A 60,948-nucleotide genomic window follows, 5' to 3' on the forward strand; every position below is an offset into this window, starting at 1 on the left:
AAGCATAATATATAATGTAATATTTTTACTGCACAAATAAAAGTTGTTGTTTTCTTACCTTTCATACTTTCTTGCTTTTACTCAAGTAAAACTTTGAATTCTTTCTTCTTGAGTAAAAGTATACAGTGCTACATTTTTTATGTAATCAAGTATGAAATACTATTCAATATGAAACGTATTGCTGTAAAAATTACAATATTATGTTTTTGAATGTTGTGAAGTAAAAATTATTTTTTGTAAAAAAACTGCTACATTTACTGCAGCACTTAATTTTGCAACTGCGTTGTGATACCAAAATATTACCTGCATTTAAATTCTTCACTGCTTTTAGTTGCACTCAGTGTTGTGCCTTCAGCCATTTTACACATCTGATGTCTATATCAAAACAGACAAAAATAATGATTTAGTTTTTTTGGAGGGTTAGGGTTAGTCAAGTGTACAATGTTTGAGCTTACGTTTGCCATATAATAAAAATAAAATGCAAAAATTAACTAGTACTTTTGAGTTGAAATAAAAATGTAAGGAGTAAGAAGTACAGTTTTTTCTCTTCATAAATTTAATCAAGTAAAAGTACAAGTAGTTAGTTTAAATTGTCCTTGAGTAAGTACAGATCCCCCAAAATAATGCTGAAGTACACAGTAATCAAGAAAAATTACTCAAGTTTTTTACACCCCTGCCAACAAAGTTTATATTTTATTTGTATAACAGTTCCAAAACCTGCTGACAGTTAAGGGAATTTTTGTGTAAAAAAAAAAAGTATATATATATTGCTAATTCTAATTAAATATTATAAAATAAATTATTTTATTTCCTTTTGTCAGTTTTGTGTACTTTTCAATTGCCACAATTAAATTAAATTATAGTATATTAGCTGTCTCTCTGCTGTCTACATGTTAATTGCAAAGTTTTCTTGAGATTGAGCAGGTTGCAAAACAAAGCGAAATGAACCAATTTCTCCTTGTGTGACAACTAAAAGATTTTCAAGATAGGCTTACCACTGCTTTCACTGTTAGCGTGATGAACAATGACTCTGACAATGAGTCGACTTTGTCATAAGAAATGTTTTGAAATTCTTCTAATGTCTTGAAATGTTGAAATTCTTGATCTAATGTCCCTCCACACTGTAAAAAAAAAAAGAAAAAAGGCAAATTTTGGACTTTAGCAGTACAATCGACTTGGATGCTTAAGTTATTTCAACTTACAGTATGTTAAACTGACTTTAAAAAATGAGTTACAGCTTGTATAACAAATAAAAACAAGTTTAACGTTTCTTAACTTATTTTGATGATTAAAACAATGTAAAAACATATGTTGTCATAACTTATTGGACATATAATTTTTTACAGTGCAATGTCTTGTTTGCAAAACAGCCTATTGATTCAGTATAACAACTTCAGTGATGATGCAAATGCTGTAGCTTTTCATAAGAAAGAAAGAAAGAAAGAAAGAAAGAAAGAAAGAAAGAAAGAAAGAAAGAAAGAAAGAAAGAAAGAAAGAAAGAAAGAAAGAAAGAAAGAAAGAAAGAAAGAAAGAAAGAAACATTTCAAAAGAGATTTTGGCACCATAAAATAATCCCCCAAACTCTTGTCATAATCAAACAAAAATAATATATTTATCTTTAATATTGGACAGGGCGATGGGAAGAAAAATATGAGATGGGAGGAAAAATTCATTTAAACATATTAACATCTCTTTCAAAAAAAATTGTGTTTACCCCCCAAAAAACTTTCTGAATTTTGCGGGGGGGGGGGGGGGGGGGGGTTGTCTCACAAAACATTTGTGAGAGAATGTTAAAGTATTGCAATTTATAATTTTTCTCCAATTTTTATCTTTTTTTGTGTGTGCCTCAATAGGGTTGTTCAGGTCAGGAGAGTTGGCAGGCCAGTTGAGCACAGTAATACCATGGTCAGTAAACCATTTTCCAGTGGTTTTGGCACTGTGAGCAGGTGCCAGGTCGTGCTGAAAAACCAAATCTTCATCTCCATAAAGCTTCTCAGCAGATGGAAGCATGAAGTGCTCCAAAATCTCCTGATAGCGAGCTGCACTGACCCTGCCCTTGATAAAACACAGCGGACCAACACCAGCAGCTGACATGGCACCCCAGACCATCACTGACTGTGGGATTTTGGCATTTCCTTCTCCCCAGTCTTCCTCCAGACTCTGGCAACTTGATTTCCGAATGACAAAAGTACTTTGGACCACTGAGCAACAGTCCAGTGCTGCTTCTCTGTAGCCCAAAAGTGTCTTGACCTGGGGAATGCGGCACCTGTAGCCCATTTCCTGCTCACGCCTGTGCACGGTGGCTCTGGATGTTTCTCCTCCAGACTCAGTCCACTGCTTCCGCAGGTCCCCCAAGGTCTGGAATCGGTCCTTCTCCACAATAATCCTCAGGGTGCGCTCACCTCTTCTCGTTGTGCAGCGTTTTTTGCCACACTTTTTCCTTCCCACAGACTTCCCACTGAGGTGCCTTGATACAGCACTCTGGGAACAGCCTATTCGTTCAGAAATGTCTTTCTGTGTCTTCCCCTCTCGCTTGAGGGTGTCAATGATGGCCTTCTGGACAGCAGTCGGGTCGACAGTCTTACCCATGATTGCGGTTTTGAGTAATGAACCAGGCTGGGAGTTTTTGGACCTGGACCTGTATTAGTTGTAACTGTGTTGCTTACATCATGTCTGTCTGTTATGTTTTTACCCTTATATGGTTTTTAATTATAGCAAACCCACATGAGTGCTCAGGTGTTCATTTGCACTTTAATATTCAAAGTCTTACAGGACGGTTAAGACTGGGATATGTAAGATTTCATTTATTTATTTTTTTAAGAAGTCTCTTATGCTAAATATGCTCACAATTCTTTACCCCATGATTCTTTGATGAATAGAAAGTTAAAAAGAACAGCATTTGTCTAAAATAGAAAGCTTTCAAAGAATCATAAAAAAGATGTTTACACAACTGTTTTTTTAATATATATATATATATATATATATATATATATATATACATATATATATATATATATATATATATATATATATATATATATATATATATATATATATATATATACATATATATATTTATATATATATATATATATATATATATATATGTATATATATATATATTGTATATATTGTATATATATATATATACAATATATACTTGAGTATGTTTATATATATATATATATATATATATATATATATATATATATATATATATATATATATATATATAAACAGCTATTTTAAATTGCAATAATATTTCAAAATATAACTATTTTCACTAGTAATTTTTAGCGACTCTAGCATATAGCACTTGTAGAGGCATTTACCAGAAACTGGAACCTATGCTGTACTCCGTCCATAACATGGTGCATATCAAATAAGATATTTGTACTATAGAAAATCACATTCTCAAATCCATCCATTCATAAAAAGTTTACCGGGCAACTGACGAGTAGCGCCGTTTCAGGTCCGATTTTTTTCCTTGCACTTTGGACTTTGAACCCTGACGAACAAGCTTTAGTCCAGCCGATGGCATCGCGAGCTCGTGCAGCGCTGTCAGAATCAATCCGTGCATATATTTGCAGTTTATTTAGGAATTGTTTTAAGGCCATTTCGCGATTTCAAACATAAAGTAACATGCAGCGGCAGCAAGTCATTTGAAGTGCTCTTGGGGGCCCCCTGGTGGCCAACGGGGCCCTAAGCAGCCGCTTAGTTCACTTATGCCTTGGGCCGGCCCTGACCCAGAACAGCTGATTACATAAAGTTTAAGGTAAAAATAACTGGAATTAATTAGCAAACATTTATTTAGATAATGCAATTAGATAAACTGTTCATTCATTACATCACTTTACCTCTGTCTTTATCCCTTCCCTGAGGGCTTCTGTCTTTTTGACACTGTGAATTCGGCCATCCGTCATGAATAATCAGGCAACTTTCACTGTCTGACGCGAGCAAACAAGCACACTAAAAACGAAAACAATCCTGTCTACATTAGATGCGCGAGAGGCGACTCGACAACAAATTCCTAACGTTAAACTGATCTCACGTTCAATATGGGACACACTAAAGCACTCGCTGAGGAGGGGGAGATTGATGCGGCGGTCTGGGAAGAATCGGGGGACTTAGTTAAGGTTTTTTTTTTTTTTTTGGTAGTATTTCGAATTTTATTAATAAAAAAGTAGCAGTAATAAAACCGGAAAAACCACAAATTTTAGCGCCCCTATGGACGAGTGCCGCCCCTAGCATTTGCCTATTCCACCTATGCCATGGGCTGGCCCTAATTAAAGGCCAATCTCAAATCTACCGGTTCTGTCAAAAATACTAGAAAAGGCTGTGTCTTCACATTTATGTCCCTTTTAAGAAAGAAATGGTCTCTGTGAGGATTTCCTATCAGGATTTAGACCATATCATACTACTGAGACTGCTCTCATTAGAGTTACAAAACATGATTTACTCTTATTATCCGATCGTGTTTGTATCTCTCTATATTAGTGTTACTCGATCTTAGCGCTGCATTTGATACCATCGACCACAACATTCTTTTGAATAGACTTGAAAATTATGTTGGTGTTAGTGGAACTGCATTGGCATGGTTTAAAATCATACTTATCTGACCGTTATCAGTTTGTAGCAGTAAATGAAGAGATGTCACAGCGATCACAAGTTCAGCACCACCCGCCTTGATGTTGAGCTCATCCGGCTCCTCAGAACCGGAGAACCGGTTCTCCACCTCGAGGGAAGAGGCCGCAGCGCGGGCTTCCACATGGGGAGGGAGAACCTCTGGAACATGTGACAGAATTCAAGTAAACTTAAAGTCAAAACAAACAGATAGATATGTGACACCAACATCATGTTACAGTTTTTCTCAATTGCTAAAACACTAAAACCCATCGGCTGAACTAATTTCTCAGTTGCCTGAACTCATTTAGCTAATTGTGCAGTCTGTGTTCAATACCTTAAACCATTTCACATCATAAAACACAATTTGCAGATCTCACTTAGACTTTTCAGCAAATCTCTAAACACATTCTCATTGTCAAGACACATTCTGCTCTCTAATGCACATGCCTTCATACGGGTTAGCTCGAGTGGCAACAATCAAATACAAATGGAGAACACAATGTCATTGATTGAACACAACCACTCAAAACTGATTTAACCTGTTTCAAATGATGAGACACAACCAATATAAGTACAGTGCATTGTAGGCTGTATACTGTACAATGAACAAATCATATTGCCCTGAACATGATACTTTCCATCTGACTGCTCAATAGATTTTGACTGGTTGCAGGTTCATATCAACAAAGAACGAGTTTGTGAGATGCAGAGTACAGTACTGAAAAAATCAGCCTAATCTAATGAAAATGCATATCTATAGCAAAAATTGTATTTATCGTGCGATTTATATGCCAAAATGAGTTTTTATGAACATATGTTACGCATGCAGTTTTCGTGTGCATATGATATGTCCTTTATATTGTGTTATGTGCACGTACTCCAAACAACTCAACCTACCCAATGCGGTGACAATGCAAATCATATGCACATAGAAAATAATTGTGCCGTATAAATCGCACAATAAATACAATTTGTGATGTATATGCATTTCATGAGAATGAGTTGGTAAAAATAGGGCTACAAGCAAGAGGAAGAACAAAAAATTGCAAAGCAAAGCAGAGTAGGAATAATTTCTGACCAATTTTGAGCTACTCATGAGCTACATGATCACAAGACAATGACAGAAAAATATGAAATTTGTTTTCAGATTAAAAATGTACTTCTGCCTGAGAACTGTTTTGAACAATGTGTTTTCTATTTTTTGCTGTATTGTTTACTGATTGCTTGATAGTGTTTATCATTTTGATCACTTAGTTTATGATTTGAGAGCAGTGTTTGATTTTGAACACAGGTAAAACTGTTTTGAGGCGAAAGTTTCATTTTGCAAGAGGAGTCAGAGGTTTTGTGAATAGTGCTTGAAGAGGAGGTTTTGTGTTTACAGTTTTTTTCAGTCGCTAACAAGCACTTACCCATACTTCAGATAATTTTTCTAAACTCTTAACACAGACTTACACCTACAAAACACAATTGGCCAAATGGATAATTTTATTCTCAATAACACATTTTGTTAAATATACACTAACTCTTCATTTCAAAACAGAACACATCTTTCTCTGCACACACTAACTTTACCAAAACACTGGAAATCTGACTCAAAATGGAATTATTCTGTCAAAGAATAACACTTCTTTTCACTTCACAAGGTACATGCAGTCAATCAAAGTACACCAGGTTTCAAAATTCTGGCTATTGTTAACATTACAAAGACTGCATAGACTTTTATGTTTCAATTTTACAGGTATTTGCATGCAAAACATGCAATCCTCCGTTTTGCACTAAATATCTTGGTTGGGAACTGTATGTCCACATGTACAGTAATGTTCACATTCAAAAGCATTCTAGTAAAAAACAAATCAGTTTTTTTTTCTTTACTATTTACTACAGGAGATAAAGTAGATACAACGTATGATAGAACAGAAAAAAGTTTTACAGTATTGCTTACAGTGAACAAAATTAACACACAAGAACATTTTGAACAAAGAAAAAAATAAGCACAAAATTTCTGTATCTAATCTCTGCGATCTACAGGGATAGGCCATGTTTTCATCAACATCACATCTGATATTATCCAAGTCGATGCACCTGGGATAAGACCACTTGGTATGTCGGATCCACTCTTAGCAATTACAAACTGTGATGTCCCTGCAGCCAGCATCCATGGCTTCAAGGAGGGACATCTGGTCATGTGGCTGATGGTCATAAACCTTCCATCTCCATGCACAAAAGATCTCCTCTATGGGGTTGAGGAAAGGTAGGGCTCCTTGACTCTCTCACTGTTCCTCTCAAAGGGAAGAGTGTAGAGCTGCTTCATTCGCACTCAGTGTTTGGACAATGCCCGCGTAATGGTTGTGAGGCTAATGCTATCGATATTGTCAAAAATCTCATGGTCCTCCACAATTCTAGTTTGAATATCTTGCGGTTTTATTGCATTATTTTCAAGAACCATGTGGCATGCTCTTGATCATTATTGAGGAGCTTTCCTCTTCTCCCAGAGGGTGGAAGACGTTGTTTTCTTTAGAGGGACAAAATATTCTACATATGCATTACTGTATGACCTTATTGACATGTCAATTGAGAATGGAATTATTATCAGCTGAGATATATTATTTTTGAAATGATAGCATTGCAGAAGCAGGGGTTTTTATATGTATCTAAGGTTTGGAATATTGTTTTTAATATTGTGGGATGTGGTGTGTTAGCATTCGCAAATACAACAAAAACAATCCATAATTTTGTTGGGAGGTATAGCTTGTCTGTTAAGAAAATATAAGCATTGTGGAAATGTGTTCACTAACTGCATATTGTGTGAAAACGACATGAAATGTGTGAATGGTATGGCCACAAAAGACTGATGCTGTGCTAATTGTGTTTAGAGTTTTGAAAATGTGACAACTGATTGGACAAACGCTTGTTAGCGACTGAAAAAAACTGTAATGGTTTCAGAAAATGGAGCAAGGTTTCAGAAATAGTGTTTTAGCAATTGAGAAAAACTGTAAAGATTTTTTAATGTTTGCATGTCAAAAATGTATCAGGATTTAGTTGCAACAAACCCCTTAAAGCTAAAAAAAACAAATTATGACTAAGGGTTTTCTTAACCTTTTTCTTACAGTTTTTCTCAATTGCTAAAACACTAAAACCCATCGGCTGAACACATTTCTCAGCTGCCTGAACTCATTTAGCTAATTGTGCAGTCTGTTGTCAATACCTTAAACCATTTCACATCATAAAACACAATTTGCAGATCTCACTTAGACTTTTCAGCAAAACTCTAAACACATTCTCATTGTCAAGACACATTCTGCACACTAATGCACATGTCATCCATACGGGTTAACACAGGTGGCAACAATCAAATACAAATGGAGAACACAATGTCATTGATTGAACACAACCACTCAAAACTGATTTAACCTGTTTCAAATGATGAGACACAACCAATATAAGTACAGTGCATTGTAGGCTGTATACTGTACAATGAACAAATCAAATTGCCCTGAACATGTTGCTTTCCAGTTGTTTACAGTACTGACTGCTCAATAGATTTTGACTGGTTGCAGGTTCATCAACAAAGAACAAAGGACAAGTTTGTGAGATGCAGAGTACAGTACTGTAAAAATCAGCCTAATCTAATGAAAATGCATATCTATAGCACAAATTGTATTTATCGTGCGATTTATATGCCAAAATGAGTTTTTATGAACATATGTTACGCATGCAGTTTTCGTGTGCATATGATATGTCCTTTATATTGTGTTATGTGCTCGTACTCCAAACAACTCAACCTACCCAATGCGGTGACAATGCAAATCATATGCACATAGAAAATAATTGTGCCGTATAAATCGCACAATAAATACAATTTGTGATGTATATGCATTTCATGAGAATGAGTTGGTAAAAATAGGGCTACAAGCAAGAGGAAGAACAAAAAATTGCAAAGCAAAGCCGACTAGTAATAATTTCTGACCAATTTTGAGCTACTATGATCACAAGACAATGACAGAAAAATATGAAATTTGTTTTGAGATTACAGTAAAATGTACTTCTGCCTGAGAAGTACGTTTTGAACAATGTGTTTTCTATTTTTTGCTGTATTGTTTACTGATTGCTTGATAGTGTTTATCATTTTGATCATTTTGATCAGCAGTGTTTGATTTTGAACACAGGTAAAACTGTTTTGAAGCGAAAGTTTCATTTTGCAAGAGGAGTCAGAGGTTTTGTGAATAGTGCTTGAAGAGGAGGTTTTGTGTTTAATGGTTTCAGAAAATGGAGCAAGGTTTCAGAAATAGTGTTTAAGCAATTGAGAAAAACTGTAAGAGGTCTGTTGCAATCAGTTCCAGATACTTTATCATTACTTTTAGATTATAGTTTTTGCCACTTGAACACTATAGACCCATGCTTAAACTAAAGTAACACAAGCTTTTGTTACCATACCTCAAACACATGCACCCATTCCTTAAACAAAAGCACTGCTTTGCACTCTAGTTGCAATTCTGCAACACCTGGTCCTGCATACTACACTCTATTTCATACATAAGACACTTTGTTCAAAAATGAAAACTCAGGGTGCCATTTGGAAAACACATGCATCACATGTGTCAAAGAGGCTACACACAGAACAATATTTCAGATGATATCTAAGCCGGTTCACAGTTGCATCCATCATAAGGACATTCAGATTGGAGAACAGCAACTCTCCATTCCAGACTATAGCACTGTACCATTGAGATTGTACTGTAGTGTGAAGTATAGTACTGTGATGTACATTCATATGTCATTTGTAACATTTCAGTGCTTTCATTTTTGGTTGTATTGAAAACCTTTTTTGGAAAAAAATAAACTGTAAGTGTTGCATTGCTTCACAGAATGCTAACTGATGAACTGAATAAAAACAGTGACAATTAAAGACTACAGGGTTTTATATAAAGTAGACGAGTGTGTTCCCCCTGATCTGAGAGTGTGTTCATATGCTGCAAGTGTGTATCATTTTGTCATCGGAGTTACATTTTGACAAAGGAATGTTAGGTTTTGATAGCAGAGTTTAGGTTTTGATAGTTTCAGAGTTTCATTCTGACACAGATGTTAATGGTATATTTCCCAGTGTTGTCTCATGTTTACTTGTGTGTAGAGTTTTGGCACAACGAGTGAAGTTTTGCAAAATGTGCTCAAGCAACGGGCAAAAACTGTAAATTAATTCCTTTTTTGATTCCTCTGAGTATGATAAAGCAGGTTGCCAAAAACAGCTAAAATAAACAAAAATCTCCTTTTATGGCATCTAAGCCGTGAGTGCTGTAAAGACTTGAAGGTAAGCTGTGTGTGTGTGTGTGTGTGTGTGTGTGTGTGTGTGTGTGTGTGTGTGTGTGTGTGTGTGTGTGTGTGTGTGTGTGTGTGTGTGTGTGTGTGTGTGTGTGTGTGTGTGTGTGTGTGATGGGTACACTGTAAAAAAAATGTTGGTTGAACTTAAAAAGTAAGTAATCTGGTTGCCTTAAAATTTTGAGTTCATTGAAGTTAAAAAATTTGAGTTGATACAATGAAGGAAATTGGAAACTCAAAATATTATTGTATCTGAACCACATAAATAAATGTGATAAATCATGAAAATAGCACAATTTGGCATGATTCACTGCTTCATCACAAATAAAATAACCCAAATATGCTTACATATTTTAATAAAATTTGAATGAAGGTTGTCGATTCTCAAAAATGTTCATTGTATTAACTCAAAATTTTAATCACAATGAACTCAAAAATGTAAGGCAACCAGGTAACTTATTTTTTACAGTGAGGGGTGTGTGTGTGTGTGTGTGTGTGTGTGTGTGTGTGTGTGTGTGTGTGTGTGTGTGTGTGTGTGTGTGTGTGTGTGTGTGTGTGTGTGTGTGTGTGTGTGTGTGTGTGATGTCAGATGCAGAGGAGGATCCTGACAATCGGAGAGGTATATAAAGACATTTCTCACCTGAACTTTCTGAGAAGATTCTCAGCCCATACGGTGAGTTTTAATAATACATTTTGAAAATAATGCAGGTCTCAGCAAATATTTATAACGCTGTTTTATTTTTCAGGAAATGAGAGAACGCGTGTTTATGTTTAATCAAATGCAATTTTATCCTGAACTGTATTTCAGGTGAAAATCCCACCTAATCCTCTAAACTTGACCTCTGAAGCAACTCCGCAAACATGATTGTGAGTTTTGTGTGTGTAAGAATGTTAGTCATATTTAGTCAGACGTCAGCAGATCTTGAGTTGTGTGTGTCTCTCAGGTGTTGCTGTGTTTGTCTGCGCTTTTTCCCGTGTTGATGGGGACTGAAGTGGTCAAAGTTGAATGCTTTGCCACTGACTGCTCGGATATTTTTTCAAGTGGGAAAACCGACAGTGGCGTGTACGCCGTCTCCTCAGTAAATGGACCGGTGCAGGTCTACTGTGACATGGTCCCCAGCGGACAAAATGAAAAAGGCCATTGGACGGTACATATTTCAGTTTGAGCGAGTGTTTTATCATGAGACATTATTTTATTAGCAGATGCACCCCAACGTGAATAATATCATTTACATAATTTATAGTAACACATGCTCTTGTTACTCTTGTGCTCTTTTATGTGTGCTCTTATATTTTACTTATATAGTGTCTGAGTATGAAATATTTCCATAAAAAACTGTCATGCATTTGGGGGCTCAGAAATCACACAACAGAATTGACATTTGTTGCTAAAGAAAGCCTTTCAACTTTAATAAAAGCCTAATAAATAAAAACTTTGTTTTAATGTTTTACATCCTTAAAAGATGAATAATGTAAAAGCAACGCATGAATGTTTCAGGTGATTCTCAGGCGAATGGATGGCGAGGTGAATTTCTTCAGGCCATGGGACAGTTATAAACAGGGTTTTGGTAATAAAGACGGCGAATACTGGCTGGGTGAGTGTTTTTGTGACATTTTGAAAAATAAAAAAAGCAAACAAGGAGAAAAATAAGCAGTCAAACACATGGAAAAGAGCCGTTTATACAACACAGTTTGATGCATTTGGCCGTTTATTTTCACGACAATGGCTATTGAAAGCTTTTGAAATTTTTCAAAAGTGCAAGTTTTTGAAAAGGACTCCGTTATCATCTCTGTAAACTACAAAAACTTGCATTTTTATTTGTTTCTGCGTATCCGTGTTAATACAGAGGAGACACCTTTCCATTTGTAGAACATGGTTGACGTGTAAACTTGCCTTAATCTGGACCCCAGTTTAAAGGCAGATTTATTTGGCCATTTCTTTGAGTTCGTTTACTAAACCGGTTTAATTTCATGTTTTCAACAGGTTTAGAGTTTATTCACCTGCTGACGCTCAGGAATCAGTACCAACTGAAAGTAGATTTGGAGGATTTTGATGGGGCGAAGGCTTACGCTCTGTACGAGTCCTTCTCTGTGGGTTCTGAGGCTACTGGCTACAAACTGCATGTCAGTGGCTTTGTAGATGGAGGAGCAGGTAAAGCAATCTACAAATGTTGAATATTCAGTTGTGTGGCCATAATGATGGATCTACACAAATAATTGTAATGAAGGAGAAAGAGAATATTTTGAATAAATGAAAATGTCTCTATATTGAAAGTCTCTTCTTTCTGCAGGCGACTCTTTGAGTTACCAACATGGAATGAAGTTCACCACCTTTGACAAAGACCAAGACCTTTGGGAAGGTGGCTCCTGTGCTTCAAAATGGTCTATGGGCGGGTTTTGGTATAATAATTGTGATCACACAAACCCCACTGGTCTGTATTATTGGGGGAAAGATGATGGCACTTTGGTTACTACAGTCAACTGGTACTACTGGAAGAATGCTAGGAAATCTCTGAAGTCCATCACCATGAAGATCAGACGTGTGATGTAGACCAGAGGTTACAAAAGCTTCACCACTGCAGCTTGTGCTCACATCCACAACTATTCATGTGGATCTTTCTTTAAATATGGTGACCAGCATGTCCCAGCAGCTTTCAGAGAGGAAAAACTGCACACACACAAAACATTTTTTTAATAATAATTGGACATTGTTCCATTTTTATGTCAAAAATTGAAATTGAGTCCATGACTTCAAACTTTTCTACATGCTCTGTCTGCAATTTTGACGCAATAAAAGTTTACGCTCCAAGCAATATGTTGTTTTTGTGTTTTGTAAGGGTTAGGCAATACTCATGTAGGCTTCATTTATTAATTGGGAAAAATGATTGTTGTAAAAACAATGATAACATATGAGAGTAAATTGCAAATTAGTCTAAAATGTAAAACATATTGAAATGTTGAAATGTATATAGGTGTACTCAAAATAAAAATGTCCTTTTATCTAGACCTTAACCAGGTATGGACTCATACGGAAATGTAATATTTGTGCATATATGAAATATTAATATGTGACTGTTGATGTTGATGGTATAAATCGAGCAGAGAATCAGGTGGATGGTCACTCAAAGCTTCTTTATTGGCCTGAGAAGTTCTGGGAAAAACACACACATGCAGCCAAAAGGCCGGTTAGATCACAGCATCGACATTAAATGAGAAATCAGCAGCGAACGTGAAACTGATCAATATACATTCTCTCAGAGTGATCGTGAACATACAGTGGACAAAATTCGGAATAAGACGTACATTAAAGAAAATAGAATACAACATTTTTTTATTTTCTTCTCAATTCTCATTACATCACATTAATGTAAAGAACCTATAAACTCATGACCAATATTTTACATATTTTTGTATAAATTATATACAGAAAGGGAGGAACGCTCAGATCTAAAATGTCTGTGAGTAATGTAATCATACTCAACCCTGCAAGAGAGAGACGACCTTTATTTAAGTAACTCATCTTAACGCCATTATATCAGGTTTCTGGTTCAAATGTAACGGCTTCAGGTTATATTGACTTAAAACCGTTACTCTTTGACATAACTTGATGTTTCTATTTCCAAATAACATGTTTCAATCAAGTAACCAATCAAACAGGACTTTCACTTCCCATCATGCTTTGCAAAGGGGCTGAATTCAGAGAGTAAATGTTTAAATAAAGTGCTATTTTATGCATTTTTAACAAGATGCGAAAATGGAGAGACTTTTTTAATGTTTAAAGGGGGGGGGGGTGAAATGCTGTTTCATGCATACTGAGCTTCTTACACTGTTAAAGACTTGGATTCCCATCCTAAACCTAGACAAAGTTTCAAAAACTAATGTTGGACGTTTGATGGAGTATTTCTGTGTCAAAGATACTCCTTCCGGTTTCTCACAAGTTTCGGAGAGTTTTTTTCGAGTATGGGTCGGCTTGACGTTAATAGAGCGGAAGGTCCTTGTATGGGCCGTACGGCTCTTCTCCCGGTAGGGTGCGCGCGTGACTAGAGCGAGAGAGGAAATGCACGCCCATAAACACTCTCAGCTGCAGATCCAGTCGTCCGTGAACACTTATGTGGCGCCGCGCTCCACTTTATTCCTCTGGGTGACGTCGAGCGACTTCAACGCTTCAGCACAGCATTCTGGGAAGGCAGCGCTGCATTTGAACCGATTTGAACGCAGAAATGACGGGAAGCTTCACAACATCGATTCAGTCGCGTCTCAAAGTGGATCTCCACGCCACTGCTGTCAGGACTTCACCAAATCATACCAAAGAAGTGTGTTTTTGACGGAGCGGTCCCAGCGATAAAGGGTCGGTCCTGCTTTGGAAGCAGCCGGTGAGTAAAACTGCTTCAAATGTCTGTGCTGTCAGCTATCGTCGCGTGAGTAAACATCAGTAAACGACACGATCGCGTGCTTCGTCATTTAAATGCGCTAACGGACTCCATTGTTGTTCCGTATAACGTTACACTAGTCTGACATGCAAAACCGTTTTGCTTGCTACTGCTAAGGTTTAGTCGCACACAATAGTCCATAAACCGAATCATGTCCTCATAAACTGCGAGTAAACACACACAAATGTTGACAGGCCACTAAATACAGTCCATACCACAGAGACGGACGTCCTGCTGCTGCTGCTTCTCCTGTTCAATTTATTTCAGCCTCAGATTTGATTCTGGATCATTATCTGTATTAGCTGAGATAGCGATGGGTTTCTCCACGCTTGAGGATGTCACCGCTTTGTGCGCGCTCGTCATTCTTTAGCTCCGCCCAGGGTGCGAACTAAGGGGGAGCTAGGGGGAGCTCGGCTCCCCTAAATAAGACATGGGCTCCCCTGAAAACGTGATTTGAGAAATTTTGGGGGGTCTCAAAAATATTGACACCGTGTTATTTTGAGGTGCAATTTCAGTTTTCTGTAATGTGATCATCGTGGATTATTATATGTAAAATTGCTAAAAATATATAATTAATTCATGCATGACGGCAATTTAAATCTAATTCACTTTCATAAAGATAACTATACATGCTGTTCTTGTCATGACCATCAAGGTGTGGTGGCGCTGCGGTGCAAATTCCACTCATGTTTAGTACATGTCAACGCAAAGATTCGTAGAAAAAAACTAAAACGAATATCCACTTCTTGATCTTGGATTTCTGGAAGAATAGCAAAGGAAGCTGACCCCAGGCCTCTGTGGTCGATTCTTTGTTAAGGCATGTTATTCCCAATTATGTGTAGCGGCTGGGTTGATATAGGTCTGCGCGACTATCGATGTCCTAATAAGACTAACGTTAATTAAATGGAGGAATTATGGTATTCTTCTGTATGACGAGTAACTTCAACCGTTCATGTGAACTCAAAGACAGCCGGATGCTTTGTTTATAGACTATTTGTGGGCTTTTTGACCTATCAATTCTTGTTTTTTCTTCCTTCATTAAAATCAAAGATGTTCTTTAATGATTGTAAATTGTATATTAAGAGTCTCCGCAATGCATTAAGCAATAGATTGACCCGTTCACCAGTGTGTGAAGGAATATACACGTCCTCTCTTCCACGCGCACAACCCCCCCCCCCCCCCCCCCCCCCACACACACACACACACCCGAAAAGTGGGCTCCCCCAAAGGCCACGATATAGTTCGAACACTGGCTCCGCCCACACGATACGCCTCCAGCCGCTCGTTTTTTTCCGGAAAGACTCGGTACAGCCCATATTTCTTTTATAAATATAATAAAACTAAAGACTTTTCGGAGATATTAAGGATGCAATACTACTCTATACTCAAGATTGACATGAGATTGACTGAAACTGAGTGTTTCACCCCCCTTAATGTTTTGTTGGTATTTAAAAGTTTGTGTTATGTTAGTGTTTTTGGAGGTTATCATTGTGGTGAAATGTTACAATTAAACTGTGGCAAGGGGGCGTGGTTTAGCGAGGTCTGCAGCGGGAGAGAGAGCCGCGGGACGAGCGGTAAGTGAGTGGGTTGGACGCAGATTAATAACACCTGTATCTGTCACATGCCTGTCCTGTCGTGTGTGCACTTGTGGGTTTTGTTATGTTGAGCATGTGCTCGTGTCCCTGTCAGTTCCCTCCCCCTTGTTATCTGATTATTGGTTAATTTGCCCCACCTGTTCTCCCTCATTATCTGCCTTGTTTGTTCCCTTTATAATCTCCTTGTGTTTGTCAGTCTGTGTTGGATCCTTGTGTACTGTCTACGTCTTCCGTTCCCCTGTGACTTCCTTGTGGTATGTGTTCAGTTTCAGTTTATGTGTTTTCTAGTTACGTTTTCCCCCTCGTGGGTTTTGTTTTGCATTTATGTTTTATTTGTTATAAATAAATATTTAATCATTTTCTGCACTTGAGTCCTCGCACCATTTCCTTTGTGTGTACGTGACAGAAGGATCCAACCATACAATGAGGACTCAGCAGAGAAGTTCTCCCTCGGTGCCAGTCCCGGGAATCCCGAGTCCAGACATGGCCTGGAGGGCTGTTATGGGAGACTTTGTGGTGGCAGTCCTGCATGCTTGGGAGAAGCACAGGGTGTCATCCACAACTCCGGTGGTCCCAGTTCCGGTGGATCGTGTTCCGGTGGTCCCAGTTCCGGTGGTCCCTGTGCCGGTGGATCGTGTTCCGGTGGATCGTGTTCCGGTGGTCCCAGTGCCGGTGGATCGTGTTTTGGTGGTCCCAGTGCCGGTGGATCGTGTTCCGGTGGTCCCTGTGCCGGTGGATCGTGTTCCGGTGGTCCCTGTGCCGGTGGATCGTGCTCCGGTGGTCCCTGTGCCGGTGGATCGTGCTTCGATGGTCCCTGTGCCGGTGGATCGTGCTCCGGTGGTCCCTGTGCCGGTGGATCATGTTCCGGTGGTCCCTGTGCCGGTGGATCGTTTTCCGGTGGTCCCTGTGCCGGTGGACTCCATTCCGGTGGTCCCGAGTCCGGAAACGGCCTGGAGGGCTGTGATGGGATGCTTTGTGGTGGCAGTCCTGCATGCGTGGAAGGAGCACATGGCTTTATCCGAAGCCCCGGAGGCAGTTCCGGTGGTCCCAGTTCCGGCGGATCGTGTTCCGGTGGTCCCTGTGCCGGTGGATCGTGTTCCGGTGGTCCCTGTGCTGGTGGATCGTGTTCCGGTGGTCCCAGTTCCGGCAGATCATGTTCCGGTGGTCCCAATGCCAGCAGATCGTATTCCGGTGGTCCCAGTGCTGGTGGATACTGCTGGACTGGAGAAGTTTCCCCAACGCCCTGCCTGCGCCGCTGAGGCGTCCTGCTCTCCCTGCGCCCCTGAGGCGTCCTGCTCTCCGTGCGCCGCTGAGGCGTCCTGCTCTCCGTGCGCCGCTGAGGCGTCCTGCTCTCCGTGCGCCGCTGAGGCGTCCTGCTCTCCGTGCGCCGCTGAGGCGTCCTGCTCTCCGTGCGCCGCTGAGGCGTCCTGCTCTCCGTGCGCCGCTGAGGCGTCCTGCTCTCCGTGCGCCGCTGAGGCGTCCTGCTCTCCGTGCGCCGCTGAGGCGTCCTGCTCTCCGTGCGCCGCTGAGGCGTCCTGCTCTCCGTGCGCCGCTGAGGCGTCCTGCTCTCCGTGCGCCGCTGAGGCGTCCTGCTCTCCGTGCGCCGCTGAGGCGTCCTGCTCTCCGTGCGCCGCTGAGGCGTCCTGCTCTCCGTGCGCCGCTGAGGCGTCCTGCTCTCCGTGCGCCGCTGAGGCGTCCTGCTCTCCGTGCGCCGCTGAGGCGTCCTGCTCTCCGTGCGCCGCTGAGGCGTCCTGCTCTCCGTGCGCCTCTGAGGCGTCCTGCTCTCCGTGCGCCGCTGAGGCGTCCTGCTCTCCGTGCGCCGCTGAGGCGTCCTGCTCTCCGTGCGCCGCTGAGGCGTCCTGCTCTCCGTGCGCCGCTGAGGCGTCCTGCTCTCCGTGCGCCGCTGAGGCGTCCTGCTCTCCGTGCGCCGCTGAGGCGTCCTGCTCTCCGTGCGCCGCTGAGGCGTCCTGCTCTCCGTGCGCCGCTGAGGCGTCCTGCTCTCCGTGCGCCGCTGAGGCGTCCTGCTCTCACCGCGCCTCCCTGGCGCCCCCTGCACTCACCGCGCCTCTCTGGCGCCCTGCTCTCACCGCGCCTCCCTGGCGCCCTGCTCTACCCGCACTGCCCTGGCTGCCTGAACTCTATGGGCCGCCCCGGCCGCTTGAACTTGGTGGCCTCCCGAACTCGGTGGGCCGCCCTGGCCATTTGAACTTTGTGGGCCACCATGGCCTCCTGAACTTTTTGTTTTCCTCGTTCCTCCCTTGTTTACCCCTCCCTTGTCTGTACCTTCTTTGTCTGTCCCTCCCGTGCCCCCCTGGTCTGTCCCTCCCGTGCCCCCCTGGTCTGTCCCTCCCGTGCCCCCCTGGTCTGTCCCTCCCGTGCCCCCCTGGTCTGTGCCTCCCTGGTCTGTCCCTCCCCTCCCTCCCTGGTCTGTCCCTCCCGTCCCTCCCTGGTCTGTCCCTCCCGTCCCGCCCGGGTCTGTCCCTCCCGTCCCTAGTGGAGCGTCTGGTAGCCGCTCCTTAAGGAGGGGGTAATGTCACATGCCTGTCCTGTCGTGTGTGCACTTGTGGGTTTTGTTATGTTGAGCATGTGCTCGTGTCCCTGTCAGTTCCCTCCCCCTTGTTATCTGATTATTGGTTAATTTGCCCCACCTGTTCTCCCTCATTATCTGCCTTGTTTGTTCCCTTTATAATCTCCTTGTGTTTGTCAGTCTGTGTTGGATCCTTGTGTACTGTCTACGTCTTCCGTTCCCCTGTGACTTCCTTGTGGTATGTGTTCAGTTTCAGTTTATGTGTTTTCTAGTTACGTTTTCCCCCTCGTGGGTTTTGTTTTGCATTTATGTTTTATTTGTTATAAATAAATATTTAATCATTTTCTGCACTTGAGTCCTCGCACCATTTTCCCTTGTGTCTGTGACGTGACAGTATCTTGTTCCAGTAATGGGCGTGGAGAGGGGATAAAACGCCAGTAGAACCGGAGACCAGGGAGAGAGAGAGTCGGACGGTTGATGCCCGAACCCCAGAGACTGAGAAACCGGAAGCCGGAAGTGCCGACCCGGAAGTGATCGTTGTATTTTGAGTTTGAGAGAAACCACACTACTGAGTGTGTTTTGAGTATTGAGATACTAAATAAAGTAGCATCAACCGTCCAGCCGCCTCCCGTGTTCTCTTCCTTCGTCACATTCACGAACTTATTACATAAACAATTAAAGCTGTTTTAATATTACAGTTTTTTTCAGTCGCTAACAAGCGTTTGTCCAATCAGTTGGCACATTTTCATAACTCTAAACACAATTAGCACAGCATCAGTCTTTTGTGGCCATACCTTACACACATTTCATGTCGTTTTCACACAATATGCAGTGAGTGAACACATTTCCACAATTCTTACATTTTCTTAACAGACAAGTTATACCTCCCAACAAAATTATGGATTATTTTTGTAGCATTTACGAATGTTAACACACAACATCCCACAATAGCAAAAACAATATTCCAAACCTTAGATACATATAAAAACCCTGCTTCTGCAAATATATCAGTTCAAAAACATTATATCAGCTGATAATAAACAAACAATTGAATAATTAAAAGCACAGCTAATTCCAGTCTGGCTTAGACTCAGTGACAGGGTTTTTTTATATTACTTTGACACTTATACAGTAACAGGAGGACTTTGAGGAGTAATGTTTTTGAAAACAGAAACAGAAAAAGACAAGGAAGAGTAAGAGCAAAGGGCCGAGGAGAAGAGCAGGCCCACTGAGAGATGCAGTGAGAGCTGCAGGATCCAAGGGTGGACATACCAAGCAGTTTTATCCCAGGTGCATAAAACCCTTGGATAAAATCAGATGTGATGTTGATGAAAACATGTGGCCTAATCTTGAAGATCACAGAGATTGGCTACAGTACATTTCTGTAAAACTTTTTCTGTTCTATCATAGCGTGTTTCTACTTTACCTCCTGTAGTAAATAGTAAAGGGGGAAAAAACTAATGTGTTTTTTTTTTTTTTACTGTTTTGAATTTGAACATTACTGTACATGTGGACATACAGTTCCCAACCAAGAAATGTAGTGTAAAAATGGTGGACTGCATGTTTTTCATGCAAATACCTGTAAAACTGAAACATAAAAGTCTATGCAGTTTTTGTAATGTTAACAGAAGCCAGTATTTTGAAACCTGGTGTACTTTGATTGACTGCATGTACCTTGTGAAGTGAAAAGAAGTGTTATTCTTTGACAGAATAATTCCATTTTGAGTCAGATTTCCAGTGTTTTGGTAAAGTTAGTGTGTGCAGAGAAAGATGTGTTCTGTTTTGAAATGAAGAGTTAGTGTATATTTAACAAAATGTGCTTTTGAGAAGAAAATTATCAGTTTGGCCAACTGTGTTTTGTAGGTGTAAGTCTGTGTTAAGAGTTTAGAAAAATTATCTGAAGTATAGCTAAGCGTTTGTTAGCGATTGAAAAAAACTGTAAAGAACAGCTTTTTTGGGTATGTCATAGATGTAACAAAACCGTCTTCTGGCTAACCAATACGATTTTGTAATGGGTTTTCTTGTTAGATAACATTTGTAAATTTGTACTTACACTGGATTTACTGAACCATTACTTGTTATGGTTTTTGTTTGATATTCATTTTAGAATAATTGAACTTAATAGTTTTGGACAAAGTTAAGAATGTTAACCTGATTCAACTAAATGGCATTGGAATAACCTTTACTGAAATAAACAATGTTAATTAAATTCACCATAACCCAGTTACGTGGAACCTGTTGACATAAGTTAAGTAAATCCAACGTATCATTTTTTTGAGGGTGCCTGAAGGTCTTTTCTTAAGATTAAACTGGGACAGTTCACTTTTGATATAGTCTGATACAATACAGAGGTTTTAGTTTAATCTTGAGTTATATATCAGTACAACTGATCTTAGAAAGGGGGTGTAGTGTTAACGGGGATTTATATGACACATGATGTGACGTTGCCCCCTTGTGGTTAGGAGGTGGAAGAACAGGCTCTGTAATAAAGTCATGCTTTGAGAGCACACGCTGGAAATCTCTCACTGTGCTAAATTGTTAAGTTATAACCACGTAACTCTACAATCTGTATACACTGTATTTTGCATCAGTTAAGGCTTACCCTCAAAAAAATAAACTGTTAATTAAATTAAGAAAACTTTTCCACGAAATTGAAATATGCTTTTTGCAACAAAATCAAATTGGTTTGAAATCATTTGTTGTGATCTTGTTGTATTAACTTAAAATCCTTTAGTCAAAACTACTAAAAAATAATCATGTCATTCCAACTAGATAAAGTAGGATAAAGAGGGGTAGAACTGATGACATATTTAGTCTATGGGAGCTGTCACATTAATTTATTCTCTTTATTTCTATAAAAAGTATTAGTCAACAACACTTGATCACTTGCTAATGGTAACATTCAAGTAATGTATTTGAGAACGACTAACCCCAAGGTCTACACTTCACGATAATGGCAACCTCAACAAATCGATAACATAACACAACTTTTAAATCCCAAATATAACTATCAAATATAACATCAGACGTTGACAGGTCTTTTCTTTGCTAAAAACACATTAAACAGCACTTAACTTCAACATTTACTCTCCTGATCCATCCCTATGCATGCTGGGAACTAGAAATACACTGCCCAGTTCAGTCAGCGCAACATAAATGATTCATGTCCCAACACAAATGGTTTAGGTTAACTTAATATTTTACAAATTTAATTGAGCAAAATGGGAATTAAGTAAAAAAACTAAAGATTTGCGTTGTTTCAGCTTATTTTATTTAAATAAACTGAGCAAATAGCTAGAATCTTTTTTGTGTGTGTGTGTATATAGCGGTGAAGAAGAAAAAAAATCTACATAGACTAATCTATATATATGAATATAATGTGTATTTTCTAGTGGCATATAATGATTGTGTCAGGATCCCAGTGTGATTGGTTGTTCTTTTTGTGTGTTTACCTTTTGTGTTCCTGTGTGCACTCTCTGTCTCCTCCCTTCTCGTTATCCCTGATTGTTTTCCACAGCTGTTGTGTGTTTCCCTCTATTTAAGGTCCAGGTGTGCTGTGTTCTGTGCGCGTTCGTTGTGTTTCTCCTGGGTGTTTGCTGCCATGCTGTGTGTGACTATTGTTGGTCCTTGATCGGGTTTTCTTGTTTTCCACTGTGTTTTCTCCAGGACTCGGTGGGAATTTGTTAATTCCTTTGGCTTCTGCTCCCTCTCCTGGTATTTTTGTGAGTACACTGTGCAACGCTTTCTAGTGGATTTTTTCCTTGTGGACTAGTCGGATTCTTCTACTGTCAACGAGTCTTATTTTTAGACTGGGGCTGACTACACCTTGAACTTGGTACTGTAGTCATCTGTGAACTATTGACGTTTTTCCTCTGCTCTTCGGTGTGTCTCGTTTTTAGACAAGATCCGTTTGGGCGATTACGGTGCTCCTCACCGTTCTGGACTGTTCATCAACATCTGAATTCCTGAGACCTGTTCTGGATTATGTATCAACATCTGAGTTCCTGAAGATCCGTTCTGACTGAGCATGAACATCTGAGTTCCTGAGATTTGTTCTGACTGAGCATCTACATCTGAGTACCTGAGATTTGTTCTGACTGAGCATCAACATCTGAGATCCGTTCTGGATTGAGCCTCATCATCTGTGTTCCTGAGATCCGTCTGGATTGAGCATCAACATCACAGTTCCTGAGACCCATTGTGGATTTTGACTCTTTCCCTCTCTTTCTCGCTATTTATTTTAATAAACTTTTACTTGCATAAGATTCCCCCCGTCTCTGTCCTCACAGGACGAACGCACCAGAAATGGAGTCTGCAAGTCAGGCGAGTGGAGACTCTTTCCAAGCGGCCTTGGCCCAGCAGGGGGCGAGATTAGACCAGCACTCTTCCCTACTCAACTCAGCTTCACATGACTTTCAGTTACTTTCAGGCCGTCTCACTGAGATCCACAACAGGTTGGAACAGGTGGCACAGGCAGTCGGAGAAAGAGAACCCCAAGTGATTAATCCACCCACCTACGACGGGGATATTAAGTCTTGTAAGGCTTTTCTTGACCAATGCTCACTAGTCTTTGCACTCCAGCCTCGGAGGTTCGCGTCTGAGGTGTCAAAGGTTGCTTATGTCCTTACACTGCTAACAGGCAGAGCGCAAGACTGGGGAATGGCGGTCTGGGGAGCCAAGGACCCTTGTTGTGTTACATTTGAGACCTTGCGCTCCAAGATGACCAAGCTTTTTGATCGCAGTGTTCAAGGAGACCTAGCTGCTGCCGCATTGACCCGCCTCACTCAAGATAAGTCTACTGTTACTGATTATGCGATTGAGTTCAGGACCCTCGCCGTATCCAGTGAGTGGAACGATACAGCCCAGAAAGCACAGTTCTTAAGGGGTCTCAATGAAAGCATTCAAGATGAGATTGCGTCACATGATCTTCCCACATCTCTAGAAGGAGTTATCGATTTGGCTCTCAGAGTCGAGGCTCGCCACAGACAGCGGAGGGTTCGCCGCTCGTTTCACCATCTTTTCTCCGATCCGTCACTGAGGGTGAGCGACAATATTTCTCCATCTTCCTCCTCGGTGGAGCCTTTGCAACTGGGTCGGCTCCGACTGACCGCAGAGGAGAAACAGCATCGTTTCACCAATGGTCTCTGTCTGTACTGTGGTAAGCCGGGGCATAAGGCTCTCACCTGCCCAGCAAAAGGTTCCGCCCGCCGGTGATCCCGGGAGTATCGGTGGGCGTTTCTCATCTTGGCTCTTCTCCTGGGTCTCGTACCATGTTGATGGTCTCTATCAGCTATAATAACTCTGTGTTCCACTCTCAGGCCTTGTTGGACTCCGGTGCTGAGGCGAGTTTTATGGACGCTTCTCTTGCTGAGTCTTGGGGAATTCCTGCGGTAACCCTAACTGACTATCTGTCTGCTTTAACTTTAAAAGGGCAACACATGGCAGAGATCACTCATTGCACACCCTCTGTAATTCTTTTTGTTTCTGGCAATCATCGTGAGGATTTTAAATTTTTCTTGTTACATTCTTCCCAGTCACCCATCATTTTAGGGCATGACTGGTTGATTAAACATAATCCTCACGTTGATTGGCAGAATAGTCTCGTATTGTCTTGGTCACCGTCTTGTCATGTGTTTTGTCTTGGTCCTGCTCCTTCTGATCCCGTTTGTTCTGTTTTACAGATTCCTGCGGCCGATCTCTCGGGGGTCCCGGCGGAGTATTCTGATCTGGATCGGGTGTTCAGTAAGGCTCGAGCTACGTCCCTGCCTCCTCACCGGTCGTATGATTGTGCCATCGATCTCCTCCCAGGTACTTTTCCGCCGAAGGGTCGCGTTTTTTCCCTTTCGGGTCCAGAAAGAGAGGCCATGGACAAATACATTAATGAAGCCCTTGCCGCCGGTCTCATTCGCCGCTCCACCTCCCCTGCTGGGGCAGGTTTTTTCTTTGTTAAGAAGAAAGACGGCTCCCTCCGCCCGTGTATTGATTATAGAGGTTTAAACGACATTACTGTTAAGAATAAATACCCCTTACCTTTAATGTCGACTGCCTTTGAATTATTACAGGGAGCTTGTGTCTTCACCAAGTTAGATCTGCGCAACGCTTATCACTTGGTTCGCATAAGGGAGGGCGATGAGTGGAAGACAGCATTTAATACACCTTCGGGGCACTGGGAATATTCCGTTCTACCGTTCGGTCTTGCGAACGCACCCGCTGTCTTCCAGACTATGGTTAATGAAATGTTGGGAGACATGATCAACAAATTTGTCTTTGTGTATCTAGATGACATTCTCATCTTCTCCCCTTCTATGCAGATACACACCCAGCATGTTCGCCTAGTCTTACAACGGCTATTAGAGAATCAGTTATTTGTCAAGGCGGAGAAGTGCGAATTCCATAAACAGTCGGTTACGTTCTTGGGTTTTGTTATAGCCGCTGGGAAGATTTGCCCCGATTCCGCTAAGATCAGAGCGGTCGCTGATTGGCCAGTACCCGACACACGTAAGGAGTTACAGCGTTTTCTGGGATTCGCCAATTTTTATCGGCGTTTTATCAGAAATTTTGGTCAAATCGCTAAACCTCTTACTGCTCTTACCTCCACTAAAGTAGGTTTCCGTTGGAATAACGAAGCTCAGAAAGCCTTTGATGAATTAAAGTCCCGTTTCATCTCTGCGCCTGTTCTTTCTATTCCTGATCCGGCTTACCAGTTTATAGTTGAGGTAGATGCTTCTGATGTCGGGGTAGACGCCGTTTTGTCCCAGCGGTCACCCATTGACGGGAAAGTGCACCCGTGCGCCTTTTTTTCTCACCGGTTAAACCCAGCAGAACGTAATTACGACATAGGTAACCGGGAGTTGCTGGCGGTTAGACTTGCTTTGGGTGAGTGGCGTCACTGGTTGGAGGGAGCCTCGGAGCCCTTCCTGGTCTGGACGGATCACAAAAACTTAGAGTACATCCGTTCGGCCAGGAGGTTAACATCCAGGCAGGCTCGCTGGGCGCTCTTCTTTGACCGTTTTAACTTCACCCTTTCGTACCGGCCGGGTTCTAAGAACGTTAAGCCAGATGCTCTCTCCCGTCTGTTCGGTGGCTCGGAACCCGATCGGCCCGAGACCGTTCTCCCGGAAGGGACGGTGGTCGGGGCGGTCACCTGGGGCATCGAGCAGCGGGTGAGGGAGGCAGGACGAGGGGTGCAGGTCCCAGAGGGGTGCCCGGTGGGTCGTCTGTGGGTTCCCGAGGCATTGCGTTCTGATGTCATCCGGTGGTGTCATGAATCTAAGTTTGTCGGCCATCCTGGTGTTCGGAGAACGTTGGCAGCCGTCCGTCAACGTTTTTGGTGGCCCGCTATGGGTCCTGACGTCAGACAGTTTGTATTAGCCTGTCAGGTTTGTGCTTGTAATAAGGCCTCTCATCAACCACCCGTTGGTCTGCTTAAACCTTTGCCTGTGCCCTCCCGCCCCTGGTCACATATAGCTCTTGATTTTGTCACTGGCTTACCGGCGTCTGATGGTAACACTGTTATACTGACGGTGGTGGATCGCTTTTCTAAAGCGGTCCATTTCATTCCCCTGCCCAAACTCCCTTCTGCCAAAGAGATGGCTCAGGTTCTGATTAACCACGTTTTTAGGTTACATGGTCTTCCTACTGACGTGGTTTCAGATAGGGGTCCTCAGTTCATCTCCCGTTTCTGGCAGGAGTTTTGTAGACAGATCGGTGCCACCGCCAGCTTGTCTTTTGGTTATCATCCGCAGACCAACGGTCAATGTGAACGGGCTAATCAGGATCTCGGTCGTACGCTCCGCTGTCTGTCGTCTCGCTATCCGAACTCCTGGTGCCAACAGCTCCCCTGGGTCGAGTACTCCCATAACTCTCTTCCCGTTTCCTCGACCAATCTGTCTCCGTTTGAAGCCGCTACCGGTTTTCAACCTCCCTTATTTCCATCACAAGAACCCGATGCAGCGGTTCCGTCTGCTTTAGCTTTTGTCCGAAGGTGCAAACGCACTTGGAAAAGAGCTAGAACCCTATTATTACAAAGCTCCAGACGAACCAAGGCTGCGGCTGACCGTCACCGGCGACCTCCTCCTCGTTATATCTGTGGACAAAAGGTTTGGCTTTCTTCCAGGGATCTGCCTCTTCGCGAGTCATCTCTTAAGCTGGCTCCGAGATTCCTTGGGCCATTCAGTATTGTCAAGGTCGTCAGCCCAGTGGCAGTTAAGCTTAAGTTACCTCTTTCTCTTGGTCGGGTTCACCCTGTTTTTCATGTATCCAGGGTTAAACCAGTGATTTTTGCCTCCATTAATCCCCCTGTCTCTACCCCCAAACCCCCCGCCCCCCAACTAGTGGATGGTTCTCCTGCCTACTCAGTCAGGAGATTACTAGATGTTCGCCGCAGGGGTAGAGGTTTTCAGTATCTTGTGGACTGGGAGGGGTACGGTCCGGAGGAGAGGTGTTGGGTACCGGCTCGGGACATTCTGGACCCCGGTTTGATCGAGGATCTCCGTCGACGACAGGGTGAGTCCCTCCCTGGCCCGTCCAGTGCCGGCCGTGGGGAGGGGGGTACTGTCAGGATCCCAGTGTGATTGTTTTCCTCCAGGACTCGGTGGGAATTTGTTAATTCCTTTGGCTTCTGCTCCCTCTCCCGGTATTTTTGTGAGTACACTGTGCAACGCTTTCTAGTGGATTTTTTCCTTGTGGACTAGTCGGATTCTTCTACTGTCAACGAGTCTCGTTTTTAGACTGGGGCTGACTACACCTTGAACTTGGTACTGTACTCATCTGTGAACTATTGATGTTTTTCCTCTGCTCTTCGGTGTGTCTCGTTTTTAGACAAGATCCGTTTGGGCGATTACGGTGCTCCTCACCGTTCTGGACTGTTCATCAACATCTGAATTCCTGAGACCTGTTCTGGATTATGTATCAACATCTGAGTTCCTGAAGATCCGTTCTGACTGAGCATGAACATCTGAGTTCCTGAGATTTGTTCTGACTGAGCATCAACATCTGAGATCCGTTCTGGATTGAGCATCATCATCTGTGTTCCTGAGATCCGTCTGGATTGAGCATCAACATCACAGTTCCTGAGACCCATTGTGGATTTTGACTCTTTCCCTCTCTTTCTCGCTATTTATTTTAATAAACTTTTACTTGCATAAGATTCCCCCCATCTCTGTCCTCACAGATTGTATAACATTTATTTATTTATTTATTTATTTTATTTATTTATTTATTTATTTAACCAGAAAATAATCCTATTGAGATTCAAAATCTCTTTTTCAAGGGAGTCCCGGCCAAGACAGCAGAAAATAAATAAATAAAAATAAATAATAATAATAATAATAATAATAATAACAAACAAATGAAAAATAAAATACATATACACACAAATAACCGCAAGAAGACATTTAACACTTTGACATCATCTCAACAGAATCACCAGCAGCACTCAATAACATCACATGTGAATTTAGTACTCAACTAGTCCTTTATCCTAGCTTTAAACTGTCATTGTCGGCAGATACTCAAATTTGAGCTGTTTCTGCAATGTAAACCAGGAAAAAAGTGCAAAAACGTTAAAAGCACTTTCACCGAAAACAGTTCGTAATAATAATAATAATAACAAACAAATGAAAAATAAAATACATATACACACAAATAACCGCAAGAAGACATTTAACACTTTGACATCATCTCAACAGAATCACCAGCAGCACTCAATAACATCACATGTGAATTTAGTACTCAACTAGTCCTTTATCCTAGCTTTAAACTGTCATTGTCGGCAGATACTCAAATTTGAGCTGTTTCTGCAATGTAAACCAGGAAAAAAGTGCAAAAACGTTAAAAGCACTTTCACCGAAAACAGTTCGTGTCCGTGGGATATCATACATGATTTGCCCATATGATCTGAGATTACAATTCCTAGCAGTGACTTTTGGAGTCAGAAGAGAACATAAGGAAGAAAGCAATTTACAAAGTATGGCCTTAAAAAGAAAAGTATACCAGTGCTCCAGCCTGCGATGTGCAAAGATGAACAACCCACACTCTCTAAGCTACAGGGATGAGTACGGAAATCAGAATCAATTACAAATCTCAGCGCTGCATGATATACTGAATACAACATTTTCAAAGAAGATTGATTTGCATGCATGTATAAAATATCACCATAATCCAGCATTGTCAAAAATGTTGTTTGTATAAGTGTTTTTCTCGTACTAAAAGAGAAACAGCCGTTGTTTCTATAATAGAACCCCAACTTTAAGTTTATCATAACTGTGTAATAAACGTATGGCTTGAATTTAATGGGGCTATCAAATGTGCATCAAATTAATTATTTGGACATGGGCAGGAGGAGCAATATTATTATTACTATAAAACGTCCCCGGTTATGACTGTAACCTTAGTTCCCTGAGAACAGGGAACGAGACGCTGCGTCAGCTGACGCTATGGGGAACGATATACCCATGCCGCCATGCTGAGGGGAGTGCATGCCGCTTACTAGCAGTGACAACTGCCTGGACAAGAGTTCGAAAAGGAAAGTCTGAACCACTCACCCCTCTGGTCACACTAGGCTGTCAGTGACAGCATTCCCTACGGTCATAGCCCAAGCTATATGCCTAAGAGAGGACCTTATTAAGTTTTTATCTGAGGTCTCTTACCCTCGGCTGCTCAAAGGCCTGGGACCAACTACTTCGACAGAAGGGGTCCCTTTAATGGAATGTGGCTAGGGGACCCGAGGGTGCCCCAGCCGGTCACTATTCGGGAAAACCTTCACCGAATGCCACCAGGGAGGCCTGACCTAGCATCACTTATGTGGGACACCCTGGCTTGGCCAACCCTGTCTGTTTAGAAACAGAGCCTCTGGACATCGCTCTTACTAATGAGCATCCAGACTGAGGGACTGCAAACTGGCAATGTCCTCCTCAGACCGGAACTCGGAGACGGGAATCCTGGAGAGCAGTACTCAGCATTGTGCTTACCCTTGCCAGCGAGGGGAGTCTCTTCTGCATAATCCTAGGATCTTCTGAACACATATATTACAGGGGTGCTCAGGAGGCCGGAAAAGGCCTATGAACTGATCTAACCCGGAGGCCCCGAGGGGGCCTGCCCGTCTGATCAGGCTCAGGCAGCCGTAAGCTCGCAGACGACCCTCAGTGAGGGGAGCTCTTAAGCCTGCCTGGTAGGTAAACCATGCTGTAGGCTGGCCGGTCCCTGTCCTGAAGGGACCGCGCAGCAGAAACGGCGTCTCATCGTGCTAGGGCATGAGCCCGCCCTCGGGTATTGCCGGCTAAGGCCGGGACCCGACAGCGGGCAACCACTAGCTGTCAGCATAAAACCAGTTATGTGTTCCCGTTCAAGGGACTCGTTCCCCCCCAGGGAGACCTGAAGGAGCCTCTACCTGGCACCGTTGAGGCTAGCTGTTAAAGGCCACAGGGAGGTGGCTTCACTGGTCCCCTCAGGGAGGCCCACGTGGCCATCAACACCAGAAGCCACCCATGCTAGCTAAGCGAGTGTCCAAACAGTGGAGTTTGCCCTCAGGAAGGCCTGGCGAGGCCTACTACCTGGCAGCAAGGCCTGCTAATGGCTAGCTTGTCACCGAGACCGGATCCGGGAATCCCTTCCCAGGGAAAACCAGAGGGGCCTACCACCTGACAGCACATTACACCGCTAACCGAGCGTCCGAACTCGGGGACTCACCCTCAGGACGGCCTGGAGAGGCCGCTTCCTGCTAGCCAGACATGCAAACTGTCGGAAGATACTGTTTTTTGTTCCCGGAGCTCGCCTCCAAGGAGGTCTGTTTGATGCCTCACGTACAGTCGAGTGTTTAGGGCGGCCTGGAGAGGCCTATTGCCAAATGGCAGTTCCCTGTTAGATTGGTGACAGACGGTGCTTATCCGATGGCAAATCCCACTGTACTATGGACTGTATTTAGTGGCCTGTCAATATTTGTGTGTGTTTACTCGCAATTTATGAGGACATGATTCGGTTTATGGGCTATTGTATGCGACTAAACCTAAGCAGTAGCAAGCAAAACGGTTTTGCACGTCAGACTAGTGTAACGTTATACATAGAACAACAATGGCGTCCGTTGGGTGGAGCACGCGATGGTGTCGTTTACTGATGTTTTCTCACACGACGGTAGCCGACAGCACAGACATTTGAAGCAGTTTTACTCACCGGCTGCTTCCAAAGCAGGACCGAACCTTTATCGCTGGGACCGCTCCGTCAAAAACACACTTCTTTGGTATGATTTGGTGAAGTCCTGTGACAGCAGTGACCGTGGAGATCCACTTTGCGACTCGACTGAAGCGATGTTGTGAAGCTTCCCGTCATTTCTGCGTTCAAATCGGTTCAAAAGTTAATAACCAATCGCTCCAGCAGCCGTGCTCAGCTCCTCAACACTCGCTCCTGCTCTGCTTCACTACAGTAACGTTAATAACCAATCGCTCCAGCGGCCGTGCTCAGCTCCTCAACACTCGGTCCTGCTCAGCTTCACTACAGTAACGTTAATAACCAATCGCTCTAGCGGCCGTGCTCAGCTCCACAACACTCGATCCTGCTCTGCTTCACTACAGTAACGTTAATAACCAATCGCTCCAGCGGCCGTGCTCAGCTCCACAACACTCGCTCCTGCTCTGCTTCACTACAGTAACGTTAATAACCAATCGCTCCAGCGGCCGTGCTCAGCTCCTCAACACTCGGTCCTGCTCAGCTTCACTACAGTAACGTTAATAACCAATCGCTCCAGCGGCCGTGCTCAGCTCCACAACACTCACTCCTGCTCTGCTTCACTACAGTAACGTTAATAATCAATCGCTCCAGCGGCCGTGCTCAGCTCCTCAACACTCGGTCCTGCTCTGCTTCACTACAGTAACGTTAATAACCAATCGCTCCAGCGGCCGTGCTCAGCTCCTCAACACTCGGTCCTGCTCTGCTTCACTACAGTAACGTTAATAACCAATCGCTCCAGCGGCCGTGCTCAGCTCCTCAACACTCGCTCCTGCTCTGCTTCACTACAGTAACGTTAATAACCAATCGCTCCAGCAGCCGTGCTCAGCTCCTCAACACTCGGTCCTGCTCTGCTTCACTACAGTAACGTTAATAACCAATCGCTCCAGCAGCCGTGCTCAGCTCCTCAACACTCGGTCCTGCTCTGCTTCTCTACAGTAACGTTAATAACCAATCGCTCCAGCGGCCGTGCTCAGCTCCTCAACACTCGCTCCTGCTCTGCTTCACTACAGTAACGTTAATAACCAATCGCTCCAGCGGCCGTGCTCAGCTCCTCAACACTCGCTCCTGCTCTGCTTCTCTACAGTAACGTTAATAACCAATAGCTCCAGCGGCCGTGCTCAGCTCTTCAACACTCGGTCCTGCTCTACTTCACTACAGTAACGCTAATAACCAATCGCTCCAGCAGCCGTGCTCAGCTCCTCAACACTCGCTTCTGCTCTGCTTCTCTACAGTAACGTTAATAACCAATCGCTCCAGCGGCCGTGCTCAGCTCCTCAACACTCGCTCCTGCTCTGCTTCACTACAGTAACGTTAATAACCAATCGCTCCAGCGGCCGTGCTCAGCTCCTCAACACTCGGTCCTGCTCTGCTTCACTACAGTAACGCTAATAACCAATCGCTCCAGCAGCCGTGCTCAGCTCCTCAACACTCGCTCCTGCTCTGCTTCACTACAGTAACGTTAATAACCAATCGCTCCAGTGGCCATGCTCAGCTCCTCAACACTTGGTCCTGCTCTGCTTCACTACAGTAACGTTAATAACCAATCGCTCCAGCGGCCGTGCTCAGCTCCACAACACTCGGTCCTGCTCTGCTTCACTACAGTAACGTTAATAACCAATCGCTCCAGCGGCCGTGCTCAGCTCCTCAACACTCGCTCCTGCTCTGCTTCACTACAGTAACGTTAATAACCAATCGCTCCAGCGGCCCTGCTCAGCTCCTCAACACCCGCTCCTGCTCTGCTTCACTACAGTAACGTTAATAACCAATCGCTCCAGCAGCCGTGCTCAGCTCCTCAACACTCGCTCCTGCTCTGCTTCACTACAGTAACGTTAATAACCAATCACTCCAGCGGCCGTGCTCAGCTCCTCAACACTCGCTCCTGCTCTGCTTCACTACAGTAACGTTAATAACCAATCGCTCCAGCGGCCGTGCTCAGCTCCACAACACTCGGTCCTGCTCTGCTTCACTACAGTAACGTTAATAACCGCATCCATCAACATCCTTTCTGCCCGAGTCCTATTTTCCACCGGCTGTGAGGTGAAGACCACATGTCCCAAGATCCTGCGCTCACACTTGGCGTCATCAAACTACGCCTTTGTTTAGAATAGGCGCCCTCCAGTGGACGGAAAGTTGCATAGTGCACCTTTAATAAGTTTCATGATTTCAATTAATTAGACACGCTTCTTGACTACTAAAATTGTATTTAACCAATAAAATTAAATTAAAAAATTGTAAAGTTTTTTTTAAATTTTGTGCATGATTTTAAGACAAATATTTAGCATAAAAGGTTCTGGCAAGGTTCTCTCAAAGTTAGCCCTGTAACATTAACAGAACGTTTGTTCAAAGTTATCTGGTCTTTAATAGTGTTCTCAAAACGTTAACACACAAACATCATTTACAAATCCTTCATGGATCGCTTCTCTCCCGGAAAGATTTTCATTGGAATGTTCGTCTTTGGAACGTTTTTTTGGTTACTAATTTTTTCAGAATGTTCAGAGAACATTCTAAATTCACTTCCCATAATGTTTGAAAAATGACACAATGCAATGTTCCCTTAAAGGCCAGATTCCAGATTCAACTTTTTGAACAACTAGGCCCAGCACAAATTATTAATGCTCTTTCATATTATCATATTAGTATTTTTTTTTATGTTGTTTTGCATTTCTTTGCGGTTTTAATTGCATGCTGAAAGTCTGTAAATGCTTTGGAAATACTAATGCAAAAACATTTGTCATGCCAATAAAGCACCTTAAAACTAAAACTTCTTACTCTAGTCTCATAGACATAACATTATAGGACAGACACTGAAGGTTGTGTTAAAGGTCCTGTGGTGGTTATTGGTACTTTGCATAATGATCATCATATTCATGTTCTAAAGCACATCAAAAATGCCATGTTATTACATGAGCATAGCATAAACTTTAGCCTACTGTTATTGCGCTCTCTCTCTCTCTCTCTCTCTCTCTCTCTCTCTCTCTCTCTCTCTCTCTCTCTCTCTCTCTCTCTCTCTCTCTCTCTCTCTCTCTCGAACACACACACACACACACACACACACACACAGAGAGAGAGAGAGAGAGAGAGAGAGAGAGAGAGAGAGAGAGAGAGAGAGAGAGAGAGAGAGAGGTGTGTGTGTGCGTGTGTGTGCGTGTGTTGTTGGTGGTGGTGGTGTATGAACAGCATGGCCAACATCGCGGTCCAGCGGATCAAACGGGAGTTTAAAGAGGTTCTGAAAAGCGAAGAGGTTCGTTCAACACCTACACACATGTGTGCATTTCTCTTGACAGCTGTCAATCATGCCATATGACTCACACATGTGCATTAAATCAAATGAGATGATTGACGGATCACACACATGCCGCTGATCCGGTCCGAATCCGCTGCACCCGTGATTTGTCTCGTTCATTGAGATGTGCAGTTAAATGTGTGTTTGTGTTGTCAGGTAGGCGATTTGGGTAAATATTATGTTATGTATCTGTCCCGTTCAGGCCGAACCGCTTTTAAACGAGTCTAAACGAGCCATAACACATACCTGCGATTTTAATGTGCTTATTTAATCGATTCGTACGTGCTTATTGTGTTTATGTAGTGGTCTGGTGTGTATTCATGCGTGTTTATGGTGTTTTTATTAAAGGCCTGTGAGTGAGAGTGTGTGTGTGTGTGTGTGATTAGCCGCATGCTAACCGAAGGCCGGCTAGAGTGCTACATAAACACACTCATTTACGCTTACATTAGACGTTAGAACTATATTTAGTTATTTTAAGTTAATATTTGGGTTAATTTATGTGTGCTGACAGGTTTTTAAACTTTTATGGTAGTTTAGCCAAGAATGTGATGCATCGACAGAATCACAACAATGATAATTGGGATTATTATAATTTTATTACGAACATTAATGTTCATGAAAACCACAATTTGGGATTCCTTATTAATGTCTATTCTTTAAGTAAACGTGTGATGATGTACTAATGTGTGAATTGAGTGTTGTGTGAAACTTTTAACACAAGTCTGAACTTTAAAACTTTAGGACTATCTGAATTGACCAAATCTCTGCTCCTACATTAAGTATTCATTTAATTAAAATTTTAGATTTATTTGGGTATACAAATTATTGAGCTGTCAGTGCGGTTTTGTGAAGTTATCACAACTGTAGTCACAAATAAGTGCCAAAAATAGTATCACCATGGTACTCCATTAGCAATTTTCCTTCTGATACCACACTGTGCCATGATTTGACTGTATCCCAGCTAACATAAATGTTTTTGCTGGAATTGTTCATAACTTTGAGAGAACCTTTTAAGAATGTTTTTGCAACAGTTGCTTTTAAAGTTTTGACTTAATTTTGGAATCCTAATCCAGACATTTCTAGGCATGTTCTGCTCTTATTTTAGGGATGAAAGCAACCAATTCTGTGGAATGGATTTTTATTTTATTAAATATGTTTTGTTGACAAATTTTCCTGATGTTTATTTTTATTTTCACAGACGAGTAAAAACCAGATCAAGGTGGATTTAGTGGATGAGAATTTCACAGAACTGAGGGGGGAAATCGCAGGACCGCCTGACACACCTTATGAAGGCAAGAGAAAATGAATTATTCTGGTCTATTGACTGTGTTTTTGTCCTAGCCTACCTGAATCTCACACATACATATCAGGATATCTGCTCTTTTTAATGCCACACCTGCCAATGGCACCTACAAATAGTGATGGGGAGTCGACTCCAAAAGAGTCGATTCCTCGACTCTGAATAGCCCCAGAGTCGGGGTCGACTCCAGTACAGGAATCGACTCTCCGTGTCGACTCTGTTGTGTGTCCGAAATCGCTCGTTTACTGAATCTCTCATCTAAAATAGGCTGCATACATGGTAGGTGCGTGCACTAGAAGCGAGGAGTGAATGGAAAGAATTAAGAGAGCTGCGGCCCGCGAGGTAATACACTGCCCTTTCACACTAAGCGCTAAGCAAATGGTAGACGAACACTGTATATGAAATGATTGATTGCCTTCAGCTAATTCACACCTGCATGATTCCCTCGGTGTTGAACAGATTCTTAAACACCTCTGATTGGTCATTGTGTTCACGCGTTGAGCATGTATGTCTGTGATAGGCTACAATGGCTATTTGTGTATCCGTTTAAGCAGTTGGTAAAGAGCGTGAAAGATATCTATTTACAACATGTTTTTAAAGCGTTGATCATTGAAACCAATCACAAACATACATGTTGAGCGAGTGAACACAACGGCCAATCAGAGGTGTTTAAGAATCCGTTCAACAGCGCTCAAAATGCTTGAGGGAAATTCTGGTATCATCACTTAAAACATTTTTTGACAATACTAGGGCAGATGTACATTATTTGTAGTGTTATTATAAACTAGATCAGTGGTTTTCAAACCTGTCCTGGAGGACCCCCAGCCCTGCACATTTTATATGTCTCCCATATTTGGCACACCCACTTCAGGTCTTGCAGTCTCTACTAATGAGCTCATGAGTTGAATCAGGTGTGTTAGATGAAGGAGACATCTATGTGCAGGGCTGGGGGTCCTCCAGGACAGGTTTGAAAACCACTGAACTAGATGATACACCTGCTTAGTATTCCTCATGTAAGCATTTCTCATTTTTATAAAAATACCCCAAGCCAATTGAAAAACACATAATTCATGTTTAATCTGTAGAAGGGTTTCTCTCGGATGTTTATGTACACAACGTCGTCATTCGGAAGGGCAGGAGTTATGATCACACAATATGATTGACAGCTCTAGAGCGAATGAGCTCTTTGACTCATTACACACACACAGAAGGAAACGGTGCACACTCTGTACTGTGGATATGAACTGGTTAGAAATTATAATCTGTAAAGAACTGTAAAGAATAAATCTATTCTCAGACACCAATAACACACACACAGAGAACATCCATTCTTTTCTCTCTTCCGAAAGAGTTTTCTTCAGGGTTTACGGGTTTGCCACCACTCACACTTTAGTGCAACAGCAGCGCCTCGTGTAAGTAGCTCCATGTTGTTTCGATTCAAGACGACGCACTTTTGCTCAGTTTAATGGCACTCCGTGAGGAAAGGCAAAAAGGCTTTTGACTAGGGATGGGTTGATGAGCAAAAGTTCCTAACCTGTTGATTTTTGTTCATGGTATTCAGCTACAATTAAATGTTTTGCAATAAGACTTAGAATAAATGTGAATATCTAAGTGTTTTTTTTTAATCGAAATTAGGAATTGTTTAACAGAATCGAAATTGTTAATTCAAACAATTTCCAACCCTAGCGTTGTGCATTTTTCCTTACATTTCTTATGACTCCCAGCCCTATTTCTAAAACAGTTAATCATGACATTCCTTCAAAGGAGTCTCTAAAGGAGTCCCTCAGGGGTCTGTACTGCAACCCATTTTATTTCTCTTGTATATAAATAATATCTGTGATAACGTTCCCAATGCTAGGTATCATCTTTATACAGAGGAATTGTAATTTATTGTCATGCATCATGAACTCTTCAATACTTGAACTCAGTGTTTGATATTGTACAGCATCATCTAAGTCGACTTAAACAAAAAATGTATGCTATTTTCAAACTCCAAAGCTCTACCAATGAATCTTCCGGATATTACATCCTCCCAGGGAACATTTTTATTGTGCATTAATGTCAAATCTCTAAAATCTTCCAGTTCTAACATTGGAAAAACAATAAGTTGTGAAGTCTAAATGCATGCACTTGTTTATTTGATGTTTCTAAACATTTCAGATGACATGACATGCATTCATGAGTAGATATTTACACTGATATGATGTTGATTTCATAAATTGTTTTGATTGTATGTGACTTCCTGTCTTTTCCTGTTTTATAGGTGGCAGATATCAGCTAGAAATTAAAATTCCAGAGACGTATCCATTTAATCCACCAAAGGTGAGTAACGAGAGCAGTGTGTGTGTGTGTGTGAACATTAAAGGGGGGGTGAAACACTCAGTTTCAGTCAGTGTCATGTCAATCTTGAGTACCTATAGAGTAGCATTGCATCCTGCATATCTCCGAAAAGTCTTTATTTTTTTAATAATTATATAAGAAAGATGCGCTGTTCCGAGTCTTTCCGAAAAAAGCCGAGCGGGTGGGGGCGTGTCGTGTGAGCGGAGCTAAATAATGACGTGTGCAGCAGCGCGCTGCTATTGTGTTGAGTCGAGTGCGTCATCCCTAACAGTGGGAAAAAAACTTTATTCAAAATAAAAATATGGCTTTTAATCAGATACAGCCATACATCTATGATCCGGAATCAGACCCAGAGGCTGCAGTTGAACAGGAGCAGCAGCAAAAACGACTAGAGCAGGACGTCTGTATGTGGTACAAGTTATACACTAACTATATAATAAGCTTAGCGGCTTGTGTTATTTACATATTTATACTTGAATTATATCGTCGTATTTTTGTCTTTGAAGGTGTACATGTGGGAAGTGCAGTTGTGCACGTGTGTGTGTGTGTTTACGCGTGGTTTGTGTAGACAGTAAGCGGACTGGCTAAGTTAGTGTTTACATAGAAAGACACGGAATAGTAGCGCATTTGAATGAAGAAGCGCGCTTATTTAGTTCAACATATTTCCCCACTCTTTGTGTATTGTTGTTTGGAGTGCTTTTACAATACACAAACATAAAGTTACACATATAGTGGCCAGCTAAACAAATGTACACGCACTACACATCGCATGCTTCATTGATCAATTAACTATACGTGATCATGTTTGGGCTACTTGATGAGCATAGGCAAAAACACAGACATTTGAAGCAGTCTCACTCACCGCCCGCGGTTCTAACGTTGGGACCTTTATCGTTGGGACTGCTCCATCCTTCAGCATTAGGCGATTGGAAAATCCGGCGTCGAGCTGGGCCTTGTTTATGAAACAGTCGGCACCGAAATGCAGCGAACAGATATAAACATTCGCGCAACTCAGTTGCTGATCCGGAAAAGCAAATTCCATCCACTGTTGCCTTACCGCGGGGTTTTTGGTGAATCTGTGCAGGACTGTCTTGGTCTGGCAACCAAAAACGCACTTTTTTGATGTCATTGTTAATTGTGCTCATCACCTGTGCAGCGCAGCCTACGAGCCAGCGCTTTGATGGGCGTAGCCTGTTGCTTTCGCTCTCTCCCTCTCTCTCTCTCACGCGCTTCCGGTAGAATTGTCCGTAAGGCCCATACAAGGAAATTCCGCCCCCATTAACGTCAAAGGGGACGCATGATCGCAAAAAACTTGCCGAAACTTATGACTAACCGGAAGTAGTATTTTTGACAAAGAAATACTCCCATCAAACGTCCACCTTAACTTTTGAAACTTTGTCTATGTTTAGTATGGGATTCCAAGTCTTTAACAGTGTAAAAAGATCAGTATGCATGAAACAGCATTTCACCCCCCCTTTAATGTTAGCAAAATTAATGAAGATATTAATGCAGATATTTGTTCTTGTTTTAAGCACCTTTAATTTATATCTGAATTAATTTAGCTTCTCAAGTAAATTAATGTTTAGATATTTCAACTGGAAAACAAGACATTCATTATTTTAGAAGATACTTTTTCTAAGTTGGAATAAATGTCTTTGTGAACACCTTGCATCACACACTTGAAAGTTGAATGTTCCCGCACACAACCACAGAAAACAAGATGCATGCGGTTGACAACAGAATTTGATGTATCATCTAATTTACAACTGCAGAGCCACATCTAACTGTGCGTTCACACTAAGCCTGCAGCACTCCTTTAAATAACTGAAGCCTCCGCGCCTCAATCGCCCCCCGGTGGCAGGTCCCAGTATAGCCGCCCCTCCGTGGATTCTAAAGCCCCGTTTCCACCAAAATTACCCGGAACAATTTGTACCAGGAACACCAGCTTTGATCACAGGAATAAATCATCATTTAAAGTATAATAAATTGAAAACCAAATATTTTAAATTGTAAAATATATCACAATATAAAAAAAAATCTGTATTTTTGCAGGCTTGATGAGCAGAAGAAACTTCTTTCAAAAACATTACAAATAGTAATGTGTCCAAACTTGTGGCCTGTACTGTATATATATATATAGCTCAAATTGAGTAAAGAGCACTTTTTACAACTTACCAGATTGTTCGACCTGCTCACTCACTTTCTTCCAAGCAAGATCCTTTTTATCTGTCTATAAAGTATGAAGATGTATAATACAGCTCCGGGTATCCACATAAGATTTTGTCCTCATTGCTGTCACTACTAGAGCAAGCTCCTGATTGGTTAACGCGGCGCGAATATCTACCAAAGTTCAGATTTTTCAACTCGCCCGAAATGCTCAGTTCTTGCAGCAGAATGTCTATTCGCATATTTGCATTGATTTAACATGTACATCACTTGCACTTAATGCTTCATTCGTGTCTGGTGTGAACACACCATAAAAAAAGCTTCTTTACCTGCTTATTCTTCTACTTCTGTTGGCTGTGCAAGCAATCAACTTCAGAGTGTGCTGTAGATTTGAGTGTAGATATTTATTGCAACGAGCTGAATTAATTCGCACTTTAGATGCATTTTATGTTCATATTGTGATTCCGTAAATTGAAACTGAATCATATTGTTGTGTTGACACTGTCTCTCTTCATGTATTAATTCTATTTGTCACTGATGTATTTCAGGTTCGGTTTATAACAAAGATCTGGCATCCCAACATCAGCTCAGTAACAGGTGCCATTTGCTTGGACATCCTGAAGGACCAGTGGTAAGATCTTACTGAACACACTCTTTGGGCCCTATCATACACCCGGGTCAATGCGACGCAAAGGTTTGCTAGTTTCAGTCTGACTTCTCATGTTCATTTCCAACTCCTCCTTGTTTAAATATCAAATACACTGATGTATCTGTTCACCCATCAGAGAGTGCGTGTCGTGTGTGTGTGTGTGTGTTCCCCCATGGGCGTCTGGTCTAAACCAGGTGTGTTCAGGACCGTTGTTGGAGCGTTGCTATTGTGAGAAACTGAAAACCACTGACCATTGACCAACACACACCTGCTCTAAAGTCAATAGTAAAAGTATTTCTGTTATTAAAGGGTGTGTTAGTAATAACTTTAGTTTAAATAATTAAAAATATAAGGATTCCTCTCTGGAGATGGGTTCAGTCTTTCCGCTCACATGTAAATAGCGCAATGATGTGAGAGCAACTGGCTTTTAAAGGGAAAGGGAGATGAGAGTCTTGATTGGTTTATTGCAAGTTATGCCCAAAACACATCCATAACTCTTTAAGAGACGAGGGACGACCCTTTTGGATCAGCGCCGGGCGCACTAACCATTTGTCCCGTCTTTAAACTAGCAAAAGTGAATTTGGACACAGCCGAAGTGCAACGGTGAACATGGTTATGGAAATTTTAAGGCATGGCTTAACATTAATTGTTAATAACCAATGTCTTATTAAGGAAAGCTTCAAGGAACAAGTTCTGCTTGGTTAGACGCATTATTAAAATAAGTTTCAGAGAATATTAAGTTCTACTCGATCTCATCGAAACTAGATAACAAGAATAGAGTCTAGTTCAGAGAAACTGTAAAAGAGGAAACTTCTGCCCGACAACAGGCAGATACAGAGTGTATTAATATTATATGTCATGCTATGTTAATGCGTTTATGATACGTGAATTTTGTGAATCCTCCGTTTGCAAGCTGCAAAAGAGAATAAAGAGGAAGTTGAGGACGGCAGCTTGTGGGTGCGAGGGTGATGGTATAAAACTTTCAGACACAGACACTCTCTGAAAGCTCAGTGATGAACGCCTTTTTTGCAAGAAATAAACAATTCTTAAACCTTTAAATACTTCTCTGAATCCTAATTACGTTGAGATAAAATAATTTCCACCACAACACTGAAACGGATTAAATCTCTGGTGTGTGTGTGTGTGTGTGTGTGTGTGTGTGTGTGTGTGTGTGTGTGTGTGTGTGTGTGTGTGTGTGTTTCAGGGCGGCAGCCATGACCCTCCGAACAGTGTTACTTTCACTACAGGCTCTTCTGGCCGCAGCTGAACCAGACGATCCACAAGACGCTGTAGTCGCCAATCAGGTATATGTGAGCTTGTGTTGGCAATGTGCAACAAATGTGGTCGTACAAATATTACAGCTAAAATCTCTAGTGGTAAAGTGTTTCTGTAATGTTCAGAGTCCCCATGGGTCCTTAAAGGGTTCCACAGCGCTGGGAAGATGAATCTGTATTTAAACTGGGCCATTAATGTAGTAGAAATGTGAAATTATTTTTGAATTTGGTGCCTTTTAGACTGAGAAAAGACAGAAAATGTATTTTTGTCTCATGGGGATGAAAGACTACAATTCCCAGAATGCTTCGCTGCTCTGTGAGGCCACTCCCAAAGCCACCGCTACTGGATTACAGTGACTGGGATAGAGAACAGACACTACAATTAAATACTGAACGTGTCTGTTCAAAATAACGATCGAGTCGCCGCGTGAGTCTCACAGCACTAACGCTGCAGGAGTCAAGAGTACATTTAACGTCATAAATGAGCTGATGAGCTCTCGTGATGAGAGCTGAGGTAATCGCGACTACACTCGCGGCATACATTCACAACGCGTGTTCAGTCTGGCGCGTTTCAGTTCATGCCTTTGCAAGCTTAACTTTCATAGAAATTAATTTGAGAAGTTAAAACACTTACATTGCTCACCATATCTCCGTTTACATGAATGCCTGCAGCTGAGCTGAGCTGTGAGTGCGATCCATAGACCGTAAAAAAATGGTCGCTTTTCCGCTTATCGGATTTGAAGCTTTCAGACGGCCTGCACGGCGCTGACATTTCAGGACAGAGTCTGCGCAGTAGAGAGCAGGAAGTACAGTCGCAATATCAAAAGCCCGCCCACACTCACAGATGCAGAACAATTAATTATGTTGGTGTGTAATAAACAGTTAAAGCTAAATCTCCAATCTGCTCCCAAAAATCCAGAAAAAAGTCCGTTAGTGCCTCAGTGACAACTTCACTCAGAGAAGCCGCCGATCTCAGCTGTCAATCATGACGCCACACACGCGTTTTTATAGCATCAAATAGCAAACTTAAACTTAAATTATTTTAAAAACGAACACTTGAAATGAAATCATAATGATAACTGCCTTCAATGACATAAACTAGCTTTGGGGGAAAATATTTGAAGTAGGCATGTGCCGATATCAATTTTTCATGTTGCGATTAATTGCTGAAGTTTTATCACGATATACGATATTATCACGATATTGAAATAAGTTGCAAAAAAAAGTGTTGCCATAGCATAACAGCTTTAAGAACTATTTTTGTAAGAACAAAAATAACTGAATATTTAAATACAATAATGCACCAAAAATATATACAGATCTGGAAAAAAATTAAGAGACGCCTCATTGAGAAATCAATGTTAAGTGGTCTCTTGATATTTTTCAGAGCTGTAAAAGTACAATTTTCAAACAGATTAAAGTGCAAAAGAATTAGGCTATAAAGAACAACAGGTAGGCTTACAAATTACAATAAGGTCTCATTATTTAATGCATTAATTAAGATTGAGCAACAGCTACATTTGGTACAGAAAGTATAATGTGTTTGGTAATGTTAGTTAAGAAATACTGATCATTGTTAGTTTTATCTTAGGTCCATTAAAAGTTATTTTGATTTTGATTTTAATGTTATTAAAAAGTAACTAAGAAATTAACATAGAATGATTAATTCTTTATAAGTATTTTTCATTGTCAGTTTGGTAAAAATGAATTAACATGTTAACTAATGAAGTCGTATCTCAAAGTTATACTGAACAATAACAAATAATCAGAACAGTTCTAATCATTAGGGCATGTTGTAGTCCAGATTAAAACATAAAAATGTTTAAATTTGAAAATAAATAGCCTATTAAGTCTTTAAGTATTAAGTATTTGGTGCTGTGATGAACAACATTTAGATTACAAAAACGAACGGCTGTTTTAAAAACTACACGCGTTTTTTGTTTGTTTGCTGGTTTCCGGGGTAACCGCTGCATTCTGCAGTTCATCAGCGCCCTCTGCTGTCACTGAGCGGCACTTCAGCAGCGCGTCTCCTTCACCGGTTCAGTCATGTGCAAACGCACGTTGGGCTTGTTTATATCTGAGCGCGTGTCCCTTTGATGCAGAATACAGCGGTGTTGAGCATTTATACGGTTGATGGGCAAAGTATTCTTGAGTGCATTATAAAAAAATTATAAATTGTTAATAAATTATTATTTACGATATTTTAAAGTGCCCACGATAACAATATCGTGCATATTCATTATCGTGATAAATCGCATTATCGAAAATCGGCACATGTCTAATTTGAAGTGTAATTTGATTGTTTAGTTTTCCTCGCGTCCATTAGAAAACACAGAGGGGCGGCTATACTGGGACCGGTCACCGGGGGGCGATCGAGGCGCGGAGGCTTCAGTTTCTGAGAGGGATGCTGCAGGCTTGGTGCGATCCCACCGACCATGCGTTGGTTGAAAACATGCGGAAATAGATCCCTCTGCTGGCTATAGACTTTAGCTTTTAGCCAAAAATTCCTACGATGATGCAAATATCGTCAATTTGCATCATCGGGGGAATTTTTCCAGAAATAAAATGCATAAATCTCTCGTCTCAGGGGGATATGAGGGGGGAAAGCACAATCATTTGAATATACTCCAGGGTTTCTAGTGATACAAGGCCATATGCTAATCGCTGAAGTAACCCTTTAAAGGTATAGTTCACCCAAAGGTATCTGCGTACCCCCAGGGCATCGATGGTGTGTTTGTTTCTTCAGCAGAACACAAATGAAGATTTTTAACTCCAACCGTTGCTCGTATAATGTCAATGGGGTCTAATTCTAATTTAATTTTTGGATGAGCTATCCCTTTAAAGTCAGCATGACACTGAAGTTCTGCCAGTCTTTTCTTCTCCATTGTGCCGTATATTTGAGTGAAATGCTTCTCAAACAAGAACAAATGTAGGATCAGAGAAGAGATGAGGGATGGAAAGATATTCTGATTCAAGATTACCAGGAACATGAATTCAAAACAATAATGACGTGCACGGATAAATCAATTAGAATAGATACAGTAATATTCAGTATTTAAAAAAACAAAACAAGAATTGTCTATTTTGATTTCATGGTAACTTTAAAAACTCTTAAAACATTAAATGCGGGGACAGAAAGACAGGAGTCGGGATGCTCGATGTATAATGCTACAAAAGATAATATTTCAAATAAATGCTGTTCTTTTGAGCTTTCTATTCATCAAAGATCCTCAAGAAAAACTTTTATCCACACTTTTATTTTTCCACAGAAATATGACCACTAATAATAATCATAACTGTGTTGATCCTCATATGAGAGTGATTAGTGAAGGATCATGTGACACTGAAGACTGGAGTAATGATGATGAATTCAGCTTTGATCACAGGAATAAATCACACTTTACTATTCTGTCTTGGCCAAAATTATTGGAATCCTAAATGTAAATATGATCAAAGATAGCTGTAAATATAAATAAATCTGCATCTTAAATTTAAAAAAATGTGCAAAAACCTAACCTTTCATTGAAGTAAAATAATTAAAAATGGGGAGTAAATCACATTATGAAAAATGCTTTTCTCCAAAACACGTTGGACAAAATTATTTGCACCCTTTTATGAAATACTTTTTGCAACCTCCTTTTCCCAAGATAACGGCTCTGAGTCTTCTTCTATAATGCCGGATGAGTTTGGAGGACATGAGATCAGATATCATTCCTCCACACTAAATCTCTCCAGATCTGTGTCAGTGCTTCTTCTCTTCAGTCCATCACTCATTCTCTATAGGGTTCAGGTCAGGGGACTCGGATGATCTTGGCAAAGCTTCATTTTGTGCTCATTGACACATTTGTGTGTTGATTTTGATGTTTGTTTTGGATCATTGTCCTGATGGAGATCCAACCACGGCCCGTTATATAAGATTTCTAGCAGAGGTCGTCAGGTTTTGATTTTATATCTGCTGGTGTTTGCTAGAATCCATTATACCATGAGTCTGAACAAGATGTCCAGGACCTCCAGCAAAAAAAAAGGCCCACAACATTAAAGGTCCAGTGGTATCTTAACATGGGGTACTTTTTATTTTACCCATCTGGTGGATTTACTGCCAAAAAGCTCTTTTTTTTTTGTTGTATCTGACCACAGAAGCAGGTCCAACTGAATATGCTGGAGTTTGTTTCTGGATGAGCGAGGAGGATTTTTCTTGAATCCCTCCCAAACAACGTGTGGTGATGTAGGGGTTGTTAGATTGTTTTTTAAAGGCTTTTTGACCCCAAAACCCAACTAATCTCTGTGATTCTCCATCTGTGATCCTTGGAGAGTCTTTGCTCACTCAAACATTCCTCCTCGTCGTGCATTAGGACGACACACACACACACACACACACACTTCTTTCAGGCAGATTCGTACCATCTTTAGTTAAATGGAGCTTCTTAATTATTGCCCTGAGGGTGGAAATGGGATTGTCAATGCTTTAGCTATTTTCCTTTAGCTACTATCTATTTTGTGAAGCTCAACAATCTTTTGCTGCACATCAGAACTATATTATGTGCTTTTACTCATTGAGATTAATGGTTTAGGGAAGGGAATTTGGCCTTTGTGGCTCCTCATATTTATACTCCTGTAGAACGTCATAGCTGGACAATTTCATGCTCCTTGTCACCCTGGGGTGCTAAACAATGTAAATATTACTGGGAATATACTTCAGAGATATTTTACTCATAAAATATTCCAGGGGTGGCAGTAATCATGGCCAACGTGTTTTGGATTAAAGCTTTATTTTATAACGTGATTTACCCCCCACTGTTAATTATTTTACTTCAATGAATGGTTAGGTTTTTGTGAATTTTTTTAAATGATAGATCAAAAGGATAAACAATGTAGATTTATGTTTACAGCCATCTTTGATCATATTTAACAGAGGTGCCAATAATTTTGGCCATGACTATATTTCACATAGAGAACACCTGATATTATTTTTTACTGTGTTTATGATCAAATAAATGCAGCTTTGGTGAGCAGAAGAGACAGAAGAGAGCCCTCAAACTTTTGAGCAGTACTGGTACCATCATAGTTTTGCATGTATGACTGACATTCGGAAAGTGATCTGCTTGAAAAAGAGGGACTAACTATACACACATTCACCAGCTAATATAAGTAAACAAGCGTGAGATTTTAGTCTGGTGGGGGGTTCTGATGGATGGAGGTTGATTTTATTTTGGGTGTCAGACCAATATGAGGTCACTTCCTCTTTCCCTCTGTTTCCTGTCTCCCAGTATAAACAGAACCCAGAGATGTTCAAACAGACGGCTCGACTCTGGTCACATGTTTACGCCGGAGCTCCCGTCTCCAGTCTGGACTACACACGCAAAATAGACAAACTCTGCGCTATGGGCTTTGAGAAAGTAAGTGAATAAACACACACATTTACTAAACCCACAGCAGGTTCACAGGATGTACATCACATTTCTTGGAGTGTTTTTCAAGTTGAACTAGAATTGTCACAAACCACTCCCAGCCAACAAACAAACGAACGTTTTGGTAACGTGTCCTTTAAGTTATAAAAACATGATTTATCAATTTCTCTGGATGTTCAAAAAATGCTTTTTTTATTGGTTAAGTGAACGTTAAACGTTAAAATCAAAATGAAAGTTGTTTAGCTTTTAGTATGACTGAGCAATTAAAGGGGGGGTGAAATGCTGTTTCATGCATACTGATCTTTTTACACTGTTAAAGACTTGGAATCCCATACTAAACATAGACAAAGTTTCAAAAGTTAAGGTGGACGTTTGATGGGAGTATTTCTTTGTCAAAAATACTACTTCCGGTTAGTCATAAGTTTCGGCAAGTTTTTTGAGATCATGCGTCCCCTTTGACGTTAATGGGGGCGGAATTTCCTTGTATGGGCCTTACGGACAATTCTACCGGAAGCGCGTGAGAGAGAGAGAGAGAGAGAGAGAGAGAGAGAGAGAGAGAGAGAGAGAGAGAGGGAGAGAGCGAAAGCAACAGGCTATGCCCATCAAAGCGCTGGCTCGTAGGCTGCTGCACAGGTGATGAGCACAATTAACAATGTCACCAAAAAAATGCGTTTTTGGTTGCCAGACCAAGACAGTCCTGCACAGATTCCCCAAAAACCCCGCGGTAAGGCAACAGTGGATGAAATTTGCTTTTCCGGATCAGCAACTGAGTTGCGCGAATGTTTATATCTGTTCGCTGCATTTCGGTGCCGACTGTTTCATAAACAAGGCCCAGCTCGACACAGGATTTTCCCGATCGCCTAATGCTGAAGGATGGAGCAGTCCCAACGATAAAGGTCCCAACGTTAGAACCGCGGGCGGTGAGTGAGACTGCTTCAAATGTCTGTGTTATTGCCAATGCTCATCAAGTAGCCCAAACATGATCACGTATAGTTAATTGATCAATGGAGCATGCGATGTGTAGTGCGTGTACATTTGTTTAGCTGGCCACTATATGTGTCACTTTATGTTTGTGTATTGTAAAAGCACTCCAAACAACAATACACAAAGAGTGGGGAAATATGTTGAACTAAATAAGCGCGCTTCTTCATTCAAATGCGCTACTATTCCGTGTCTTTCTATGTAAACACTAACTTAGCCAGTCCGCTTACTGTCTACACAAACCACGCGTAAACACACACACACACGTGCACAACTGCACTTCCCACATGTACACCTTCAAAGACAAAAATACGACGATATAATTCAAGTATAAATATGTAAATAACACAAGCCGCTCAGCATATTATATAGTTAGTGTATAACTTGTACCACATAGAGACGTCCTGCTCTAGTCGTTTTTGCTGCTGCTCCTGTTCAACTGCAGCCTCTGGGTCTGATTCCGGATCATAGATGTATGGCTGTATCTGATTAAAAGCCATATTTTTATTTTGAATAAAGTTTTTTTCCCGCTGTTAGGGATGACACAGCTTTACGACGCACTCGACTCAACACAATAACAGCAGCGGGCACACGTCATTATTTAGCTCCGCTCACACGATACGCCCCCACCCGCTCTGCTTTTTTCGGAAAGACTCGGAACAGCGCATCTTTCTTATATAATTATTTTTAAAAAAAAGACTTTTCGGAGATATGCAGGATGCAATGCTACTCTATAGGTACTCAAGATTGACATGACACTGACTGAAACTGAGTGTTTCACCCCCCCTTTAAAAAAAATGTTGGTTAATGTTTTTTTTCAAAAGAGTAAAAAATATGTGTGAATCAAAGACTTAAAGAATATGGAGGCTGGACATGAGCGGAGCTTAGGTGACGGATAAACGGCTATCCACCTGTCACTCAAAGTGGCCACGCCCTTAATTATATAGAACTTTAAGGCTTTATATAATGCAAACGAATGAGTTCACAGTCGTCAAGAAGGGCAACATTAGCCGTATAGACCAAACCAAAATTTGTACCAGGCTGTAAACATGTTTTTTTCTGCTGTAAAGTTGGGCATTTTAACATGGGGCTCAATGAGAATCTGCTCCTTCTGGAGCCGCTCTAGTGGCCAGACGATGAACTGCAGGTTAAGTCACTTCAGTATTGACTTCAAGAGGAACTGGCGGAGGTTGACACTTGGTGTGAACGCACACAGTGCTCCATCTACTGTATGTGAATACATGTGCGTCGGAAGCAAATATGAAGTGGGTGGGTCAGTAGCAGCTAAGACAAAATATGATAGGTGGTTAAATTGTTTAGCGGGGGGTCTGGCGGTTCTCCCCCAGAAAAAAAATGATTTCATAGGTGTGATTTCCTGCATTATGGTGCGTTTTAGATCCCTTTCCTATACCAAAAAAGACCTCAAACCAGTCAATACCAATAGTCTAATAAAAAGGCTATTCATTTAACTGCCATAGAAATCAACAGTTTCACAGATAATGATAATGACCAAGTTGCATGTTTTTTATGCTCCGTATCCAGACAGAAAAAGTGCCGTTTACTAAACGTACCAGCAGCCGTATCACCCTGTAGCCCAAGACGTGTTTCCCACTGAAGCTAAGCAGGGCTGAGCCTGGTCAGTACCTGGACGGGAGACCAACTGGGAAAACCAGGAGCTGCTGGTAGAGGTGTTAGTGAGGCCAGCAGGGGGCGCTCACCCTGTGGTCTGTGTGGGTCCTAACGCCCTAGTATAGTGATGGGGACACTATACTGACAAAAGAGCACCGTCCTTCAGATGAGACGTTAAACCGACTCTCTGTGGTCATTAAAAATCCCAGGATGTTCTTCGATAAAGAGTAGGGGTGTAACCCCGGCATCCTGGCCAAATTTGCCCACTGGCCTCTGTCCATCATGGCCTCCTAATCTTCCCCCTATCCTGATTGGCTTAATCACTCGGTCTCCTCTCCACCAATCAGCTGGTGTGTGGTGAGCGTTCTGGCGCAATATGGCTGCCGTCGCATCATCCAGGTGTGTGCTGCACATTGGTGGTGGTTGAGGAGATTCCCCCTTCTATGTAAAGCGCTTTGAGTGCCTAGAAAAGCGCTATATAAATGTAATGAATTATAAATTAAAATTATTAAACGTAGGGGTAAGACGCATGGCATTAATCTTTGACGCATATCGAGAGCATAGGTTCGATTCCGCCTTTTGCCACACTCGCTCTATTCCCTTTCCCCATCACATAACAGATGGCAAAGGTATTTATTTTCAATAAAAAAATAGAAAATAGTAGAAAAGGGGAAATAAATCATTTAACGTGTTTAATAATAAGTTTCTCGGTTAAGGGGTAGTCATTGTAAGCATACATGTGCTGAATAAGAGACGATAAAAGTGAGTGTGTCCAATATCATTGGTCTTAAAAAGTGGGTGGATCTTGTCCCACACACACACACACACTGGTCCCGACGCCCATGTGTGAATACTCGACTTGCCATTTTGATTTAGGCTTTTTCTGTGTGCATTTGCCGTTAAGGCACGCAACCGAAGGCTACTATGCTTATCCGTGTTGCCACAGATAGCATCCTGTCTGTAAAATTCAGTTCTCTTTCACGGCTTATCACGTTTTTCATATTTCTTTTCAATATAAAGGACATGCCACATTAACATTAACAACACAGAGCTGATCTGTGTTGATGTGTCTAATTGTTTGATCGATAATTTGTAGTTAAATGGTGAGAGACCTGGCAAGGTCCCAACCAATGCTCTAGTTCAGCGGTTCCCAAACCTGTCCTGGAGGACCCCCAGCCCTGCACATAGATGTCTCCTTCATCTAACACACCTGATTCAACTCATGAGCTCATTAGTAGAGAGACTGCAAGACCTGAAGTGGGTGTGCCAAATATGGGAGACTGTGCGGGGCTGGGGGTCCTCCAGGACAGGTTTGAAAACCACTGATCTAGGGTAAGGCCAAATGCCATTCCTCCTTAAAAACACATTTAAATAGACTCTCAGGAAATAGTTACATGTCACCATAAGCGTGATTATGGCATGGCAGTCAGTTTAAATAATAATGAATAGCCTATTGCCTTACCAATACCTAATGCAGCAAAACATACGTTTTCTGCACTAATGTGATATTGCACACTATTTAGGAGGTGTAGTAATTGTGAAACAAGTATTTCCTTCCCTCAGAATCTCATCTTTTCCTCTCTGCAGAACGCTGTAATAGTGGCGCTGTCGTCGAAATCCTGGGACGTGGAGACGGCGACAGAACTGTTGCTCAGCAACTGAGTCCGTCCTGAGGGGCCAAAGCACCTTATCTGACACAATCCCACCCTAAAATCTTCTCCTTTTCCTTCTTCACAAACCCTGCTCTCTCTCTCTTTCTCTTTATCCCCCTGGAATGTCTCCATCTTTTCCATTCCTTTATTTAAAATAGTTCATCCCGAACTGAAAGCATCATGTTTATGTTGTTCTAAACATGTATTTCTTCAGTAGGAGACGTTTAGCTGAATGTTCACGCTGCTCTGTCTCTATACAAGGAAAGGGGCTGGTAATTTTGCAGTAAAAATGTAGGTTTGGAACAACATGAGCATAAGTAAAAGATCATTTTCCTTTCATTTTTTGGGTGAACTTACTGTGAACTTTTCTATCTCTTTATTTTGTTTACTTATTTTGGTTTGGATGTGCCTTTTTTCTTTATTTCTTTCTCTCTTATAATTTTCATCATCATCATCATCATCATCTTTTCCCTCCGAACAATCTTACTGTAGCCCCGCCCCCTCATGCACACACCCAATCAGCACTGCAGTGCTTCTCCCTCCCGCACAATCATTGGCCCAGTTTTAAATCTACAGAGTGTCAAAAATGGTACCTTCACTTCACAGATGTTAATCTCAAACATTCAAGACTGGAAAACACACACACACACACACACACAAACACACACACATGCAAATATACTAAAGACAAGAGTTCATCTGTAAATAAAGCTATTAAAGTCTGTATAAATTAAAGCAATGTGGCAATGCCTTTATTTATTATTGCTTTGTGGAATAGTGAAATAAACGCTAGTTTCATGGCTGAGCATTTAATGTTTGGATGATCTGTGTTTTGAATTGACTGCAGGTTCTTTGAACACAAAAACATACAAAGGGCATAGATGTCTTGAAAAAAGAATAATAATAATTAAATAAATAAAAATAATATATATTTATATATATACACAGACACACACACACACACACACACACACACACACACAAACCCGATTCCAAAAATGAATGCGATGACGTGGAAGATTCAAATTGTAATACTTTATTCAGAATACGACATATAATGACATATTAAATGTTTAAACTGAGAAAATGTATAATTTTTAAGAAAAAATATGTAGATTTTTAATGAAATGGCATCAACACATCTTAAAAAGTTTGTCCAAGGCCATGTTTCCCCCTGTGTGTCATCCCGTCTGCAAACGTCGGGGGACTGAGGAGACGAGTTGCTCAAGTTGAGGAGTGATGTCCCATTCTCAGAGGTGTCAAAAGTGCTCGCATTCATTACTCAAGTGGAAGTATAGATACTAGGGTTTAAAAATACTTCTGTTGAAGTACCAACTCAAGCTTTTTACTTAAGTAAAAGTGTAAAAGTACTGGTTTCAAAACTACTTAGTAATTTAAGGGAAAAAATGCCATTAAAGACAAAAGCTTAGGCCACACCACAGGGGCATATAGTGCACTACCCCATCTCCTCAAAAAACATTTTTCTAAAGGCCATAATGACTATAATGTTATATTAAAATGTTAATGTTGAAATATGTGGGATGCACTGGCTACCTGTTTCAGCCGCATATATACCCATTGAAAGTGAATGCATTTTAGTACAATGGAAATATACCATATGTGTACTGAGCATTAACATGTTTCCTGAAGCGGAAGATATGATGACTAGTTGCCGATTGAATTTTTGCACCATTACATATAGCCTTAAAGTAATGTAATGGTACAAAACTTCAAACTTCAGAGACATGTTATCAATAACCTTTATTGGAATGTAAATGTAGGCTACATGTGCGATCAGTGTTGCCAGATAGGGTAGACGATTTAGAGCCCTACATTTCTGCCCGAACCCGGCCCATTTTCACCTCATACCCACTGTCGGCCGCTGACTGCTTGGTTGTCACTTAAAAATAATAAAAACTTTAATTTAACAAATAAAAAAATTCCAAACATTTTTCTAAATCAACTTAATAAAGAAACTAAACAAAATATAGCTACTTGGACATTAAAACAAAGCTGAACTATTTTAATGGCTGCAGGAGTATGTCATAAGGAGGATTCAAAAAAGAAACTAAACGGGCTTCAGTCGGACTCGGGCCAGGCTAGGGCTTAGAATTGAGGCCTATGCAGGGCTCAAAGCTCACCGCTCGTCCGCTGGAACCCACCCAATCTGGCAACACTGTGTGTGATTTGTGCTTTGAATCATGTGCAAGCGCGACGGATCGCGTAGTAACCAATAGGGTGTTGGAATGGTATATGTTTACTAGGGGTGTAACGGTTCACAAAATTCACGGTTCGGTTCGATACGATACACTGGTGTCACGGTTCGGTTCGATACGATACACTGGTGTCACGGTTCGGTTCGGTTCGGTACGTTTTAGATACAGCAAAAATAAAAAAAATTGACAGATAAATTACCTTTTTTTATTTTTTTTAAACTAACAAAGTATGATTAAAAAAAAACATTTTTTTTACATTGAACAAAGATGGAGCTATACTTTACCCATCTTCTATGTAGTTACAGAAATAGACATTAGCTCTTTACAATAGCTCTCCACACTTTTTTCACACACTACTGCTTCTGTCATCCCTTTGGCCGAATCCTCACTTGTGTGACTCTCAAGGGGGCGTGTCTGAAGAACGTGGCTGTTCAGCTCCCATTCATCGGTAATGTAATGTGCCGTTATAGTCAGGTAGCTTTGTGTAGCCGTTGACGTCCAGCCGTCTGTTGTCAGAGCAACCGCTGTTGCTTTGGCCAATTGGTTCTCTATTTGTGCTTTTGTTTTTTAGTACAAAGCAGGAATTACTGGCTGAAATGGGCTCATGAAGGAACATTGTAACGGGGCTCAATTACTTTAAGCACATTCTTAAAACTCCGTCTGCGGTGCGTATGCGGTGCAGGAGCCGCACGCCCTGTTGTCCTTTCACATATGTTGCGTTTCAGTCCGCAATCGTTAACATGGGTACAGAAAAACTACGCACCGCATAGGCTACGCACTGCAGATGGAGTTTGTGTGAAACGGGCGGAAGGTCTCATATCCGCGGCTATAAATGTCTTTTGCCATTTGAATAAGTTGGAAATGTCGGTCTAAATGCTGACCATCATAGTTTACAACACCATCATAGTTTACAGAGAATCCAAAGTTCACCAACACACCAGACCTGTTGGTTATTGGAGGATCTTCTATTTCTGGTCTGTTAAACGCAATAGCAATTTTGCAATGAGCATTCAGCGTGTACTGAGTAAGCGAGCACCTGACTGAGCAGTCTTAAAAATATTTGTTTTTTGTTTTTTTCTCTTAGTCAGGGGCATTGCCTGTTACGTCGTTTAGGTTATTGGCTTCCGTGTTGAACGCATAATATTATATTTTACATACTTTTTATTTTCCAAATCTAATTAATTAGACCAAGAACCGTTCGGTACATTGTGCGTACCGCATACCAAACCGAAAGCCTCGTACCGAATGGTTCAATACGAATACGCGTATCGTTACACCCCTAATGTTTACACTTCTCATCCAACCACAATCAAATACACACTATCAGGATGACGCAATTTTATCTGCATTTTTTTTTTAACAAGATGAAATGAAAGAGGAGTAACGCAGCTATTTTTAAAAAGTAAGGAGTAGAAAGTACAGATAATTGCGTGAAAATGTAAGGAGTAGAAGTAAAAAGTAGGCAGAAAAATAATTACTCCAGTAAAGTATAGATGGCCAAAATTTCTACTTAAATAAGGTAACAAAGTATTTGTACTTCGTTACTTGACACCTCTGCTTATTCTTGTCTAATACAGGCTTCTAGTTGCTCAACTGTCTTAGGTCTTCTTTATCGCATCTTCCTCTTTATGATGCGCCAAATGTTTTCTAATGGTGAAAGATCTGGACTGCAGGCTGGCCATTTCAGTGCCGGATCCTTCTTCTACGCAGCCATGATGTTGTAATTGATGCAGTGTGTGGTCTGGCATTGTCATGTTGGAGAATGCAAGGTCTTCCCTGAAAGAGACGACGTCTGGATGGAGCAGATGTTGTTCTACAGCTTGGATACACCTTTCAGCATTGATGGCCTTTCCAGATGTGTAAGCTGCCCAAGACACACACACTCATGAACCCGATACCATCAGAGATCAGCTTCTGAACTGAGCGCTGAGAACAGCTTGGGTTGTCCTTGTCCTCTTTAGTCCGGATGACATGGCGTCCCAGTTTTCCAAAAAGAACTTCAAATCTTGATTCGTCTGACCCCAGAGCAGTTTTCCACTTTGCCACAGTCCATTTTAAACGAGCCTTGGCCCAGAGGAAACGCCGGCGCTTCTGGATCATGTTTAGATATGGCTTCTTCTTTGACCTGTAGAGTTTTAGCCGGCGACGGTGAATGGCACGGTGGATTGTGTTCACCAATGTTTTCTGGAAGTATTCCTGAGCCCATGTTGTGATCTCCATTACAGTATCATTCCTGTGTGTGATGCAGTGCCGTCTAAGGGCTGAAGATCACGGCCATCCAGTTTGGATTTGACCCTTGACCCTTACGCACAGAGATTGGTCCAGATTCTCTGAATCTTTGGATGATATTATGGACTGTAGATGACGATAACTTCAAACTCTTGTCAGTGTTTCTCTGAGAAACTCCTTTCTGATATTGCTCCACTATTGTCCGCCGCAGCATTGGGGGAATTGGTGATCCTCTGCCCATCTTGTCTTCTGAGAGACACTGCAAATCTGAGAGGCTCTTTTATACCCAATCATGTTGCCAGTTGACCTAATAAGATGCAGATTGGTCCTCCAGCTGTTCCTTATATGTACATTTAACGTAACATTATTTACTAGCCAAAAACATCTTTAGTACTATGGTTCCTGTTTTTTGAGCTATTTTTGGATCTTATACTTTCAGACGATAGTAATATGTTTGGATGTTTACCATGGTAGTTTTTTTAAAGCAATTTACAGTGACATGCACATGGCAACTATTCAATGTACCATTGTTTTAAAGTACCAAGTATTACGCGGAGCTCCGGTTCTTTGGTTCCAGTCCAAACTGACCAGGATTCTTGGGTTCCGTCCGTTTTGTCGTGTTTCTGTTGGCTAGATGCGTATCTTTGTGCTGAAAGGATGGATAAACTCCATCACCTTCCCAGGCCACAGCTCTCACACCATTTTATTAACATCTAAAACTAAACTACAAATGACCCAGATTGCATTTCACTCCCGTGTTATTTCGGGACACGGTAATGATAAAGGTGTCATTTCCGTCTCCATCGCCACATCATCTCTGTTACCTGTCTGCGAGCCCACCTGTTGCGCGCATGATTGACAGCTGAATAGCGGCGCGTCTGGTTACCCGGAGCGCAACCGAACACCTGGAGCTCCAGTGACGGCAGATCCAGCGCGAAACGGGCCAGAAGAGAGCCGAACCATCAGCTGCTGATCTCCTGCATGAGCCGAGGCGGGTCATCTCTGCTCAGGGTGATGGACAGGATCTTCGTAGAGATGCTGTTCTTTTCTGCATTATTGCTCGTTGAAGGTGAGATATGTATATGCTAAACAGATAATACATTAATATTATTTCAAATATGTTCCTCCCAGATAACGAACATTCGGTTAACGTTCCAATTATGTTATGAATGTGTTCTTTTTGAAGGTTCTCTGATCATTCTAAATGGTCATGCGACCGTTTAGGGAACATTCCATTTCAGAATTTTGCTAACATTATGGAAATGTTACGTTTGAATTTTCTCAGAATGTTCTGAAACAAATTAAAAAAAAAAAATCTGGGTTACTGATTAAGACATTTAATCAGGTTAGTTTGAATTTAACATACAATACGGTAACATTCTGATGTTTTGTTTATTAAGTACAATTATCTAAATATTATTAGGAGAAGCAAAATGTTTTCTGAAAAATGTATCAGAAGTCTTTTGATTTCAACAAAAATATATTTTTTTAGTGTGTGGTCTGAAATATAATCGTGTTTTCTCTTTGAATGTTTACTTCTATTTTTCTGACTCTATTGACAGATATTTGTTCTTGTTTTAAGCTTTAAAACTTGTCTTAAAATTGTTGGCCCCACTTTATATTAGGTGGCCTTAAGTACGATGTACTTAGATCAAAAAGTAAGAACAATGTACTTATTGTGTTCATATTATATGCATAAACACTTTTGCTGATATGATACGGGTAGAGTTAGGGACAGGTGTGGGTCCGTTTAGAGCCAACTGTGTAATTATAAATGTAACTACAGAAATTAATTACAGACATAATTACATGCAGGTATTTTTAAAAAAAATGTAAGTACAATGTAAAAAACATGTATGTAAACAATAAGTGCATTGTATCAAATGATTAATTACAATGTTAGTACATAGTAGTTAAGGCCACCTAAAATAAAGTGGGTCAAATGTTTTAATATTGCTACATAGTATAGAGTAGAGGGTAAGACATATTTTGTATGTTCCTCCAAGGTAACAAGAATGTTCTGTTAACGTTATTATGAACACGTTATTTTTGATGGTTCTCTGATCATTCTAAATGGTTTTTAACGCCATGCGAACGTTTACAAAACATTCCATTTCAGAATTTAGCAAACATTATGAAAACATTACTTTTGAATTTAATCAGAACGTTCTGAAACAAATAAAATACTTTAAATGTGCACTATGTAGTATTTTTGCAGTAAAATATCCAAAAACCACTAGGCCAGTGTTATATATTTTGTTCAGTTGAGTACCTACAATATCCCAGATGTGTCCAACTATTTGTAAATTGTGAGAAAATTGCTATTTTAACTGAGTACCGGGACGTGTCAGCATAGCGTTTGAGGGAGCAGAACTGTTTCCAACTTTGAAAATGAATCCTCATCTGAGAATGATTTCTGAAGGATCATGATCACTGAAGACTGGAGGAATGATCCTGAACATTCAGCTTTATCACAGAAATAAATCATCATTTAAAGTAGAATAAATTGAAAACCTATTATTTTAAATTGTAATAATATATCACAATATTTTAAAAAAAATCTGTATTTTTGATCAAATAAATGCAGGCTTGATGAGCAGAAGAAACTTCTCTCAAAAACATTACAAATAGTAATGTGTCCAAACTTTTGGCCTGTTCTGTACATAGCGTTTCTGTTATTTTATCATGTGCTGATCATCTAGAGGGATTTCTAACACTTTTCTGCATGTGTGTGTATTTGTGTGTGTCCAGCAGCTCATTGTGCTCAGGGTCGATACGCACACAAACTCTTGAATGATCTGATGGAGAATTATTCCACTGCTCTACGACCGGTGGACGACACCGACAAAACCCTCAACGTCACACTGCAGGTCACGCTGTCTCAGATCAAAGACATGGTCAGTATCTCGACATTAGTTTACTGGTTCATGTTGGGAAACGTTAGTAGGAGAAGAATGTCTCAGTTAGGCCGGCGACACACTGCTAGCATGGCGTGAGTGTCTCAGCTGGTGGTGTGTCCGTTTTTATTTTGGCTCCCATGTAAACAGGTTAGAGTTTCAATTTCTCATTAATGCAATTAACTAATTAACCAATCACATGGCAGTTGCTTCAGTGCATTTAGGGGTGTGGTCCTGGTCAAGACAATCTCCTGAACACTAAACTGAATGTCAGAATGGGAAAGAAAGGTGATTTAAGCAGTTTTGAGCATGGCATGGTTTTTGGTGCCAGACGGGCCGGTCTGAGTATTTCACACACAACCATTTCTAGGGTTTACAAAGAATGTTGTGAAAAGGGAAAAACATCCAGTATGCAGCAGTCCTGTGGGAGAAAATGCCTTGTTGATGCTCGAGGTCAGAGGAGAATGGGCCGACTGATTCAAGCTGATAGAAGAGCAACTTTGACTGAAATAACCACTCGTTACAACCGAGGTATGCAGCAAAGCATTTGTGAAGCCACAACACGCACAACCTTGAGGTGGATGGGCTACAACAGCAGAAGACCCCACCGGGTACCACTCATCTCCACTACAAACAGGAAAAAGAGGCGACAATTTGCACAAGCTCACCAAAATTGGACAGTTGAAGACTGGAAAAATGTTTGCTGGTCTGATGAGTCTCGATTTCTGTTGAGACATTCAGATGGTAGAGTCAGAATTTGGCGTAACCAGAATGAGAACATGGATCCATCATGCCTTGTTCCCACTGTGCAGGCTGGTGGTGGTGGTGTAATGGTGTGGGGGATGTTTTCTTGGCACACTTTAGGCCCCTTAGTGCCAATTGGGCATCGTTTAAATGCCACGGCCTACCTGAGCATTGTTTCTGACCATGTCCATCCCTTTATGACCACCATGTCCCCATCCTCTGATGGCTACTTCCAGCAGGATAATGCACCATGTCACAAAGCTCCAATCATTTCAAATTGGTTTCTTGAACATGACAATGAGTTGACTTCACTAAAATGGCCCCCACAGTCTCCAGATCTCAACCCAACAGAGCATCTTTGGGATGTGGTGGAACGGGAGCTTCGTGCCCTGGATGTGCATCCCACAAATCTCCATCAACTGCTAGATGCTCTCCTATCAATATGGGCCAACATTTCCAAAGAATGCTTTCAGCACCTTGTTGAATCAATGGCACGTAGAATTAAGGCAGTTCTGAAGGCGAAGGGGGGTCAAACACAGTATTAGTATGGTGCAGAGATGCTCACAAGTCTCTAAGCTAGAGTCCAAGTCAAGTCTCAAGTCTCTGGGCTCGAGTCCAAGTCAAGTCTCAAGTCTCTGGGCTCGAGTCCAAGTCAAGTCTCAAGTATCTGGGCTAGAGTCCAAGTCAAGTCTCAAGTCTCTGGGCTCGAGTCCAAGTCAAGTTTGAAGTCTCTTTATTATAATAAGTCTCTTAAGTGTTGAATCACGTACGGCGACCCATCCAGGCTGTGTAGAACACTGCAACGCTATATAAGGAATTCAAAGCATGTAATGTGTTATTTTGACACCTATCTCTATTAACATACCGTATCAGCTTTGGTTTTGTTATATAACTGTAAATAGGGTATTGCAACATGACCAAAACACCAAGAATGCTTTACTTCAAGATAATATCTGCATTTTGCCTTAGCATAAACGCACAGTAGCCTATACAGTACAGACCAAAAATGTAGGTTCGAAAAAACGAAAAAAGATAAAGTACTCCCTTGTCTGTTCCTGAATTATAATGATAATGCGGACCTGTGAGAGAACCAGCACCACAACATACTTGGAGGAGGTCCATATTCCACGAGTAGGAATATAGCGTGGCCCCTTTAAAGGGTCATGAAACCCCAAAACACTTTTTTTGAGATGTAAACAGATATGTATAGGCTGCACATCATTGAAAACACTAAGGGTACTCATTAATGGTATTCATATGTGAAAATAGTTATTTTTGCATTTTTCAGAGCGATTTCTGTCTTCCGGTTTGAAAAGCTTAGTCGGAGCAACGTCACAAATGCTGACGTCGGCGCGGCCTTTTCGGCCCAAGTATGGGCTGCTGGGCACATGCTGACGTCGACCGCTCCGAGCAATTCTCGATATATATTCATGACATGAAGCTCATTCAGTCCAATCCCTGCACTGT

At 41.4% G+C, this 60,948-nt stretch overlaps 2 protein-coding genes across 3 annotated transcripts; both read left to right on the plus strand.

Moving 5' to 3' along the window:
• Positions 1–10,889: 10,889 nt before the first annotated feature.
• LOC137092464 (microfibril-associated glycoprotein 4-like) lies at positions 10,890–12,734 on the plus strand. Its single transcript, XM_067456708.1, has 4 exons — positions 10,890–11,087; positions 11,438–11,534; positions 11,924–12,091; positions 12,231–12,734. Exons 1-4 carry the CDS (start codon positions 10,920–10,922, stop codon positions 12,488–12,490), a joined length of 693 nt encoding a protein of 230 aa, XP_067312809.1. The 5' UTR covers positions 10,890–10,919; the 3' UTR covers positions 12,491–12,734.
• Positions 12,735–33,796: 21,062 nt separating this feature from the next.
• On the plus strand, positions 33,797–52,203 carry ube2ka (ubiquitin-conjugating enzyme E2Ka (UBC1 homolog, yeast)). 2 transcript variants are annotated; one of them, XM_067458121.1, is made up of 7 exons: positions 33,797–33,954; positions 35,195–35,288; positions 37,560–37,618; positions 40,351–40,433; positions 41,656–41,755; positions 46,993–47,121; positions 51,331–52,203. In XM_067458121.1, exons 1-7 carry the CDS (start codon positions 33,883–33,885, stop codon positions 51,403–51,405), a joined length of 612 nt encoding a protein of 203 aa, XP_067314222.1. In that variant the 5' UTR covers positions 33,797–33,882; the 3' UTR covers positions 51,406–52,203. The 2 variants fall into 2 exon arrangements, with proteins under 2 accessions (XP_067314222.1, XP_067314225.1); XM_067458124.1 differs by lacking the exon at positions 33,797–33,954 and adding an exon at positions 34,025–34,152.
• The last annotated feature ends 8,745 nt before the right edge of the window (positions 52,204–60,948 follow it).

This window comes from Pseudorasbora parva, chromosome 11, assembly GCF_024679245.1.
Source record: "Pseudorasbora parva isolate DD20220531a chromosome 11, ASM2467924v1, whole genome shotgun sequence".
Classification (NCBI taxonomy): Eukaryota; Metazoa; Chordata; class Actinopteri; order Cypriniformes; family Gobionidae; genus Pseudorasbora; species Pseudorasbora parva.

Coding starts and splice junctions, on each gene's coding strand:
- ube2ka (XM_067458121.1), top strand. CDS start 33,883: ATGAACAGCATGGCCAACATCGCGGTCCAGCGGATCAAACGGGAGTTT. Junction 35,289..37,559: donor GCCTGACACACCTTATGAAG/GCAAGAGAAAAT, acceptor CCTGTTTTATAG/GTGGCAGATATCAGCTAGAA. Junction 37,619..40,350: donor ATCCATTTAATCCACCAAAG/GTGAGTAACGAG, acceptor GATGTATTTCAG/GTTCGGTTTATAACAAAGAT.
- LOC137092464 (XM_067456708.1), top strand. CDS start 10,920: ATGGGGACTGAAGTGGTCAAAGTTGAATGCTTTGCCACTGACTGCTCG. Junction 11,088..11,437: donor ATGAAAAAGGCCATTGGACG/GTACATATTTCA, acceptor TGAATGTTTCAG/GTGATTCTCAGGCGAATGGA. Junction 12,092..12,230: donor CTTTGTAGATGGAGGAGCAG/GTAAAGCAATCT, acceptor TTCTTTCTGCAG/GCGACTCTTTGAGTTACCAA.